The sequence below is a fragment of the Castanea sativa genome, chromosome 1 (assembly GCF_040712315.1).
Source record: "Castanea sativa cultivar Marrone di Chiusa Pesio chromosome 1, ASM4071231v1".
NCBI lineage: Eukaryota > Viridiplantae > Streptophyta > Magnoliopsida > Fagales > Fagaceae > Castanea > Castanea sativa.
This window is the reverse complement of record NC_134013.1, coordinates 89,364,216-89,435,425: the sequence shown is the minus strand read 5'-3', so window position 1 is coordinate 89,435,425 and position 71,210 is coordinate 89,364,216. Positions and strand designations below refer to the sequence as shown.

Here is a 71,210-nt window from a genome sequence, read left to right as displayed (position 1 = left end):
ACTTGCCAATTATTTTGAAAGCACACTGTACTCAGTCTCATGCACCTTTTGACTTTTTAAAAGAGAAAAGTGTGCTTGTCTCATGAAGCAGGATGCCTTTCACTTTTTTTCTTTTTTCTTTTTTCTTTTTCTGTTAAATAAAAATAGTTCCAATGTAGATACTGAGTGCACTTGTTAAAGTGTGATGTAATTTACAAGGCATCATTATATTTTAGTCAGTAGTTGATAATACATCAAGATGCTTTTTTTGGTGGGAGGATGATACAAATAAATATGTTTCTCATGGTACATTGAGATGATATAACCCTGTAGATCTAAACGGTCAAAGTAGTTACTAAGGAGTGGCATCTTAATGTTTCTTTACAGGGTGTCATGATTCCTGTGTTCATGATTTATTTTTGGAATTTAATTGCAATTGCATCGTTTCTGTCAAAACTTGCTAATAGGTGCTATCACTTGGTACACTATATTCTAGGCATTAGATAGATGCTTTAGATAAGACAGTTTGGAATATACTCCCGACATTTTGTGATAGATGCATGCATGGTGATAGCTAGGTACATAAAACAGTGGTTAGGCTTTTACTTTTTTTTAGGCTAAGTGAAAAAGGAGATGAGAAGAAGAGGCTTATTGGTGGGCTTGGCATTAACACTTGAAAACCTCGTCTACCATAGTTGAGCACTCGTTTCCGTTGTTTTTAACATTGCTCTTACTAATATAAAAACAATGGATACCAAAGATTAACACCTGTAATCTTTGGTAACCATTGTTTTTTTTAGCTAAATTTTGGTATCCAGTTATGTTAACACAAATATTGTTACCTTGTTTGCTGATGACTACAATGAGAGATAATGATGTAGAAGAATTATGAAAGTATAAAAGGACTGTTACTGTAAGGGATAATGTCTTCATAAGTTATGGAAAAATTATAGAGAGAAGTGTATTTTCCTGAGAGTGTTGGATTACCCTAAAGAACAAGTCTGTTTTGAGGATGAGAACTTCACGTAAATATGGTATAAAACATCATATTTGTATGTAAAATGAGAGCAGAACTAGCATCAGAACATAATATGCAGGTGCACTATGCAATAGCAAAAGCTTTTTAAAGGACTTGACATCTTCTTTATTTCTATATTTCTGGTTATACATTAATCCAAGAGTGAAGCATCATTTAGATGAGTAACGAGATCACATATCTGTGAAGTTTATGAATCCTATGAAGCTGTCATAAAGACTCTCATTGAATGATGTACCTTTTGGATTTAAATAGTAGATAGCATGTGATTTAAAGAAGAAACAAAGCATGTAACAAGGGTTGGAAAAGTAAATTTTATGCAGGCATTGTTATTCTATGTTCATATATCTTATAATGTTTTTGGTTTGTACATAGTCAATTGTTATGGTATAGTTCTCTTTTCATAGTCAATTGTTATGGTGTAATTCTCTTTTCACTATGTCTATAGACCTAACTTTTTCCATAGACTTTTTCACAATTACTAAGGCGTCAAGTTATCAATGGTAAGTAAGAGAGATTCTAGAGATATCATTTTTCACAATGGGTGATATGACTTGTTGTGATTGAAGTAACGTCACTTTCAACTAAGTTATAAATAAGTCATATTAATGGTTGTGAAAATTGTCAGTCCCTAAATTTATCAATGTATCAAAGCAACTAAAGTGGAGTGACCCAATAAAGTTACTCTTATTTTTTAAGCATTTCACTGATTGATCATATCTGAATTTGATGTAGTAAAAAGTCATGGAGTGTAGTTAGAATGAGGCTAATTTTCTAAGCAGTTGATTTGTTTGAAATGCTGAAGAGCAATTGTCCACTTCCAGGCTCTCACTCACGCATGCACACAGCAGCATGCGTACACTCACAAATAGAAGGAGAAAGAGATGCTCAAGTTGTCAACATGCCATTCTTTTACACTTAGAAATGGACTCTGGGATTTTTAATCATAAGCTTGGACAGTCAAGTCTTTATTTAGTTTGCAATCATTTAAGATAGCTTGCCTTTATCATCTTTTTATTTTTATGATTTGCTTATTCTTGTCCTACTTTTATCATTTTTAGCATCTAGATCTGTCTATTAATTCTTTTTGGGCTGTGGTTGGACCACCCTATAGGAGTACTAGTCTGTTTTTTGGTGTACAATATATGCGTACTGGTTTTTGCTAGGCCTTGCATTTTTGTGAAACTAAAATTGACAAGCACTAGTAATTGAATTATTGATTAAGACCATTCAATTGGAGGACCACCTAATGGCCATAATTATGACACGAAATTTAACAAGCTCTTTGCAAAAATTTATCCTTTGCACATGAAGAATGTTGACAAAAGTTGAGGAACTCAAAAGTCAAATTGACATGGTCCAATTATACATGTGGCTGAATTCAACTTTTTTTTTTTTTTTTTCTAAATTTTTAACTGCATTTATATTTCTAGTGAAAACTCAAGCAGATATATTGGATTTTTTTTTTTTTATAGATATATAATCTTTAAGGACCTTTTTATTAAAAAAAAAAAACCTCTAAGGACCTTGAAACACTTCAGCCAACTAAAAGAGCTTTTAACCCTTTTAAAACACCTTTCGACCCCTCCAAAAGTATTACCAGACAAACCCTTTATGATTTACTTATATGAACTCCAAAACTAGTCACATTTTTTTTTAATTTAAAGAAATTTAATTCTAATATTCCAAATCACCTTTAATTACATGACCCAAATATTTTATTTTAACAAGAGTTTTATAACCTAATAATATTTAAAATGAAAAGAAAAGAAAAACACATTGTAAGACCTTATGAGTACAGGATCCTCAGTTGAAAGTAGTGTTCATTGATTTTTATAACTTCTCTTGAAGTAAAGAAAAAAAAATTTAGAACCACCCCAACTGGTAGATGTGTAGTTGATGTATAATTGTTCTGTTTGCTCTATGATTAGATTTTAATCCCACAATACTCATGTAACCATGGATAATTATATAACAACAAAATTTTCATTGAAGGAAAACTCTTCTGATGTCTTATCTATGCGTGTATTAATCACATTATTATTTAAATAATAACTAAAACCATCACACAATAAATTACAAAGATTCTACCTAACCTTTTGAAAAAAAATACCATCTGTTACATTATACCAATTGGCATCATAGTATATATAAGAAATTTAATGCATGCGCCTACCATATTTGATTAGATAATCTAAGTTTTTTATAAGCTTTTGAAAAAGACAATCTAACAAGCCAAAAACAAAAATTATGCATATGATGTTTGTTCCAAAAGCAACGAAAGTAAAGTATCATAAATTTGATTCTACCCAACAAAGATAGGGATGGATCATTTAAGTGAGAAAAGTTCAACAAACAAAATGGTACAAGATCATCTCATTACGTAGAGATGTTGACCCTTGATTGCTTGAATACATTTTAGATTGGGTCCCATATAAAAGTGGTCCATGTATGATATAATATATGCATGTTCTACGTGTCAATTGTCTAGCATGGGAGCTCATGCATGTTTGTAGGTGATCATTATATGAGGTCAGTGAATGCTTAAGCTTAGCTTTTTTTTTTTTTTTTTTGATAGGCTTAAGCTTAGCTATTTGATGTGCCTGTGCTTTTGAAACTTTGGAAAAGACTCTACACTAGAGAATAAAAATGTCACCATCATGATGCAAGTGCAGTCGAGCCCTACAATGACCTTATCTTCGTTTATATGCCCCAAAAAAATATTACAATAATCTTTGCTTAATCCTTTAGTTCTGTTTGATTGATGGGAAATTTTTGAGGGAAATTTTAATCAGAATTCTTCTTGAACATTCTATGATTGTGATTTGTGAGTGTCCAGATTCTCATGAACTTGTGATTTTTATATATGTAAATATGAATGATAGTAAAAAATGGCGATTTCAATCAACACAATCATTGTCTCATTTTATCTCTTTCTAATCTCTGATCATTCTCTCTTTCCTGCATATTGAATTCTCCTAGCAGGCCAGCCTCATTTTGTTTCTATTGAATGCCTAAACTCCCTGGTTTTCACTAATTAAAGGTCCCTAGCCACCTCAAGCAAAGAACTCCTTTGAGTTGTCACATTTTTCTTTTTTAGTGTGATGATGTCCAAAGTTTTACAATTACTTAACTATTTTCTTGGGTGTGCATAGTCTTATATACATTGATTAAGTATCGGAATAAATCTTTTGAGAGCGGTCTCAATATATTAATTAGTTAAGTTAGACGTTTCAAATAAGATCTCATGTATCTAATCAAACCTTAGAAAATACTTCACACATAAAAAAATAGTGCTCCCAAAACATCATATGTTGTTACAGTGGAACTATTAAAGTAGGGTAGACTCCATTTGAAGACAACATATACCAAAATGTTGAAAATGACTCACATTAAATTTATGCAAAAAAAGGATCTTACTGTTAATTCTTGCTTTAAATGTGTTGAAACTCTTTAGCAAAATCTTATGGATTTCGATAACAACAAATGACGAAATGAATCACTTATTCAAATAATTTGTTTGCATTTTTTTCATGACTGTTTCGAGATAGAGAAAATCAAAGTAACAATTAATGACGAAGACTTTTTGACACAAACTTGAAAATATAAAAATTAAAATTAAACATTTTCAAAGATGGTGACCAGTTTAAAACATGAAATAAGAATCAAGAACTAAATATGTAATTAAACCTTTTCATTTTCTATTTTGTCGATAAAAAAAAGTTTTAAGATGTTGACAGTTTGACACATGCAAATACAGAAAAAAACAGTGTGAAATTTGAATAGGAAAACCCCACACTCTGATTCAGGCTTCAGCATCAAATGTACCAAATTTCATCTCACACGTTCTTATCATCCACAGATCCACTAAGATCTTCACAGCTCAAATTTTTAGTTTTTTTACTTAACAGCGTGAGTACTACTTCATGTACATTACAAAATTGACAGTACTCTCTCTCTCTCTCTCTCTCTCTCTCTCTCTCTCAATTATATGATTATTTTCGGTTTCTTTGGTATTAAAGAAGAAGAAGAAAAACTGGTTTCCCACCCTGCTGATATCCTACAAAGATAGTGTCAAATTGAATAAAAACTGGTTTTATCTTTGATTTTTTTCCTTTTTCTTTTATTTGTATTGAAAAAAAATATGAAACAAGATGTCAGAAACTTAGAAGGTTAATGGTTTTTTTTTTAATGTGAAAAAATAAAGTCAGAATAAGGGTTATAAGAATAACAATCCGCTTTTCCAATACGTTCCTAACTAGAACTTGATTGAGCCAACTTGTTTGCTAGGTGTGCTTGTGCCATTTAAGATCAAATAAATGTCACATTTATCATATTCAACTAAAAATGAGAGAAAATTGAATGATTTAATGGAAGAGAATTATGTTGGATGATGAACCATTTATGAAAAACATTTTATTGATACTCTTTACTTCAACTCTACTCTATTATCTCGGAAAAAAAAAAAAAAAAAAACTCCACTCTATAATTTATTAGTTTTCACTTTTATTTTATTATATTGGTGTTGTTTTATGTGTTTGTTCCTCTCCCAGGGTATTTCCTTCTAATCGGAGGAGATAATTAACCATAACAAAAGTGGCGTCATTTGGGTCTTTTAATGTAATTTCGCATTTCTCCCCCCTTTTTTTTTTACGTTTTTTATTTCACTATTATAAAACCAATTAAAACTCAATCGGATTAATTACGTTTTGGTATTCTCTAAAATAAATTTTAATTAAATTTACTTCATTTACATGCTCAATAGTTTAAGTTTTTGTTTATAATTTAAGTGTTTATTTGTTTTTATATATTTATTATTATGAATAAGTCTTTATCAATCTTTTTTCTTTTTGAGAATCCTGTCTTTATCAATCTTATTTATGAGTGAAATAATGCGAGTAGAGAAAGAGTGATGCTTAATCAACACCGTATCCATTATTTTCTTTCCTTGAATCACATGGCAAATATAATAATGAACGTAGTCTGACTAAGGACTGTACGTATGCAATATAGTAATACGTACGCTTGTCCTATGCAATCAACCAATAGGTACACGACAAATTTAACCCAAAAAAAAAAAAAAAAAAACTATTAAAGTAATACACTAATGATACATGGGTATGAACAATGATAGGAATACACAAATACACATGGTAGACATTTTCTCTCCCTCCTTGTTTACATGAACTCAGTCTCTTTTAAACAACAACTCACAATAACACAAATCAATAAATTGTAAAATTGAGTATAAAAAAATTTGTATATGTAGGAGTAGTATGTTAGAATTAGGCTCCGTTTGGTGGGGCGTTTTCTAAATGAAAACTTGCATTTTTTATCAAAAACGCTAGAAGCTATGCGTTAAGCAATATGTATTTAAAAAAATTACGTTTTTGGAAACTCTGATATTTGCGTTTGCGAAACACTATGGTGAATGGCTTTTTAAAAAACGCAGGAAAAAAAAGCAACTATCATGTTCGGTTGAAGTTTGAAATTCCTAAAATATCCTCACAAATACTAATGTCTTGCTTGCTACCTGACTATCATCTATCTCCTCTACGCCTTGCGATTATCTAATTCTACTTGGCTTTGATGAAATTTCTTCTCTATAGCTTTTTTCATTAATTGAATATTCTGGGCATGAAAAAATTGGAGCACAAGCAAAAATTACTTTGGTATGGGATGAGGAATGGGTGACGCAAAGAACATAAATCTGGAGAAACTTGGATGTAATTGAATGAATTTTTAGAAATTACTAAGGTTAGATGTAGACCATGTGATTGGCGGTAGAGGATTTTTGTCCAGCTACTCAGCAAGTGAAGGAGAAGCTTGTGGTAGTAGGAGATAGACATTGGGAAAGATAAAAATTAGGTGTCCTTCTTGTGTAATTTTTTATTATTATAATAACATAAATAAATTACACTATTAAATAGAACCATATTATTATTATTAAATTTTTATGGGACATTTTCTTGTTATTACATTATTAAATATATATATATATATATATATTATTACTCTTATTATGATCATTATAGCATAGCCTGTTAGAGCATCCACATCAGTGGATGGATAAATGGGTATAAATGTGTAAAATGAGAAAAAATCATTAATTTTACACATTTTAAACAAAAAAGCCCCTACATCAATCCCTCTAAACTCATTTAAACTCATCTATATCATCCACTATGCTACAGTACCGTGTAAATTTACACGGATACTGTAGCAAGTGTATATGTTTTTTTTATTATTTTTTCTCTCTCCTCCCAACTGACTCTCTGTCTCTCTGTCTCTGTCTCTCTCTCTCTCTCTCAGACACAGCACCTCTCTCATTCTCTCATCTCATCCATTTTTTTCCTCTAGCCGCCGATCGTCGTCGCCGCCGATAAGAGCAAGGTCGAGCAAGCCGAGTCGCCGGACGGCCATCGCGAGGAGGGGGCGGTGCTGCGAGGCGTCGATCTTGCTTCGATTCGTTGGTTTTTTTTTTTTTTTTTTTTTTTCTGGTGTGGGTGAGGCTCGACAGATCGGTGGGTTTGGCTCGACGGATCGGTGGGTTTGTTGAAGGGTGGCTGATCGGTGGGCGACGAATGGGTTTGGGTGTGGGTTTGGCTCGATGGATTGGTGGGTTTTTTGATTGGTTTTTTTTTTTTTTTTTTTTTTTTTTTTTTTTTTCTGGTTTTCTTTGGATTCCGGTGTGATTGGAGGCCGGAGGCGTCGACGATGTTGTCTTAGGGTTGTGTTGGATTTTTTTGATTGGGTTTTTTTTTTTGTTAACTGGTTTTCTTTGGATTCCGGTGGCTGTGCCGGTGGCTGTGAGAGAGATGAAGGTGGGAAGGAAATAAATATTTTATTTGAGCAAACGTGTATAATAGACAACTGATGTGAGGGGTTTGTAAAAGAGGGTGTGTAAAATAAAAAAAGTAGGTTTTTTAGTGTAAAATAGAAGAAAATTTTGCATGAGCTGATGCAAATGCTCTTAGGTCCTTTTTTGTAAAATTTTTCAAGACAGCAATTTTAGAGTAACATGTTTTACCAAACGCTCAAATATTACTTTAAAAATTGTGTTTTCAAAACGCTCGTTTTAAAAACGCTATTTTAAAAAAATACATTTTTAGAATAGCTTATCCAAACAGACCCTTATTACTATATTTCTTTCAACTGATGCTATGTAATACATGTATATAAAAAAAAAAATTCAGCTTCTCGTCTGGATTCACCACCGACATTAATGTATCTCAAATCATTAACATTATGTCAAAGTTATATAATTTTTTTTGAAAGATGGATTAATTTATATCTCTTTGTTAAGAAAAAGTGGTCAAATTTTATGGTGTATACAAAGTTACAATACAAACAACGTTTGTAGTGGAGTATATAGTATCCAATTCCCATAATCCAAACCACTCCATTTTAAGATAAATGTAGCGTGATACTGATAATTGTCAGAGAAACCAAAACCAAAAAAAAAAAAAAAAAAAAACTGTCACAGAGTGAGACACAGTTGTGTTTTTTGAAAACACCAAAACATCTTTTCCTCTCTCTCTCTCTCTCTCTCTCTCTCGCTCTCTCAAACACACAAAGCCAAAAAAAAAAAAAAAGAGTGAAAACCCAAAAAAGAAAATCAATCAATCAGATCAAACACACAGTTCACTCGCTTCACGCTCTCCGATCAAAAATTTTTTTTTAAATTTTTATTTATATTTAATTAGTGAAAGCGAAAAAGTTTTGGTTTTTAGAAAAACAAAAATTTTGCGAAAATCGAAAAGCTAAAGTAAAATGCTCGAGCTCCGATTCGAATTCGCTCCGAAACACTCGCTGGTGAGTCTCTCTCTCTCCTCTCTCTCTCTCTCTCTGCGTCTCTGAATTCTCATTTCTCATCGATCTGATTCGATTTTGAGAGAACAAAAAAATTTGTGCTTTATTTCGGTGTTGTGTGAATTGGCGTAGTTTTTTTTTTTTGAAAAATTTTAGTTTGGATTTGAATATTGCGAGAAAAACAAAATTGGGTAATTTTGGTGTAGATCTATATGCGGTTTTGGTTTATTGGGGTTTTGTGAATTTTGTTTTTGATTGGTGGGTAAATTGTGCGATGAATCTGATAGGAATTTGAAATGTGAATTTTGGTATCTCATTTTGTTTTGGGTCTCAATTTGGTAATTTGGGATAGTGGGAATTGTAAGAACAAGAAAAAAAAAAAAAGATTGTAGTTTTGTACAATTACAGTGGCTCTAGTTTTAAGTAATTGTGATAAATGGCGTATTAAACTTTAATGCCATTGATTTGCTTGTTTTAATTACTTCTATTCTAGCTTCCATAAAGGTAATTATTGCTTGAGATGGTGCAGCATATGGTTTTATTTATTTATGTATTTGGTTTGAACACGCGGCTTTACCTTGCATCTCTTGTTGTGGGAACAAGAAGTGTCATTTGAGCAGGAGCTCGTTGGTAGAGCTTAATTTTTGCAAATTTTATGCCTTACTCAAGTTGGGTTAGTTGGTTTAGGAGTGGCTGCAATTTGAAGTTGGAAAATTGTAGGATGTGTTTTCATAAGGCTTTCAACCACGGGTTTCTATGTTGCCGAATTGATTGAGACTTTAATTGTTGCGATTTTGTTGTCCTGTGGTTTTTTTATATATTTTATTTCCCTTATTATATATTTCTGACTTAGTTTTGTGCACTTCTGTTTTCCTCCTTTTTGTTGTTGTTTGAGTTTGGCTGCCAAATTGTTAGATGCATAATCTAACCTTCGTAGTGACTGTCGTATATATGTTTGGTGCAGAGGGAAGAAAGATTATGATAATGCTACTGTATTTTTTTTTTAGTCATTCTGTTACAAATCTATAATAACGTTTTCTGACATAGCTCTATGATTGGCAATTCCTCTTCCACCTAAAAGCTAGTATCTTTATGTGGTTATGTGACTGTTGGCTCCCTATAAGATGGTTGTAAATATTTCTTTTGTTTTTCATTTTGATGTTTGATGGTGATATCTGTTCACAATAGTATAAATCGCTTATTTATTTCTTACTTTTGGCTAACATGATTCTACCGTATTGTTCACTTATAAGGATTAAAAAGTCTATAATATTGGTTGGAATTTTTAAATTAGATGAAGCGATTGAGGACAACATTCAGTTTAGATGTTTAATGCCGTCTAAAATCAACATGATATCTACTGCGTTTTGTATGTTCAGTATATGTTTCTCGGTTTCAAGTAATGCAATTAATTATTTTAGGAAGATACATGCTTGGATGGTATGGGAGGCAGAACACAAAAGTATCACGAGGGTAGCACGTACTAGCGTCCGTAATAAACACCAAGCACATTTATGGCGTCTGCCAGCCTAGGGAATGGTGGAGTGGGCAGTTCCAGGTCTGTTAATGGCTTTAAAGGTTCATCTAGTTCGGTTGACTGGCTGGGGAGAGAGATGCTTGAGATGAGACTGAGGGACAAGGTGGACCATGACGAGGACAGAGTAAGTGGCTATAAATTTGAGTTGTTTATCTTTGATGTTGAAAGTTCTTTCTCTTCCGTGTCAATCATTTCAATTATCCAATAGTTTCACTTCTATCCCATAAAAGTATCTACTGTAATGGGTAATATATCGGTGAAATTGTACTGAAATGGTTTGGTGTTTGTAAAGACACTTTGCCTGATTGGAGAATGATTGGCTCCTTTCTTCAAGCTATGGAAAAATTTTGAGACTTTTATTTTTTATTGTACCAGTTTCTGTTCCTTAGTGTTTAATCTGTTGCAGGATAGTGAACCAGATGTAATTGATGGTGTTGGTGCTGAAACGGGACATGTAATACGAACCACTATTGGTGGTCGAAATGGTCAAGTTAAGCAGGTTGAAAGTAAATCTAATTCTAGAATGTGAAAATTTTATATGGTGTTGTGATCTTAGTTGGTGAGTACCTTACATTTTCCTGTATTTGACTTGACAGACAGTAAGTTATATTGCAGAACATGTGGTTGGAACTGGTTCTTTTGGTGTTGTTTATCAAGTAAGTTTACTTGTAATGAATTGCTATTAAACTACTTATCATTCATTTTGACATAATTTCACATTGTTGAAATAATTATATTTTCTGTACAGGCAAAATGCAGAGAAACTGGAGAGATTGTTGCTATAAAGAAGGTTCTACAAGACAAGCGCTACAAGAATAGGGAGTTACAGATAATGCAGATGTTGGATCATCCAAACATTGTTGCCCTTAAGCATTGTTTCTTTTCAACTACAGACAAAGAAGAGCTTTATCTGAATCTTGTACTAGAATTTGTCCCTGAAACTGTTAACCGTATTGCAAGAACCTATAGCAGGAACAACCAGCGAATGCCCTTAATATATGTTAAACTTTATACCTATCAGGTAGTTCTTTTTGTTTTGGTATATTTCTTTTGATCATTAATTATATTGTTTTGTTTTCAAGAACACAAATTTCTATTGCATGGATCTTGCCTTCATTATTGAATATATGGGTATGGCAACTGTGTATCAGGATTTGAAGGAGTTTTATGAACTGTTGTTTTATAGAAATATAATCTTTATGGTATACTTCAGTATATGTATATGCAATTTGGAGTGGCATCAACAAATTTCTATTGCATGGGTCTTGCCTTCATTATTGAATATATGGGTATGGCAACTGTGCATCAGGATTTGAAGGAGTTTTAGAAGTGTTGTTTTATAGAAGTACAATCTTTATGGTATACTTCAGTGTATGTGTATATGCGATTAGAAGTGGCATCCTTGTACATAGTTTTGAGTCTTTATTGTAGTTTCTTGGCTACTTCATGCACTTTTCCATGCAGTAGTCTTTCTTAATGAAATCTTATCCTATTTATCAAAAAAAAAAAAAAAAAAAAAACGGAGTTGGCATCTTTTATTCTTTTATGAAAAAAAAAAAGGAGTTGGCATCTTTTATTCTTTTATGATGCTTATAATAACTTAGCTATATGATATAGAAATATAATAGGTCGGACATTATTTCCCTAGTGTGGATATTTGGATGAGTTGGAGAATGAATGGAAAGAAATGAAGAGAAGTGAGTGAGGTAAACTTCCCACCAGGCTCACTTTTAGCCTCACCAAAAGTGGTGAGCATTGGTGGGACATGAGTTAAGTCTTTTATAGTTTTATCATTGATCTTCTTACTTATATAAAAAAAAAAAAAAAAGTTTTATCATTGTATCATTAGGACCCCTGCCTGACTCAGACTGGTAAAACAAGTATAAAAAGAGGATAGAAAATAGAATTCACATAGCTCATGCATTGGGTATTTTAAACTTTATTGTAGAAACCCTAACATATTATGAGAAGTTTATATGTTTTCCTAACATTTCTCTTTGCGTTACTTTTCTTCCTATTATATCTCACCTAGGTTAAAATCCAAAGTTTGTGTTAATAAGGAAAGTGTTGTTGATTGATTTGAGGATGAAATCTGGGTGCCAGTTCCTCAACAGGAAAAATTATTGTAGTTAGTTGCATTTTATCAGTGGCCTTAATATCACTGTATTCAATTATGTGCGCTTATAAAATTGTGGTTCCCTCTTCTTATTTTTTGTTTGGCCGTATAGAATATCTTACTTAATACATTTTTTTAATAAATAAAATGCCCTGTTAAAAGCTTCTTAAGTTATTATATTCTTTTTAACATATTAACTACTAAATGAAAGCTGCAAATGTATTTATTCTAGGGTTATTCATGGATTAATTTTTTCAAGTTGACAAAACTTAGCTTCAAGTTGTGTTGTCTATAAATAAGTCTCTCCTTTTTCTCCGATTTTTATTTATTCTAATGGTCCTAGTGTTTTAAAAGGATCCCTTAAAATACTTGTGAAAAAGAGTGCGTAGTTTCTTCCAATGTATTAGGCTAGCTATGCCTTGAGGGTTTTTTTTGGGTCTCCATACTTTCCAATTTTATAATCAAGTGGCTTATAAGCATTTCATTTGATAAGATTAAAGAATGGTGTTTACATATTACAAATTTATATGATTTTTGCATTTCAAAAATAATTCCACATCTGCTTTTTCGTATTTTGTGATTTCTATGCTCAAAGCATGCTGATATTTTGTAAAATGTGAAAGCCATATCATGTTCCCATTATATGTTCCTGTGGAAGCTATTGCATTGTTGTAGCCATGTGCAGAGGAAACATATAATGCATGTCCTCTTGCTTTATCTCTTAAGAAAAAAACTCAAATGTACATTAATCTTTTTGTTGGAAAAACTAATACTAATGAGCTCCAATTCATATGGCATTTTCTTTCCATGTAAGAATGGGGTGGAGGATGGGGTTGTGGGTTTAAAACTCATGTGGGCATGTGTTGCTTACCGATATAAAACATATCAGCTAGAGTTCTGAATCTCATTGTTGTTGTTTTCTGGGTGCAGATCTGCAGAGCGCTTGCCTACATACATAATTGTATTAAAATTTGTCATCGTGACATCAAGCCACAAAACCTACTAGTAAGATTCTTCTTTCTGAAGAAGTTGGTGTTTGTTGCTCAAGACTTATTTTGCATGTGACTGTTGATTTGCATGAATGCATGATATCTATCATACTAATTCTGTGGGTTGACTAAAGCTTATTGAAGCCGGTCATTCATTGGCAGTTGCATGTTAAATTCATTGCAAAAAAAAAAAAAAAATGTATTACTTTGGTGGTATATATAGTGTACTCAAGACATTATTGGCAAATCTAATTAATACCAAGAAATGCTGATGGTGTCATATTGCACTTGTGCAATGGATATGTCATATATTATTATATGAAAATGAGGTTATGTGGCTTCTATGTCAAAATACATCTGTATATGTACACTAGTATGTGTACATATATAAACATGCATGCATACTTGTTTAAGTACAAGGAATATAACATGTCCATAACCATGAATATGCCTTTTAATTTCAGAATAGGAAGCACTTATGCAGATTAAAAATATACATATGATACAATATGGACGTGGCAATACATTAAATTTTGAAAACTTGGGATATGATACGGTAGAAATACTTTGATTAATAAAGAGAGTTGGGGATTTACTTTTTGGATGGAGGAATTGGTTTGGTAAACATGGAAGCTCTTTTCGTTTGGAATATGGATAATATGAAAGGGGAGAAACGATTGCCCATTTAATGGAGTGGCGTTCTCGGTTACTGAGCTGAAATCCTTGCATTTGAGATCATTGTTTGAGTGGTCTCATATACTTGTCATTGGCAATACGCATTCTGTTGTAGATTATATAGACTCTCTTTTAGAATGTAATTCTTTAGGAGCACTTTGTGTACACCCTGTACATCTGTTTCCTCTCCATTATCAATGAAAGTGCTAATAATTTTTTTAAAATGTATATATTTTTATATTTTAGTTTAAAAGATAATATCTGATGCTAAAAGGCAGACAATGTCTAAATATAAAACTAGTCAAGAAGCTATTAGTTTCGCATGGAGAGAGTTTACTTATAAGAAAAAAAGTAGTTTCACATGGAGAGAGTGAAGGAAAAAAAAGGCGGGAAGTATCCAATCGTATTAGAAAGTATCTGTATTAGAAGTATATCCAATATGGATACAGCTATTAGTTTGAAGTATCCATGCTTCACAGGTTTCAGATATACTATATAGTTGATTTAGTTATTGCACATTCATCTGCACCTCTTCCTTGAATTTCTTTTATTTGAAATGGGATGGATGGCTTCATGATCGTTGTTTTGCTGTTATATTAATTCATATTTTTTTACTTCAAATTCATCATTAGCTGTCAGTTTCTTTCATATTTCAGCATACAATTCTCTAACCTATGTAAGCCGTCAGTTTCCTTCAGAACCCATGTTATTGTTAGAAAGTTGTGTTGTTTCAAAATGTTTGGTAGTATTATGCTTATATTGGATTTCTTATAGGATGTGGATGACTTTGGACTATCTTTTGGTCGACTTGGCTTATAAAAATGTTGGTTGTTTGCTATCATTCCTTGAGTTCAGTCTATCTATTGATAATGAAGACTTAGTTGTATTTTGTGATTCTTTGATGTGTATAGAATCTGTTGAATTTCTTGGTGACTTTCTAATTACACATTTCAGGATATTTCCTTTTCAATAATTTTCACACTAAAGTGCTAAGTGTTCACTGTCCAGGTCAATCCCCATACACATCAGCTGAAACTTTGTGATTTTGGGAGTGCAAAAATGTTGGTAAGTTTCATGCCTCTCCCCTTGGTTATTGATGATTGGGTTTTATTATTTGCTTTGAGTTTACCCCTTTTGCATTTTATCAGGTGAAAGGAGAACCCAATGTTTCTTACATCTGTTCAAGATATTATCGTGCTCCAGAGCTCATATTTGGTGCCACTGAGTACACAACTGCGATAGATATATGGTCTACTGGTTGTGTGATGGCTGAGTTACTTCTTGGACAGGTGGATCAATACTTGAAATTATACGGACTTAGCTCTGTTTTTACCGTCTTGTGCACTGTCATTAACACTTTTATTCCAACTTATCTTTCAGCCTTTGTTTCCTGGTGAAAGTGGGGTTGACCAACTAGTTGAGATCATTAAGGTGAGGTTACTTTATTATTTTTCATCTGTCTTTGCGAATATCCTTTTTACTACTCATATTTTGGGATTCGGATTTTGGCCATGACATCAACGCAATTGAATTAGCTAAAGACTTTTTACCTTGTGTTTTTGGAAGTGAAATAGGAAACAAGGAGTACAAGATCTTTCGTCATTATAAAACTAAAAAATATACTTTAGTGGTTAACATAAGTCTAAATAAGTGTTTCATGTATTTAAAACTTTTTCCAGGTTTTGGGAACTCCAACCAGGGAGGAGATAAAGTGCATGAATCCAAATTATACTGAATTTAAGTTCCCACAGATAAAGCCTCATCCATGGCACAAGGTATGTCCTTTTCCTTGCTTGTACCATTTTTATATTGTCTTCAATTGTCTTTGTTCTTGAGTGCCTTTTTGTGTGAGCTGTCTAAGTTTCACAGTTTTTGGAGGATGCTTTAGTGAAAGTGTTAAGATCAGAAATCCCTCGGACTGGACATTGTTTGGCAAGTTGAGGACATCTAATATGACCAAGATCCTATTTATATAGTAACTGTGTAGGAAAAATATAGAGGTAGAACTTTTGAGCAGGACTCTGGCTCAGGAACCAAAGAGGTAGCGGTTTTGACTCTCCTGAGTTTTTGATGTGCATGCTTTGCTGGTTCTTAGGTGCATTGAGTAATTTTAGAAAAAAAATGAAAGGAAACGCGTTTATAGACCAATGGTTTGAGACTGTCAAGAAGTCTGAGAGGTGTTACAATGGGGCTTGGGCATTGGCATGGGGAAAGAAGCAGTTGGTATATATTATGGGTCATGAAATAACTTTAAACCATGAATAACTTCTGCTTGTGCTAGCTATTCTAGAAGCCTAGGAATCTTTTATGTTATTACCCAGAAGAATTTATGATTACTTTAATAGTGTCTTTGCATGCTCATATTAGGCCATGCAAATTATTTGCCTCATTTAATCAAACAATGTGTCTGTTCCTTCCCCCCCCCCCCCCCCCCCCTTTTTTTTCTTCATTTAAATTTGTTCTCTGACAGTATTCTCATTAAACAGGTCTTCCAAAAACGTTTACCCCCAGAAGCAGTGGACCTCGTTTGTAGGTTTTTTCAGTACTCTCCCAATTTGCGATGCACTGCTGTAAGTTAATTTCCATTGTATTCTGTCCTTGGCCAGAAAATATTATTCAATGCTCAGCCTTTTTTTGTTGTGGTGCTGCAGTTGGAAGCTTGCGTTCATCCTTTCTTTGATGAGCTGAGGGACCCAAACACTCGCCTTCCTAATGGCCGCCCTCTGCCTCCTCTCTTTAATTTTAAAGCCCCAGGTAAATACTAAATAAAATAAGCATATCATACCATCATGGTGTTCCTACTTTTTCTTTGAAAATTTTACTTTGTCCTTCATGTTGTTAATTCTTTGAAGTTCATTGTTGTTATTATGAATTTAAAAAAAATAATTAAAAAAAAAGAAGTAGAAGAAGAAAGGATGAAAAAGAAAGTAGAGGGTTGATTGTGTTGTAGTATTGTCAAACCTAGATGAGAAAAGCTTTAGGTGGGGCAATTCACTAACCTTGAAGTAGCATGAACACATCTTATGAGTATTGTGCTTTCTGATCTTGCATTTACTAATCCATTTCCCTGCGCAGATTTATTAATATTGTAGTAAAAGTTCAGAATTTTTTATATAGCCAGGATAAAATCCTAGTCATGGAAGTTAGATAGGTGATATCAAATAGAATTTAGAAGCATATATACTCTTCCTTTTTTTTTTTTGGTGATATCTTTCATCAGCATCTCATTATTATCATACCAAGTATGTTTCTCAATCATGTTAATAGTGTGAGCTTCTTATTTTCGAAAGGGGGTCTCTTACAATTCATAACTTTTTTTCTTCATCAAATGTCATTTAGTTATCTATTTTGAAAACGGTTATATGAATATAAAAGTGAAGCTGAATTTCATCTTTACATATCAAAGAATATAAAAGTGAAGCTACTCTACTTACCCCAAAGAAAATGAAGATTAAGAAGGAAAAAAAAATATTGAGAAATTGTCATCGGTTACAGACAATGTACTCATTTGTGCATTCTTGAACCTTTTGAAATTATTTTGGTTTGGTTTTTCCCCGGCTTCTAATGCTTACTAACATTTTCTCTTATCCTTATTGGCAGAGCTCTCTGGCATACCACCTGATACCATCCATAAACTTATTCCAGAACATGCTCGGAAGCAGAACTTGTTTATGGCTTTGCACTCTTAGCAACCGTACCAAATCTTTCTTACTTCTGGTTGCCATTCCACCCCAGGTTTGGCCTTGATCCGCATCTGTCCAAAATCCCTTACCCTTATTATTAGTCATCTTGCCTCCTGTGAGAGAGTACTACAAACGGAGTTCCTAGGACAGTAGAGGAAACCTGAGGCTTTGAATTTGCTTGCTGATGGTGCTTTTGAATTTTAATTCAAAGACACTATATGACTTATATCATGTGTATTTATTGTGACCCCAATTGCAGGGGATTTTAGTAAGATGAAGGTATGAGCATGTATGTATGTATGTATGTATACCCTGTGCTAAAAATGTTTTTCTTTTAGCAACTCTTCTTATGATCTCGTTCTTCCCTTAGTCAAGTTTTATGTTTTTACCCATATATGACTATGGCAAAGATCTCATTATAAAAATTATAGTTGTGGTTGGTCTTTGACGTTCTCGACGAAAAGATTAATCTTATGTCTGAAACTTATTCCTAAGACTACACTAGCATTTATTATGGTTGATTGGGAATCGTCTATGGCCGATTTGTGGCTGTCCATGCCTCCAATTTTACAGCTGGCACTGTATAGTAAATTCTGTAATGTCTTCTTTTGCTAATTAGTCGAAAATGATGTTGTAATCTATATATAATCGTTTCCGCCATTTTATTCTATTGAAAGTCACACCCACAGTTAGTTCCTTAATTGACATTTCATTTTTTACTACGTCTGTAAATGTTATTTTTGGTGTTCATGTATCTTTTTTTTAGCTGAACTTGAAAAAATCACTTTCCTTTTTTATTGGTGCCTTAATTACTTTCCTTTAAACATGATCAAACATCTCAAGCAATTTTCATTCATTTTTTTCATCAATGAGGGTCATCCTATTTTTTAAATGAATTTCCTTGTTTTGGATCCTACATGATATTGATACACTAACAAAACCTTAAAATTCATCTATTTTATGCGTAAAGCTATGAAACTGTTTGAGTGGCAAAGCTTGTGTTTCTGGTCTAATCAATAATTTCTTCGGGCTTACTATTTTGCGATCAATGATTTTTTTCGTTAGTGCACACTAAGTCTTCATGTTTTCCAGGGGTCCACCCTCATCTACTAATTTGGGAGCTTCTGGAGGGAGATGGTCCCCAAAGATTGCAATTCTTCCCATTGCTTTCTTCTATCATATCCTTCAGTCGGCAAAATTTGAAAAAAAAAAAAGAAAGGAAAGAAGAAAAAAAAAAAATTATGTTCAAGAAATAATTGTAGAATTTTTAGCTGGCTATACATACGGCACATGGAAATTTCATATTTTTGACTAAAGGTCTGTTTGGATACCGTTTATTGCTAAAAATTGAAAACATTATCAAAATAATTTTAAATGTGTAAATAGTGTCCAATTTTAATGTTAGATTTGTATTTTTTTGTACTTGTGGGTCTCAGTTACACTTTAACGCACAAAACACGCTTCCCAAACTCACTCAATAGAGTCAAAAGGGGCGTGCTTTGAGGCTGTTTTGGATCTTTAATTGCAAGCAGTACTTCGGTTCAATAGAAACATTTCAAACAGAAAACTGCAACTCTAATAAAATTAATTAGAGAGAGAGAGAGAGAGAGAGAATGGAAGACTCAATAAATTACCTAGAAAGATGAACAATCGTTGTATGGCACAAAGAAGCCAAAAGCAGGAAATCTATACTACAAGCAAGAAGGCATGGTCTCATTTTGCTCTACTTCTCATCTTGTCACTCAAAGCTCATCTCTCCACTGCATCTGATACCATGTACCGAGGTCAGCGTCTGGCATGGAACCAGACCCTTACTTCTAAAAACGGAATTTTCGAACTGGGTTTCTTCACACCTGGTAAGTCTCACAAGCATTATGTAGGCATATGGTATAAAACTATAGCAGAGTTAACAGTGGTTTGGGTGGCAAATAGAGGCTGCCCAGTCTATAACCCGTCCTCTAAAGCACTAGAAATTTCTGAGGATGGCAATTTGTTGACAACTGAAAAAGGAATTCCTTTTTGCAATTGCACAAACTCTGGCATGCCTAATCATACTGTAGCAGTGCTTCTTGATAAAGGGAATTTTATCTTAAGAGATAAATTAGATAATGTATTGTGGCAGAGTTTTGAGGAGCAAACCAATACGTTGCTTCCAGGGGCCAAGATTGGGTACAATAGACTTACCAATAAAAGCAATATTCTAAGGTCATGGACAAGTTCAGAAAATCCAGGTAGTGGCCAGTTCTCAGCTGAATTAAAAGAAAGTAGATTATTAATATACTATATAAGCAATTCTCCTTGGCTTACGCTGCTTATCAGCAACGTGTCATTTATAAATATAGGGAATGACCTATTCTGGCTATATATAAACTATTCCTATGTTTTCAATGAGTACGAAAGCTATTTTACATATTCTTCTCTCGACTATGCTACATCCGCTAGATTTGTTTTGGACGTTACCGGGGATCTCAATCTCTATATATGGAGCAGTTATTCCCAGACATGGAATTTGTTTTGGACAGAAGCTTCACGACATTGTGAGATTGATGGTTTTTGTGGCAATTATGGCATCTGTATTCAGCATAAGGCACCTCTTTGTGATTGCCCAAAAGGATTTGAACCAAGGTGGCCAGGAAATTGGGAGCATACTACAAGACTACTCAGGAGGGTGTGTATTAGGAGAACTCCTTTAGGATGCTCAAATGAAGGAATCGATAAGTTCCTCACAATGCCCAACATGCACCTTGGAAATCTCTTTGGGGTGGCAACAAAGATTAATGGAATGGTCCAAGACATTGAGGCATGTAAATTAGCATGCTTAAGGGATTGTGACTGCATTGCTTACTCCTGTTATGATGAATGTTTTCTGTACATGAAACAACTGATGAATTTACAAATTTCACCTGGTACTGAGACTGGTGAAGATTTGTATGTTCGCATTTCAGCATCTGAGCAATTTGAGTTGGTTGGAAGTAGAACCAAGACGTCGAAAAAGGCTGCTTGGATTCTTGGAGTTTTTGCAATGCTCATTCTTCTCCTTAGCATTGTTTTGGCAATCATATTGTGGAAACCTTCCGCTGATGGTGCGCTTGAGGAATCAGAATTTTCTTTGAAGTTGTTTAAGTATCGGGATTTACAAAAAGCAACAAAGAACTTCTCCCAAAAACTTGGGGAGGGCGGTTTTGGTTCTGTTTTCAAAGGGACTTTGCCGAATTCAACAGCCACAGCAGTGAAGAAAATAAGAAGTGTAGAGCAAGGAGAGAAACAATTTCGTGCAGAAGTGAGAACACTTGGAGCAATCCAGCATGTCAATCTTCTTCACCTACATGGATTCTGTGTAGAAGCTTCAAAAAGATTTCTCGTCTATGATTATATGCCAAAAGGTTCTTCAGAATCTCATTTGTTCCAGGAGGTTTCTAAAATTTTGGATTGGAATACAAGATATCATATTGCAATTGGGATTGCTAAAGGGTTGGCATACCTTCATGAGAATTGTATAGACTGTATCATACATTGTGACATCAAGCTTGAGAACATATTGTTGGATGCTGAGAATGACCCAAAAGTGGCTGATTTTGGGCTTGCAAAGGTAATAGGTCGGAACTTCAGTCGGGTTTTAACCACCATGTCAATGCTAACATCCTAAGCCGTTATTGTTATCCATAAAGATCAGACTTGAAAAAACAGAATTGTCAACTGAAGCATCCTCTAATTTCAGCCTTGATTGTTGTGATAAAACAGCATAATAAAATGAATTTATGAGTTGCATTACTATTTCAATTTTAATCCAAGGAAAGGAAATGATTGAATTCATTATTTGACAACACAAATAAGTTTTTCTCAAAAGGGGAAAAAATAAATAGACATAATAACACATTAGATTCAACAACAAAGAACTAAGGCTCAACATAAATTGACAATTTACATATAAAAATTTATTTTAAAAAAAATCTGTTTTTTAAAACATTTATCGTGAATGCTGAAATTACATCGAGCACATTGATAGATCATTTGTGTCATTGAGAGTTGTCTTTACAGTCAAATTAAGGTGTAGCATCTCTAAACAGATAGGTATTATATGGTTTTTTTTTGAGATTTGGGTATTCCTCAAGAATACATTTAGAATGAGTAGGAAAACTGCAATATGCACAGTAGAACCATTGTTTGGGATGCTTATGTTTGGGATCTCGTTCTTCTTCACAGATGTCATAGTAATACTCATTGGAGTCATCTTCAGGAGTATACCATAGAGTGAATGGATGCTCATGTTGGTAGTACCATGTAGTTTGTGGTAGTGTAGCACATTTGAAGTCTAGAACAAAATCACAAGTGGTACAACGGAATACTTGGTATCTTTCAGTACCACAAATACTACACTTATGTGCATGGTTTGTGATTGAGAGGTAAAGACGATGCTCATGACAAGCATGAGTAAGTGTGTTTGAAGTCAAACTACAATGAACATTGAGATCAAAGTCACATCTTTAACAACGGTAACTAAAGCCATTGCAGCTCTCGTAACAGGCATCACATTGAAACTTAGATCTTTTACTATAAGTGAGGATGAGTGGGTGTTGTTTTATTTTGGGTAATTTAGTACAAGATATATGAAGAAAGAAGCTATAATCGACACAATTGTAAAAAGATAGAGTGAGAATAGCTCGTACGCACCTGTTACAAATTTTGTTATTTGGAACCTCATTAGTAAGCTTTAAGTCATGCTCATGGCTGAAGTGTTTGATTTCTGTGGCAATTTCAGTTCTGTCCTCTCGCACAGTGGTTTTTATGACTTCGCAAATTTTTGAGTCAACAGATTGATTGAGCTTTGAATCTACAATTTTCAGCGTAGCTTTTGACTTGGCGGACTCCTCCTCTTTAAGTTCCAACAAATTTATGTCCTCCATATTTCTCCAGCTAGTAGCACAATCGAGGTGGGCAGCGAAATCGCATCTAAAGCAATAATAAAGCCCATAGTTTGTGTCCACTTTTTGAAAACAGAGTTGACATAATTGGGAGTTGGATTGATGGAGTTTAAGAGAATGGATGAGGTTGAGGGGGTGATTGTGCCGTACGACTTTGAATCTGCCTGGGAAATTAGTACATCTTGTATGAATCCCGAAACCACATGGGTTACACACATAGGACATACCTTTGTCTTCTTTGCCATAAAGGTCGCAAGTGAACGTTAGCAACTTCCAAAAGGAGGTCAATGGGTGGTGGTGGACTTCAGTTGCTTGACTTGCTTCTATGGTTGGTGCTAAAGAACCACATTTGATGTGAAGCTTAAAATTGCATCGGTAACAAAAATAATAGTATTCCCAACGCATTTCTTTGCAGACTTTGCAATTGCTCTTTTCTCTCTCAGGATGATGTGTACATTCATCAAAAAGAATAAGAGGATGTAATGGGTGCAAGGGATGGTGTAGCAACCCAAGGGGTAGTTCCGCACATGATTTATGATGAAAGGTCTTCCACCCTCCACATTCTTTACAACTGTAGCTAGGACCCAATATTGGTTCCCTACACCCCAAACAATATTTGCCATAAATTCTGTCTTCATTGAAGACCAACGGATGCTCCAGATGGAAAAAATGTTGAAGCTGCTTCATCTCCTAATGACAAACAGAGAGAGAGAGAGAGAGAGAAGTGCACATTAGATATTTGATTTTAAGTCTGGGGAGCATTTGTTTTGCTCTCTCGTGTTTTTGTAAATAACAACAGATGTAAACATTTGTTTTGGGCTTATTGTTGAATCTTCCAATCTGGATAACCCATAACACATGATGGTATTGGTGGGCTTGGTTTTGCTGAAGTTTATTTTTGGGGTTTTGGGAATACTATGTGCATGTGATGTTTTGTGGGCTTGTTAGTAAATGGTTCACACCGGATTGTGGGCTTGTTATTTTGGGCTTTCATGAATTAAATGAATTGCTATGTCAAAACATTTTTTTTATATTTAATTATGGTTGTAGGCTATCATTTTGTTATTATACATTAAATTTTTACTATATATTATATTCCTCCCTAAAACATAATTCACATCTTCTCTTACTATTATCCCCTATATTATATTAATATTTATTTAATTCTATTGTTGCTTTTTTTTTTGCAATGTAAAAAATGGAAGGCAATGTTAGAGAGTTAAAAATATTTAGATATATATAAATAAAACTCTTTTGAGGTGTTTGTTACCTTGGGAATGCTTTTGGGATAATCAATAGTCTTTGCCTCAGTTTGTTGTTCTTTTTGTAACTCTTTCGCTTTCTGGGTCTGATCCACTTCACCAAAATTCCCTGCTATTGAGTTGCCACTTTTGCCTTTTGACTTGGGCAATTGATCTATTGTACAGCTAGCTGAGCAGTTAATCAAATTGATTATTTTTTTGGTTAAATTTCTCAAGTATTTTTTTCTTTAAATTTATATATAATTTTTTTTTAAGAAAAAATATTTTCTTGATTAATTTTTTAATCAAGTTGATCAATTCTATCGTGCTTTTCAAATTTAATGTGACTAGGCATTATAAACTCGGTAATATACAAAAGAGCTTAAAATTATAGGGTTTGTGTGTGTGTTGGTATTCCTAAATATACTAAACAAATATCTTGATAGTGAATTGCATCCAATTGTTGTGAGTGATATACCTTTTATCAAAGCTACATTAGATGTAACATGAACTAAACCCATTTGACAATAAATATCGTTAATTCAAGTGCAACTTAACAAGTAAATAGGCCCAATTGCAATTGTAACATTTATAAGAAAAATTAAGCAAGTAAAGCAAGCTTATGAACATTAGTAGAAAAACACATACATACAAACAAACTTGAAGAATCAACCATCGATACTTATAAGGAAAAGCTTCTATGTTAGCCTTAATTTTAATTTTGTTAATACGAAGTTCATATAGAGCTCATCTACAACTTTTACTATATATAGACTAGATGGTGTTACTTTTAAAAGATAAAACATATTAAAGTTATTCCATTGTGCCAAAAATAAAAAGCATCTCCAACACAAAAGACAACAAATTAGAGAGAAAAAGAAAAACTTATACATAAAGGTTCATACTTGCACTCTCCTAGCAAAGTTTCATTCTCACACCATCCTAACTAAATAACTCTCTCCCCCTTGGCCCACAAAAAAGACAACAACAAAAAGAAGATTTTGTAGGGTGCTCCACTTAAAAGTCTCATACTTGATACTTGAAGTTGAAGGCTAAAAAAAGGAAAGGAAATTTCATTAGCTCCATGTAAAGGTTTATTAGCTCCAAATAAAGGCTCATACCTGCACTTGAAAGTATTAAGAGTGGTTCAAGGACCACAAAATATACTAAAACTTGTCACAACTTTGACGTGGCAGGCTGCAAGTGATTGTCTATCAATTATACATGAACCTACCATTTGTAGTACTAGATTTTTTTTCCCCAATATTAAAGGTGTCTCATGAGTGAGTAATGTGCAATAGCAAAAGTATATGTACATGTCAACATCTTTATGTGAAAATTTACGGGTAGGAGGGAATTTGACTTAAGCAAACTAGATTTATATGCTTTTCTCTCTCTTCTTTTCTTTTTATTTATTCTTATTACCTAAAGAACTTAAAATATTATAAGATGTTAATTTTACATATTTAATTTCAAAATCACCCACATCATTTAATTTAAAAATATATAAATATACAATGTTGTTACAATAACTATGTAAAAGAAAATCATTGTCCTCAACTGAACCAAAAAAGCCAAACTTTTTTTTTTGATAACACACAAAAGTCGTACTTAGGTGTATGGGAGCTATAAATGGGGATAATAACATAGGAATAGTGAAACACTGATTGGAAATTTCCCATAAGCTTGTCCCTTTCACTTATGTTTGCCTAACTTTAATTTGTTTCTAGTTGATAAGGAATTAAGAACATTTCCTAAGACTGTAAGCTAAACCTTTGAATTTAGACGCTTTCTCAGGAGTCAAGTAATCCCAAATCCTTTCCAATGCCTTCCTAATATTGCAAGTAAAGATATATCCTAACAATGTTTTAACACAAGGCAAGATGAATATTTTAATAGGCATTGCCTTCAAGTTACAATTAAGGTAACTTTTACAAAATCATACTACTTTGTAACTTTTTTTCATAATAATGTTTTGCTAAACAATTATTTGTTCAAATGTCATTTTTGTATCTACCAAGAACTCAAATTATAGCATTTTAGTTTTTTTTTTTTTTAAATTTTTAAATTTGAACAAATAGTAGGTGTTTTATCAAAAAATTATTACGGAAAAAACTTATTTTATATTGTAATTTTGTAAAAGTTGTCTTTAATGGTAACTTGAACGCAATTTCTATCAAATTTCAAACCAAAAATATAAATATAAATAGTTATTATATTGCAAAGTCTAATATTTCTAGTAATATGAATTTCTATTCCTAACATAATTTACATCCAATGTACTAAATGTGGCCTAAATTTTTTTTTTTGGTAAGTTTTAATCAATTATAGTAAGAATATGAATTTTTTCTGCACCTTTTGGACCCTACTTATCAAGGGGAAGTCTAGACACATGTGAGAGGGTGTTAAAATATTGGCAAAATAATTAAAATCTTCAATTTTCTTTTTCTCATAACACTTCCAAACTAACAATGTATTTTTTTGTCATTCACTTACGAGATATTTTTTGCCCATCTCTCTTCAACTTATCAATTTATGAGATTCAATCTCTTAGGGTTGTCATATATTTTTTAGTCTTCTTTCTTACGGTTTCTTTTAACATGTTGCTTTGAAATAATTTCTTATCCTAAAAACAAAGCAAGATTAATTCCAGTGCCTTAGTGGGTGTAGACAACACCCCCCCCCCCCCCTCTTTTCCCACCCCAACACACACAAAGAAAAAAAAAAGATTCTATTGTTAGCATCAAGCATGGCCTTATAAGAAGTAAAATAAAAGCAATAAGCTTGCTAAACAACATACGAGTCAAATGCTTCTCTCTCTCTTATTTGTCGGGTATTCCTTTCCTATATAATTTTTATTTTAACATTTCCTTTCATTGACAAGGAATAAAGAAAAAAAAAAGGAAGAAGAAGAAGAAGTAAAAGAAAAAAAGATAAAGATAGTGAAAGAAAGGTAGTGGGCCTTGCTAATTAATCTTAAATCAAGTGCTACTTTCCCTTTATTACCATTTCTTTTTCTATATTTCTATTACTTTTTTAACATTTATAAGAAAAATTAAGAAAGTAAAGCAACCTATTGTTTATGAATAGTATTAAAAAACCCATATACGTACAACAAAAGTTGGAGAAATAACCATCAATACTTATAGGAACAAAAATCAAACTTTGGCTTTAAAAAGTTTCCAAGTTAGCCCTAATTTGAATTTTGCTAATGTGAAGTTTATATGGAGTTCATCCAAGCTTCTACTATATATAGATTTGATGCTGTTGCTTTATAAGGATAAATTTATCAAATTCCATCATGCGAAAACAAAAAAGCATCTCCAACACCATAGACAAAGAATTGGAGAAAGAAAAAGAAAAGTAGATGCTTGGCTTCTATATGCAAGAAAGCAAAGAACTTGTGCTTCCCAACCTAGATGTATATACTAGTCTTCTCTTTTCTCTAATCTTTCTTTTTTTAAAATAAAAAAATAACTTTTGTTCATGCCTAGATGTTATAATAATATTTATTTTTCCCTTCGCCCCCCCCCCACTAACCATGTCTACTCTAAAATTTTGTTGTTATTCATTTTATGAAATTTATTTGCTCACCTTTATTTATGTTATACATCATCACTATCAATGCTATTGTCACTGTCACCACCACCCCATTTTCCTCATCTCATTGTTGTCACCATCACCTCCACCATCATTCACCGCTATTGTCATTACCACCACTACCACCAATAACATCATGATACCATACCATCACCATAATCAAGTTATTGTTATCATCATTGTTATAAAAGCCTTAATTCTTTACCCTTTGTTTATTTTTTTTAAAAACCATAACACTCTAATTAAAAAAAAAACTTTTGAGTACCAAATTCTAAATTTTTAGATATATTATTTAATCAATGAAAAATTAATTGGTGTGTTTAAAATTCTCATCATTTAGTAAATTCTAAGAATTTTTGGAACTTGGAAGTCATTTTTTTTTTTGTGATTTCCTATAATATGTTGTTTTAAAAATATTTATTATGTGTAAAACAAACCAAGCATTGGTTTAGGCATAAACACCCATTTTATATATATATTTATGAACACTGCCCCAATTTCACCACACACACACATTATATATATTGTCATATTCCGCTCTTATAGTCACATCAAAGTTGAACTCACACCATCCTAACAAAACACCCCCCCCCCCCAAAAAAGGGAAAAAAAAACATTTTGCTGTATGTTTCCCTCAAAAGTCTCATACTTGCAATTGAAGGCAATTAAAAAAGCAAGATTTTGTCATTAGCACCACGTAAAGGCTTATTCTTACACTTGAAGGCTATTAACGTGGAGATTTTGTGGGTGAAGGTGAGCAACCTACACCTAGGAATATATATATATATATATATATATATATATATATATATATATATATATATAGCTCCACATAAAGGCTCATACTTGCACTTAAAGGTAGAAATATATTCCGACTTGTTAAGCAAACTAGATTCATATGCAAGGGCGGGGACACTTGTTGTCTGACTTAAAAAATATATATATATGTAATTTTTTTATTAGTTTATTTTATGCTTAAAAATATTTTTGCATACATTGGCTGAAATCTTGCACACCCTGATCATAGATCTATACAACCTATTTTTCTCTTCTTTCCTTTTCTATATTCTTCTTACCTTAATGTTTTCATTCTCTCACATGATGTCTTGTTTTCTTTTTCATTTTTTTCTCCACTTGACTATATCAGAAATTATGCTTTAATGAAGAGAGAGAGAGAGAGAGTACTAACACTATCTATCAAAAGAAGAACAAAAAAATCTTGACGAAAAGGTGCTATGAAACTCCACGTGAGACATATAAAGCCATTCATTCTTGTAATTAAATGTTTAGGAACTAATATTTTCTTTTTCTTTCTTTCCCTCATTTTTTTTCTTTATTGCATTTATGACTAATAATATAATAGCTAAGAGAAAATAAATCCAAAAAAATATTTGTGCACAAAAAATATCACATTTTTTTGCCACAACTTGCCATATAATGAGTTGTGAGCGGAGAATAATAGTGGGTCCATTGGAGTTCACATCTCCACAATTTTCAACTTGTGATATGACGAATTGTGGCAAAAATTGGAATATTTTTTGTATCACTAGCAATAGCTTTTCTCAAGTAAAGTGTAGGCCCATTTTTATCTATTTTCTCTTCTGAGTGGCAATTTTGTAAATAAAGTGATCCGTACTTTGAAACCCAACAGCCCTAATTCGTTCCTTTTTTTTTGGGTATTTTTTCCTCCTCCGCGCACCACCGCTGCAAAAAACAGTGAAGGAAAACAATGGAAGAGGGAGAAGAATCTCCAATTTCGAAGCTATATACCATCAAACACGCAATGAATAAATATAAGAAGAAGGATGCTCCACCATTGGATTGCAATGGCGATAGGCTTGTTACGGTTTCAGAGTTCAATTATTTCGTGGACAATCACTTTAGAGCCATCGAAACAATCTCTAAGCTCTGTGGAGAAGATGATGAAGATTATTATGCTCTTCAACAAACTGAAATTCAGTGTTTGTCTTCCTCACTCACTTTCTTAAGTTCAATACTAAACAATGCTCCTCCTACTACTTTTATATATGTATGTATGTATGTGTGTATGTGTACCTAGTTATTGTATTTGTTTAGAGTAATGCTACATATATTATTTACACTAGTTGAATTGATAAACTTGTATAGGTTTTCATCTAAACTGTGTAGGAAAAATATAAAGGTAGAACTTTTGAGCAGGACTCTGGCTCAGGAACCAAAGAGGTAGCGGTTTTGACTCTCCTGAGTTGTTGATGTGCATGCTTTGCTGGTTCTTAGGTGCATTGAGTAATTTTAGAAAAAAAATGAAAGGAAACGCGTTTATAGACCAATGGTTTGAGACTGTCAAGAAGTCTGAGAGGTGTTACAATGGGGCTTGGGCATTGGCATGGGGAAAGAAGCAGTTGGTATATATTATGGGTCATGAAATAACTTTAAACCATGAATAACTTCTGCTTGTGCTAGCTATTCTAGAAGCCTAGGAATCTTTTATGTTATTACCCAGAAGAATTTATGATTACTTTAATAGTGTCTTTGCATGCTCATATTAGGCCATGCAAATTATTTGCCTCATTTAATCAAACAATGTGTCTGTTCCTTCCCCCCCCCCCCCCCCCCTTTTTTTTTCTTCATTTAAATTTGTTCTCTGACAGTATTCTCATTAAACAGGTCTTCCAAAAACGTTTACCCCCAGAAGCAGTGGACCTCGTTTGTAGGTTTTTTCAGTACTCTCCCAATTTGCGATGCACTGCTGTAAGTTAATTTCCATTGTATTCTGTCCTTGGCCAGAAAATATTATTCAATGCTCAGCCTTTTTTTGTTGTGGTACTGCAGTTGGAAGCTTGCGTTCATCCTTTCTTTGATGAGCTGAGGGACCCAAACACTCGCCTTCCTAATGGCCGCCCTCTGCCTCCTCTCTTTAATTTTAAAGCCCCAGGTAAATACTAAATAAAATAAGCGTATCATACCATCATGGTGTTCCTACTTTTTCTTTGAAAATTTTACTTTGTCCTTCATGTTGTCAATTCTTTGAAGTTCATTGTTGTTATTATGAATTTTAAAAAAATAATTAAAAAAAAAGAAGTAGAAGAAGAAAGAAATAAAAAGAAAGTAGAGGCTTGATTGTGTTGTAGTATTGTGAAACCTAGATGAGAAAAGCTTTAGGTGAGGCAATTCACTAACCTTGAAGTAGCATGAACACATCTTATGAGTATTGTGCTTTCTGATCTTGCATTTACTAATCCATTTCCTGCGCAGATTTATTAATATTGTAGTAAAAGTTCAGAATTTTTTATATAGCCAGGATAAAATCCTAGTCATGGCAGTTAGATAGGTGATATCAAATAGAATTTAGAAGCATATATACTCTTCCTTTTTTTTTTTGTGGTGATATCTTTCATCAGCATCTCATTATTATCATACCAAGTATGTTTCTCAATCATGTTAATAGTGTGAGCTTATTTTCGAAAGGGGGTCTCTTACAATTCATAACTTTTTTTCTTCATCAAATGTCATTTAGTTATCTATTTTGAAAACAGTTAAATGAATATAAAAGTGAAGCTGAATTTCATCTTTACTTATCAAAAAAGAATATAAAAGTGAAGCTACTCTACTTATCCCAAAGAAAATGAAGATTAAGAAGGAAAAAAAAATATTGAGCTTTATTTTTCTACTTCTCCTACTTAATGGAATGAAATATTGTACCTGATTAGACAAAAGAAAATGAATTGAGAAATTGTCATCGGTTACAGACAATGTACTCATTTGTGCATTCTTGAACCTTTTGAAATTATTTTGGTTTGGTTTTGCCCCGTCTTCTAATGCTTACTAACATTTTCTCTTATCCTTATTGGCAGAGCTCTCTGGCATACCACCTGATACCATCCATAAACTTATTCCAGAACATGCTCGGAAGCAGAACTTGTTTATGGCTTTGCACTCTTAGCAACCGTACCAAATCTTTCTTACTTCTGGTTGCCATTCCACCCCAGGTTTGGCCTTGATCCGCATCTGTCCAAAATCCCTTACCCTTATTATTAGTCATCTTGCCTCCTGTGAGAGAGTACTACAAACGGAGTTCCTAGGACAGTAGAGGAAACCTGAGGCTTTGAATTTGCTTGCTGATGGTGCTTTTGAATTTTAATTCAAAGACACTATATGACTTATATCATGTGTATTTATTGTGACCCCAATTGCAGGGGATTTTAGTAAGATGAAAGGTATGAGCATGTATGTATGTATGTATGTATGTATGTATGCCCTGTGCTAAAAATGTTTTTCTTTTAGCAACTCTTCTTATGATCTCGTTCTTCCCTTAGTCAAGTTTTATGTTTTTACCCATATATGACTATGACAAAGATCTCATTATAAAAATTATAGTTGTGGTTGATCTTTGACGTTCTCGACGAAAAGATTAATCTTATGTCTGAAACTTATTCCTAAGACTACACTAGCATTTATTATGGTTGATTGGGAATCGTCTATAGCCGATTTGTGGCTGTCCATGCCCCCAATTTTACAGCTGGCACTGTATAGTAAATTCTGTAATGTCTTCTTTTGCTAACTAGAAGGTTGCCCGCGCATTGCGCAGATAATGTTGTAAGCTTTTATGTAAAATGGTTTTTGAAATTTTTGTACATATATTATAACATAAATGGTGGATATTTTCATTACTAAAATCACCTACAATTATAGTAGAAATTTTAGAGTATGTAGGCATATTTTGTTGTCTACCATCAGTTGATCGTAAACCAATTAATTGCAAGCATACATTATGCATATCAAACTCCTTGAACCTGTCCCTTGTCATATGAAATGTCTAACTAAGGTGTTGACCCTATGAAGCATCTTCAGTTGATCGTAAACCAATTAATTGCAAGCATACATTATGCATATCAAACTCCTTGAACCTGTCCCTTGTCATACGAAATGTCTAAGGCATTGACCCTAAGAAGCATCTTCAATAATATTTTAACTATAGCAGTGCTAAGGTTGCATAGTGATTCATGTCTAGGCAAAGCAACAAACACACTTTGATATCGTCAAGGCTCTTGTGGACAGTCATACATGATACTTGACCAATAAATAAATAAGGCAAGTAGTTTCAATGATGGTTGAGGTAGACATGATTCAACACATTTAACAATTTTTTAACCACCGCACATCCTTGGTGCAATGCTCACTGCACAAGTATAAGTACTTATAGGGTGTGGGAGGTAAGGGTCGGGATTCAAGTCTCCAGGAGGGACTTTCACACATATATACACTTAGATTAAGTTAGAATAGAAATTCTATCTTTTATAAAAAAAATTAATAAATAAATAAAACAAATTTTTAACAAAGGTGTACCAGTATAATATATTTAACAATTTTTTAATACCATTTTGAGTTTATATAGATTCTAAGCTAACCTTCAAATAATGGAGGCACCACATAATTTTTTCTGCCCACTTAGTTCTTAATTTGTACCTTTGGGGTTCTATTGTTTCTTTCTTTGTTCTTATTTTTAACAATTGAGTTTCTATCATTTAGTAGGACATAGAATATGTGTAGATTGTGGTGATTATTTTAAAATTTTGCTACCAAATAATACTTAACCCCTCAATGGGTAAAAGAAAATTATTCACCTAAAAATAATAACTTCTTTCTTACCTGTAGCTAATATAATTTGTTTCACTTATGTCAATTATATAGGCTACTACATCATACAACCAAATAAAAATTATAAATTTTCTGTCAAGCATTTTATCAAATACTATGGATTCAAAATAAAATATATGATTACTCTTGGGCTCTTTGCACTTTGAATCCCACAAAAGTTTTGCCTCCATTGGCGCTTTGAATGTGACCCAATCCATAGAGATATATGTATTTGTGCTCCGACTACATGTGGCTTGGAGGAGCTTGATTTATTGATTAAGCTTCTTCCTCATTGATCTTTCTACTTGATCAACAAAACCAAATTAGTTACTCAACCTGTCTTTGCCTTAGGGTCTAAATATTATCCAATTCAACTAATTTTCTTAATCACATCCTCATGTAACATATTTAAATCACTCACCAAAAGCCAAATCATAAATTACAAAAACAGTGTGGCTTAGTAAAAATCTCAACCAGTAAACAGTTCAAATGAAAAGAAACAAAACACCATCTAGTTCGATTATCAAAAACCCATTACCAAACAACAAAAAAGAGTGAACAAATTGAGTATTAGTATTTTGTACCTCTTAGATACTGAAGAAGGGTTTGATAAATTAGGGGCTGGTGGCATTTTCTCCTTGTGTTTACGTTCCGTTTGTTTCGATGGAAAACTTTGTGTAAAAGTAGTTTTTCATATTTTCTAGTGTTTGGTAGCATAAAAAAGATAAGTCAAAGGAAAACTAGATCTGGTCAACATTAAAAGTATGACTTATTTTTAGAAATTGTTTTCTATTAAATTTTTTTGGAAAACAACTATATCTCACAGCAAACTAAATAAGAGAAGTTAGGAGGTTGTTTTTCAACTTATTTAAAGTTGTTACCAAACATTAGAAAATGAGATAGTTTTATAGAAAATATTTCTTGGAAAATGACTCGTTTTCTAGAAAATGTCATTGCTAAAACAAACAGAGCGTTAGTGACTTTAGTCCCCGGCCAAAACATGGTAAAGTTGAAGCTTTAATCTACCTGAGTCTATCTTCCCTTAAACATTGCAAACCGCAAACTTAGTATCCCAAATAAAATTTTGAAAAAAAAAATTGAAAGAAAGAAACAAAGAGAGAGAGTTGGCAATATTTATTTATTTACAGACACTAAGAAAGGAGCTTTTATCCATGAACTCAAAGAGAAATCGTTGATCCATCAATATATAATTTTCAAAAGAAATAGGTACAATAGTGTGCGTTTAATTGAAAGGGGAAGTGAAAGAGTTTTTTGTTTGTGTTTTTGCTAGAAGAAGTAAAGAGTTAAGACTTAAGAGACGTAGAAAGAACTGAAGAGTTAAGAAAGAGAATGAATGAAATTTAAAAAATTTAAGATGGGTTTGATCTCAACAGAAATTACTTGAAAAATATAATATTATTGTAAAGGTGTAATAGTGCAAAGCGTGGTCTCACTTTGCCAGGTGCTTATCCATAGTGTGCATTTAAATTTGAACAGGGAAGTGAAAGTTTTTTTTTTTGTCCGGAAGAAGTGAATAGTCTTTTATTTATTTATGGAAAGAAGTGAAGAGTTAGGAGAGAGGAAGAAGTGAATTGATTTTTTATGAAGCAATAAGTGCTAAACATAAAAGCTGCATTGTTTTAATTTTTGAAGTTGGAAAACATCTTTTCATAATAAAGAGGATTGCAAAGAACTCATATAGAGCGCCACATGGCAGAACCTCATGCACTCTCGCATGAGGTCTCTGCTTTTATATATATATTGATTAGTCGAAAATGATCTATATATAATCGTTTCCGCCATTTTATTCTATTGAAAGTCACACCCACTGTTAGTTCCTTAATTGACATTTCATTTCTGAATACATCTATAAATGTTATTTTTGGTGTTCCTGTATCTTTTTTTTAGCTGAACTTGAAAAAATCACTTTCCTTTTCATTGGTGCCTTAATTATTTTCCTTTAAACATGATCAAACATCTCAAGCAATTTTCACTCATTTTTTTCATCAATAAGGGTCATCCTATTTTTTAAATGAATTTCCTTGTTTTGGATCCTACATGATATTGATACACTAACAAAACCTTAAAATTCATCTAGTTTATGCGTAAAGCTATGAAACTGTTTGAGTGGCAAAGCTTGTGTTTCTGGTCTAATCAATAATTTCTTCGGGCTTACTATTTTGCGATCAGTGATTTTTTTCGTTAGTGCACACTAAGTCTTCATGTTTTCCTGGGGTCCACCCTCATCTACTGATTTGGGAGCTTCTGGAGGGAGATGGTCCCCAAAGATTGCAATTCTTCCCTTTGCTTTCTTCTATCATATCCTTCAGTCGGCAAAATTTGAAAAAAAAAAGAAAGGAAAGAGAGAAAAAAAAATTATGTTCAAGAAATAATTGTAGAATTTTTAGCTGGCTATACATACGACTCATGGAAATTTCATATCTTTGACTAAATGTATGTTTAGATACCACTTATTGCTAAAAATTAAAAATATTGTAGCAAAATAATTTTCACTGTGTAAATAGTTCCAAATTTTAATGTTAAATTTGTATTTTTCTGTATTTGTGAGTCTCGTGAACCGTACTTATAAACCCACTAAAAAAACGCAGCTACACTTTAACGTGCAAAACAGGCATTCCAAACTCACACTCAATAGAGTCAAAAGGGGGGTGCTTTGAGACTGTTTTGGATCTTTAATTGCAAGCAGTACTTCGGTTCAATGGAAACATTTCAAACAGAAAACTGCAACTCTAATAAAATTAGTTAGAGAGAGAGAGAGAGAGAGAGAGAGAGAGAGAGAATGGAAGACTCACTTAATAAATTAGCTAGAAAGATGAACAATCGTAGTATGGCACAAAGAAGCCAAAAGCAGGAAATCTATACTACAAGCAAGAAGGCATGGTCTCATTTTGCTCTACTTCTCATCTTGTCACTCAAAGTTCATCTCTCCACTGCATCTGATACCATGTACCGAGGTCAGCGTCTGGCATGGAACCAGACCCTTACTTCTAAAAGCGGAATTTTCGAACTGGGTTTCTTCACATCTGGTAAGTCTCACAAGCATTTTGTAGGCATATGGTATAAAACTATAGCAGAGTTAACAGTGGTTTGGGTGGCAAATAGAGGCTGCCCAGTCTATAACCCGTCCTCTAAAGCACTAGAAATTTCTGAGGATGGCAATTTGTTGATAACTGAAAAAGGAATTCCTTTTTGCAATTGCACAAACTCTGGCATGCCTAATTATACTGTAGCAGTGCTTCTTGATAAAGGGAATTTTATCTTAAGAGATAAATTAGATAATGTGTTGTGGCAGAGTTTTGAGGAGCAAACCAATACGTTGCTTCCAGGGGCCAAGATTGGGTACAATAGACTTACCAATAAAAGCAATATTCTAAGGTCATGGACAAGTTCAGAAAATCCAGATAGTGGCCAGTTCTCAGCTGAATTAAAAGAAAGTAGATTATTAATATACTATATAAGCAATTCTCCTTGGCTTACGCTGCTTATCAACAACGTGTCATTTATAAATATAGGGAATGACCTATTCTGGCTATATATAAACTACTCCTATGTTTTCAATGAGTACGAAAGCTATTTTACATATTCTTCTCTCGACTATCCTATATCCGCTAGATTTGTTTTGGACGTTACCGGGGATTTCAATTTCTATATATGGAGAAGTTATTTGCCGACATGGAATTTGGTTCGGACAGAAGCTTCACGACATTGTGAGATTGATGGTTTTTGTGGCAATTATGGCATCTGTACTCGGCATAAGGTACCTCTTTGTGATTGCCCAAAAGGATTTGAACCAGGGTGGCCAGGAAATTGGGGAATACAAGACTACTCAGGAGGGTGTATTAGGAGAACTCCTTTAGGATGCTCAAAGGGAGGAATCGATAAGTTCCTTACAATGCCCAACATGCACCGTGGAAATCTCTCTCGGGTGGCAACAAAGATTAATGGAACGGTCCAAGACACTGAGGCATGTAAATTAGCATGCTTAAGGGATTGTGACTGCATTGCTTACGCCTATTATGATGAATGTTTTCTGTACATGAAACAGCTGATGAATCTACAAATTTCATCTGATAATGAGACTGGTGAAGATTTGTATGTTCGCATTTCAGCATCTGAGCAAACTGAGTTGGTTGGAAGTAGAACCAAGATGTCGAAAAAGGTTGCTTGGATTCTTGGAGTTTCTGCAATGCTCATTCTTCTCCTTAGCATTGTTTTGGCAATTATATTGTGGAAACCTTCCGCTGATGGTGCACTCGAGGAGTCAGAATTTTCTTTGATGTTGTTCAAGTATCGGGATTTACGAAAAGCAACAAAGAACTTCTCCCAAAAACTTGGGGAGGGCGGTTTTGGTACTGTTTTCAAGGGGACTTTGCCGAATTCAACAGCCATAGCAGTGAAGCAAACAAGAAGTGTAGAGCAAGGAGAGAAACAATTTCGTGCAGAAGTGAGAACACTTGGAGCAATCCAGCATGTCAATCTTCTTCGCCTACGTGGATTCTGTGTAGAAGCTTCAAAAAGATTTCTCGTCTATGATTATATGCCAAAAGGTTCTTTAGAATCTCATTTGTTCCAGGAGGTTTCTAAAATTTTGGATTGGAATACAAGATATCATATTGCAATTGGGATTGCTAGAGGGTTGGCATACCTTCATGAGAATTGTATAGACTGTATCATTCATTGTGACATCAAGCCTGAGAACATATTATTGGATGCTGAGTATGACCCGAAAGTGGCTGATTTTGGGCTTGCGAAGGTAATAGGTCGGAACTTCAGTCGGGTTTTAACCACCATGAGGGGAACCAGAGGTTATTTGGCACCAGAATGGATCTCAGGTGAAGCTATCACTCCAAAAGTTGATGTTTTCAGTTATGGGAAGTTGCTTTTCGAGATAATATCTGGTAGGAGAAATATAAACATGCTAGATGAAGAGATATGTAACTACTTTCCAGCTCGTGTTGCAATGGCAATAAACAAGGAGGAAGACCTTCTAACATTGCTAGATTTCAAGTTAGAGGGCAATGCTAATATGGAAGAGCTAACTAGAGCTTGTAAAGTTGCTTGTTGGTGCATCCAAGATGATCCAAGGGATAGACCAACCATGGGAAATGTAGTTACAATTCTTGAAGGATTGATGCAATTGGGCATACCTCAAATACCTCTTTATTTCCGGCGCCTTTCAGAAAATCCAATGGAAGCAAGTGTTTGCCACGAGATTGAGACTTGTTCCAGTTCATATTAACGGCCACAAGTTATTGTCTCAACTGTCTTCATTATCAGTGAGCATAATACTTGCCCACCTGTGACCTAGTGATCTTATTGTTCCTTTTATGTAACACAAATAAATGATTCCACTATTGTTAGTACTTAGTAGCTAAGGAGCCAAGTACATAAACATAAATGTAGTTTCAAAGTGCTAAAAGAGGCTCGATTATTTTGACTTCTCTATTGTACCTAGTTATTGTATTTGTTTAGAGTAATGCTACATATATTATTTACACCAGTTGAATTGATAAACTTGTATAGGTTCTCATCTAGACACATCATTAACATCACAGTTTTATTTACAACTAATAATTTGCCATGTCATCTTGTGTCAAATTTTGTGTATCTAAACTTTTTCATTTTTTTAAGGGTTAACAGAACTGGAGGGATTTTGTAAGTAGTGTAATATTTATGTTATAAACTAGATTTTTATCAAAGTGTTTATTCAAAAATTTAGTCGGATTCATATATGTCATGCAATATTTATCTTTCAGCATTTCTGTGCTAAGCTGATAAATATTACATGACATATCCCAATAAGCTGAGAAAGTATTTTGGTTTGGTTTCGCCCCAGCTTCTGGTGCTTACTAACGTTTTCTTTTATTCTTATTGGCAGAGCTCTCAGGCATACCACCTGATATCATCCATAAACTTATTCCAGAACATGCTCGGAAGCAGAACTTGTTTATGGCTTTGCACTCTTAGTAACCGTACCAAATCTTTCTTACTTCTGGTTGCCATTCCACCCCAGGTTTGGTCTTGATCAGCATATGTCCAAAATCCCTCACCCTTAATATTAGTCATCTTGCCTCCTGTGAGAGAGTACTACAAACGGAGTTCCTAGGACAGAAGAGGAAACCTGAGGCTTTGAATTTGCTTGCTGATGGTGCTTTTAAATTTTAATTCAAAGACACAATATGACTTATATCATGTGTATTTATTGTGAACCCAATTGCAGGGGATTTTAGTAAGATGAAAAGTATGAGCATGTATGTATGTGTGTATACCCTGTGCTAAAAATGTTTTTCTTTTAGCAACTCTTCTTATGATCTTGTTCTTCCCTTAGTCCATTTTTATGTTTTTACCCATATATGACTATGACAAAGATCTCATTATAAAAATTATAGTTGTGGTTGATCTTTGACTTTTTCAACGAAAAGATTAAGCTCATGTCTGAAACTTACTCCTAAGACTACACTGGCATTTATTATGGTTGATTGGGAATCATCCATTGCTGATTTGTGGCTGTACATGCCCCCAATTTTACAGTTGGCACTGTATAGTAAATCCTGTAATAAGTATTCTTTTGCTAATTAGTCAAAAATGATTTTGTAATCTATATATAATCGTTTCCGCCATTTTATTCTATCGAAACACCCACAGTTAGTTCCTTAATTGACATTTCATTTTTTACTACATCTATAAATATAAATATTATTTTTGGTGTGTTCCTCTATCTTCTTTTTTAGCTGAACTTGAATAAACTCACTTTTCTTTTTTATTGGTGCCTTAATTACTTTCCTTTACACATGATCAAACATCTCAAGCAAAAATGAATTTATTGGATTTGGATCCTACATGATATTGATACACTAACAAAACCTGAAATCAGGGACAGGCCCTGCCTGGATCCTTTTTTTTTTTTTTTTTTTTTTAGTAATTACACTCTCCTCCCTTAAAGTTTGGAAAAATGACATTCTATCTCAAACTTGAAGGGAAAAAAGACTACCCTCTCTTCTGTTTAAATTAATAATGAAATATTCCAAATTTGTATGAGAATATTTTTACCAAAATGTAATCATGGTAAGTAAAAAAAAATTATAAATTTACAATGAAAATGAAAAAATTTTCAAGCACCAAAACACTTGTAACAACAAATATCTCTATAACCCCTATTAACAAAAGATAAAAAAATAATAAGCAAAATTCACGCTTGATATTTTAAAATACACTTTGATTAAAAATTTAAAACAATGAATTTTAATTATGAAATAAGATAAATTTGGAAACCTACCTTTAAGCAAATGACAAGTTAGTATATAATTTTTTAATATTAGTTTAACAAAGTTAGTCAATTGGATGTGTAAGGGGAGAAAGTGTTTTTTTGTTTCAAGTTTGAGGTGAAGTGTTATTTTTCCAATCCAAATACTTAACAAAAATAATAAAAACATTCATAATGGTAATTGTATTTTAGCAACAAAAAAAAAGAAAAAAAAAAATATATATATATTTTAACACCAAAAAACCAAAAAATCATGTGTTATTGGAGAAGTTAAAGCTAAAGCTAAATTTTTTGCAACTACAGTACACTTTATAAATACCAGTTGATTGTAATAAGTTGTTAAAAATAAAAAAATAATATTTTATTAAGATTATGTATCCGTTTGAGAACGACTTATTTAGTTGAAACTGAAATTTTTTTATTGAAAGTACTGTAGATAAAGCTAAAAGCTAACTGAAATTGTACAGTAAGTCGGTGAATAATACCAAAAAGTGCAATAAAACATGTACATGTAGGAATAAAAAAAGTTATCTAACAGTACATCTAAATGAAAAAACTTATAAGTGACAAAGATGCTAGCTTTGACATGACACATGTTAGAGAAGAAGAGAGTGATAGCATAAGTGTAAGAGGACACAAGATGTACATGGAAAACCCTAGAAAAGGGATTAAAAAAAAAAAAAAACCATGGTTTTGAGCAAGAGTGGAATGTTCTGAGAGACCTTGTTTCCTACCTTCCTATCTTGTCAACATTCTACTCTCTTCTTCAAAATATCTACTTGGGTTTTTACCTTAAAATACAGCCTCATGTTCCTCTTATAATCTAAGGAATATGGCTAAGTACAAAGACAGGTGTCAAGTCATCATTTCTCTATTTTAGACATTTTCACAACTGTGATATTATCAGCTGACTAAATGATAGAGATTGCGCCAACGTGGCACTAGGACTTGTTGGTAGGTGACTTTGCCACTGCTTAGGAAGCAAGTCCTAGACATTGAGAGGGACATCAGGAGTACTGTGAATGATACACGTGTCTCTAAAGTGGTCCAATATGCATTCAACCAATAAGAGGTATTCTCATAGTTGCTGACTTTAGAAAGTCACTATCTCCCTTTTTGTAAGTGCTTGAGTACTATGTTAAGTACATATCTCACTTCCTTCCCAATGCAGTCATGCCTTTAGCACGGACCAAGAATAGGATCTTTTAGTCAACTCTTCCTCTTCCTTTACTCACAACTATTCTACGTATAGGGCCTGAATCTAACCACGTATGCATTCTCCTTTGCCTTAGCGATGTAATGTACAAACTCCATGAATATTAACAAAAATAAGCTAAATAATTAAAAAGCTGCATTTTCAGTCAATGCCAAACTTAATGTATATCTCTTCCTTCAATTAAAAAACTTAAATTTTGTCTCTATTTTTATTATTTTAATTTGCTGTTCTCTCAACCTGCGTAGCCAACACAACTCCTAGTGCCATCCAGGAAGCAATGGTGACAGCAGCAATAAAAGCTAGGAGTCTTGGTTTCACCCAAATTTTGTTTCTCAGTGATAACAAGAGATTAGGCCAAGTTACCAACAAAGAAGCAGCTCCCAGTTGGCAGGAAAGGATCTTGATGGCTGATTTGTCTGACCTAAATTAGTCTGGTCTCAATTATCACTCTGTTTTTGTACCCAAGATTATCACATGTAATATTAGTAGCCTAGCTAATTTGGCAACTAAAACGCCAATGCACTGCAGTTGGGTTAACTGGTTAACCAGACCTTTTTGTAAGACTGTTTCCTTAGAATGGTATAAAAAAGAAAATAAAAGAAAGAGTTGTTTATTTGATTTTAAATGAAGTGAAAAAAAAAAAAGAATATTTGATTTTAAATGAAGTGATAAAAAAAATAGAATATTTGATATTAGACGTATTGTAAATCAAGTTGGTAAAATAAATTAAGGGTTTGTTTGGATACCGCTTATTTGTTGAAAATTAAAAACTTATTGCTGAAAATATTGTAGTAAAATAAATTTTGAATATGAATAGTGTTGTGTAGGACCCAATTTTAAAGTTTTTTTTTGCTAAATTCCGTACTTGCAGATCTCATGAACAGTTTACAGGACTAGTCAAGTGAAACGCAGACGCGCAAAACGCCACTCTTACCACTATCCAAACTCACCCTAAATAGCTTTTAGAAATGATAAAAGTTATAATTTTTAGTATCACTGTTGTGAATGCTCTAACTTAAAAAAAAAAAAATATATATATATATATATATATAAAAATAAAAATCTTAGCAGCATAGTATTAAAAAAATTATTATTTTGTTTTTGTTTTTGTCTTTGTTGATTAATGATTGTATCTGAATGTATTTAGCAACATCCATTTGATTATTTATAATTTTTTAATATTATATGAGCTTTTTTTCTTTTTTTTTCTCGACCCCGCTAACTTTAAAAGCCTGGGTTGTCCTGCCTGGAATTCATCTGATTTATGGGTAAAGCTATTATACTGTTGAGTGGCAAAGCTTGTGTTTCTGGTCTAATCAATAATTTCTTCGGGCTTATGATTTTTTTCGTTTGTGCATGTGTTACTTCTCTGACCCAAAGGGTGACTAAGACTTCATGTTTTTCTGGAGTGAGATGGTCCCCAATGATTGCAATTCTTCCGTTGCTTTATTCTATCATATCCTTTAGTCAGCAAAGTTTGAAAAAAAAAAAAAAAAAAAAAAAAAAAAAGAAAGAGAGACAGAAGAAAAAGAAATTCATGTTCAAGAAATAATTGTAGAATTTTTAGCTGGCAATATGCCGACAAGAAACGCATGGAAATTTCATCTCTTTGAATACACACAGTCAAAACGAGAAACACATCATATCTTTGAATAAATAGAGTACAAAGGGGGCAGAAATAGACAAATATTTAATATTTTATCACTTTAAAAAATATTTAACAATTTATCACTTCCTTTTTAAGTGAACTCGAGTTTAAAAAAATACAGTTACATACAAAATGCCACACGTGACACGAGAATTTGTGTTTGTTGTGTTACTCGAGTTTAGGACAGTACCATCTAAGAAACGCAACACTCACACAGCCACAATTGTTGACTTACCTTCTTTTCTTTTTTTTTTCATTGGCTTTCAGTTTTGTTTGTTATTCTTCCAGGTGTGAAACTTGAGTTTAAGAAAATCCAGTTCCACACAAAATGCCACACGGAACACGAGAATTTGTGTTTGTTGTGTTACTCGAGTTTAGGACAGTACCATTTAAGAAACGCAACACTCACACAGCCACAATTGGTGACTTATCTAATTTTTTTTTTCTCATTGGCTTTCAGTTTTGTTTCTTATTCTTCCAGGTGTGGGTTTCTCTATTTTCTTTCTTCTGTCAGGGTCACGTGGGATGGGAAGCTTGCTGACTTATTTTTTATTTTTTATTTTTCTCATTGTTTAAACACAGGAAAATAGTTTTCTCATTGGCTTTCAGTTTTGTTTCTTATTCTTCCAGGTGTGAGTTTCTCTTTTTTCTTTCTTTTGTCAGGGTCACGTGGGATGGGAAGCCACAATTTTTTTTTTTTTTTTCATTGTTTAAATACTGTGAAAAAACTGAAACACAAAGCAAAGAGTAGAGAGAATTGAGAGAAAAAACTAACTCTGTTGATTGCTAAAAGAGTTTTGTTACAAGATACTAATCAATAATCAGCTATACAAGATATTTATATACACACGAAAACAGAGGGCTCTAGAGACTCTGTAATTAGTTCCCAAAATCATAACTAACTGATTCAAGCTTCAACAAATGAAATAATGACATCTGGCAGAACCAATAACTAACTAACAACTGAATAGTTAAGTGATACGGTGCGTTTTCTCTTTTGGTCTTTTTCTTGCCGTTTTGCTTGTGCTGTCTCTACTGCTACTGCCGTTTCGCCCAACTCCATTATATCTGTCGTTTGTCTCAATTTGGGAATCAGCTTTATTGTCTTCTATCTCTATCTCAGCTTCAACACTCCCCCTCAAGTCTAGTGGCTGAGGCTCTGTGACTTGGACTTCTAAAATCTTGGGTTGAAATATATCCTTCAAGCCCAACCTGTTTGACAATCGTGAAAAAGCTGCTATTCCCAAAGGTTTTGTAAATATGTCTGCAACTTGAGAATTAGTGGTGACATGAAAGGTTTTGATCTTACCCTCCAAAATTTTGTCCCTAACCAAGTGACAGTCAACCTCTATGTGTTTGGTACGTTCGTGGAACACTGGGTTGGCAGCTATGTAAAGAGCTGCTTGGTTATCACAGAACAACATGGCAGGCCTATGATGATCAATACACAAATCCTTGAGCAATTGCATGACCCAAGTAATCTCACATGCTACACTTGCCATGGCCCTATATTCAGCTTCTGCAGATGACCGAGACACAACCCCTTGCTTCTTAGATTTCTAGGATATCAAAGAATCCCCTAAATAAACTGCATATCCAGTGAGAGACCTACGAGTATCAGGGCAGCCAGCCCAATCTGCATCACAGAATGCCTTAATGTGCAATTCAGTATTGCTAGGGAAGAAAATTCCTTTTCCTGGAGAAGCTTTAATGAATTGAAGAACTCTATGTGCAGCCAATAAATGAGGTTCTCTAGGTTGTGAAACAAATTGGCTCAATTTGTGCACAGCATATGTTATATCAGGCCTAGTTAAGGCCAGGTACAATAATCTCCCTATAAGCCTTCTGTACATACCTGGGTCAGCAAGTAACTTACCCTCATACTTGGACAACTTCAGGTTTTGTTCCATAGGAAACTTCACAGGCTTGCAACCAATAAAACCTGTGTCTTTCAAGATGTCTAAGGCATATTTCCTTTGTGTCAAACTAATGCCTGCATCAGTCCTTGCCACCTCTAAGCCCAAAAAATACCTTAATGAACCAAGATCCTTCAAACCAAATTGATCATCAAGCAACTTCTTCAAGGCAGTAACACAAGTAGGATTATTTCCTGTAAGCAAGATATCATCAACATAAACCAAAAGCACAGTAAAGGAGCTTCCTTGTGAATGTGTGAACAAGGAATAATCTGATTTGGACTGCACAAACCCCAGCTGCAATATGGTAGTTGAAAGTTTCTGAAACCATTGTCTTGATGCCTGTTTAAGACCATAAAGACTTTTATTCAGCTTACAAACTAAACCCTCCCCCTTGCTGTGAAAACCAGGTGGTAGAGACATGTAAACATCCTCAACTAAGTCACCATGTAAAAAGGCATTGTTGACATCCATTTGATGCAAAGACCAGCCATTCACAGCAGCCAAGGAAAGGACAATTCTGACTGAAACAGATTTTGCAACAGGGGAAAAGGTTTCAGAATAATCAAGACCAAGTTTTTGAGTGAAACCCTTGGCAACCAAACGTGCTTTGTATCTTTCAATAGATCCATCAGGCAAGTATTTGAGTCTATAGACCCATTTGCAGCCTATGGCAGTCTTACCAGGAGGTAAAGGAGCTAAAGTCCATGTGTTGTTGACCTCCAAAGCTTCAATCTCCTTGTCCATAACAGCCCTCCATTCAGGAAATTGAACAGCTTGATGAAAAGAAACAGGCTCGGATGGAGCAGCACTGACTGCTAGAACAAAAGACTTGAAAGTAGAACCCAAGTGAGAATAACTCAAGTAATCAGAAAGAGCATAAGGGAGACCAGATTGAGGTTTGGCACTAACACTCTTACAAGAATAGTCTGAAAGATAAGAAGGAGGAACATGAGGTCTGGTAGATCTTCTTAAAGGAGGAGGATCATTCAAAACAGCTGAATCAGAAACAGGTTCATGACCATGATCTGATAAATTTGGAGAGTCCAAAGTAATAGGATCAAGTGTAGAAGTAGTGAGAGGTTCAGAAACAGATGGAGCAGATGAAGGAGTAATAGAATCTTGAGAATGTAAGATAGAGGGATTAGAGGTAGTAGGAAGAAAGCAATCTGAAGAACAAGAAGGATTAGAAATGACATGAGGGAAGACAAAATCAGTTAAGGAAGAAGTAGAAGGAGAAGAGTCAGAAGCATAAGGAAAGAGTGACTCATAGAACACAACATCTCTAGAGATGAAAATAGAATTGGTTGCAAGATCCAATACTTTGTAACCTTTAATGCCATGAGGATAACCTAAGAACACACATTTTCTGGCCCTAGGATCAAATTTGTGTCTGTGAGAAGGTAAAGTAGAAACAAAACACAAGCAACCAAAACACCTAAGATGTTGATAAGAAGGGGAAACATGAAATAACATTTCATAAGGTGTTTTATTACCTAAAGACTTAGAAGGAATCCTATTAATCAAATGAACTGCAGTGAGAATGCAGTCACCCCAAAAACATAAGGGAACTTGAGATTGAAACTTCAATGCTCTAGCAACATTAAGAATATGTTGATGTTTCCTTTCAACAATGGCATTTTGTTGAGGTGTGTCAACACAAGACAACTGATGCAAAATACCATTGGACTGAAAGAAATCTTTGAGGTAAAATTCAGTCCCATTATCACTCCTAATTGTCTTAATGGAACTATTGAATTGAGTTTTTACCATATGAGCAAAATTGGGAAGTAAAGACTTAGTGTCAGACTTGAGTTTAAGTAGATACACCCAAGTACACCTAGAAAAATCATCTACAATGGTTAAAAAGTATTTAAAACCCTCAGTAGTACAAGTAGCAAAAGGCCCCCAAAGATCACAATGTATTAATTCAAAAGGAGCAGTAGAAACATGAGTACTAATAGGGAAAGGTAATCTTTTCTGTTTTGCAAAATGACAAATGTCACAGCAAGCAGTTTTATTAGAAATATCAATGTTTACAACACCTCTTAGCAAATGAAGTTTAGAAAAGGAGGGATGCCCTAGCCTAGTATGCCATAGATCAGTACTTGAAGGATTGGTAGCAGCAGTGAGAGCAGAAGACCTGTGCTGAGATGAGGAATCCAACAAATATAAGCCATTGCTCTCTCTACCCTGACCAATCATGCTCCATTGAGCAAGGTCCTGAATGAAACAACATTGACCAAAAAATATAAGACAACAAGACAAGGTTTTGGTAAGTTTGCTAACTGAGATTAAATTGAAACCAAATGTGGGAACACACAATACATCAGTTAAGACAAAAGTAGGTGAAATTTGAACAGTGCCTACATGTGTGACTAAGGCTTGATCCCCATTTGGCAAATAGACACAAGTATTGACAATGGATGTAATGGAAGTGAAATGTGTGACTGAATAGACCATATGATCTGTAGCACCAGTATCTATGATCCAAGAATTAGATTTCAAAGTAGTCCTATCAACTACTTGAGCAGAGAACACAGAATGGGAGAAATTAGGAGGGATCCAAAAGGGGTTACCTGAGAAACTAGGGAAATTGGAGGAAGGTGAGGGCAGGAGTGGCTGTGTTGAACCAGAAATGCTATTGGAATTCATGACAGAAGCAACATGACTAGGTTGAGTGCCAAACCCTGAACCAGTTCCTGCATACCCTTTAAGAAAAGAGAGTAATTGCTCACATTAAGCTGATGAAATAGGACATTGAGGCTGCAGTGAGTGAGAAGACTGCTGCATAGAGATGCCAGCACCACCACTGCTAGAACCACCAGATACACCATGTGTAACACCAAAGGGTGTAATTCCAACACCATTCTGAAAACCACTTTGAGCAGCATAAGGAGCAGCTACCATATTCTGAGTCATACCATCAGATTGAACTCCCGAGGCAGGAAGAACATTGGATTGAGCATTATGAAAACTAATGTTGTTAGTATCAAAACCAAAAGAACCTGAAACTTGATTAGCCATTGACTTGTTACCTCCTTTAGGCTTATATCCAGGAGGATATCCATGAAGCTTATAGCACTTGTCTGCTATATGTCCAGTAAAGCCACAATAAGTACAAACAGGTCTATCTTTCTTTCCTCTCCCACCATTTCTATTTTGTCCATGATTCCCTTGAAAAGACCTATTGTTATTCACATACATTGCCACAGCATCCAACTGTTGAACCATATTAACAGAACTGCCTATATTTTTCCTTTTTTCCTCTTGTAAAACCAAAGAACAAACTTTGCTAAGAGAAGGAAAAGGTTCAATAAGCAAGATTTGCCCAATCAAATTGACATAGCTATCATTTAAGCCCATCAAAAAACGAAAAACATGTTCCTTTTGTTGTGCATCTAACTGAGATGATTTAGAACCACAAACACAGGCACAATTGCAAACAGTGAAAGGTTGGTTATTCACAAACTCATCCCACAAAGTCTTGAATTTGGTAAAATAGGAACTCACCGAGAGTGATCCTTGAACCAAATGTGAAATCTCCTTTTCCAACTCAAATAATCTTGGTGCGTTGTCTTGAGATAGCCTGTTCTTGAGATCAATCCACAAGTCTTTTGCAGAATTGATGTACATCACACTTGCTTTAAGATCAGGACTGAGTGAGTTGGTTAGCCATGAAAGGATCGTGGTATTACATCTATTCCAGGAATTGAATAGAGGTGAAGTTGGATCAGGTTCTGCAATTGAACCATTAACAAATCCAAACTTGTTTCTGGAACTCAGAGCCAGAAACACAGATCTTGCCCAAGTCATATAATTCTCAGGACCAGTGAGAGGTTGAGACGTAAGAATCAAACCAGGATTCTCATTTGCTGGCAAGAAATAAGGGTTGTTAGTTGATTCATCTACCATGGCTGCACTTGCAGTTTGCGTAGATGAGGAAGAAGGTACACTCGAAGAATCTGAGGCCATGAAAACAAAGGAAAACTAATTCTGAAAGAAAAACTCTGTTTGGTAGGTAGGAAAATGAAAGAAAATTTGCTCTGATACCATGTGAAAAGACTGAAACACAAAGCAAAGAGTAGAGAGAATTGAGAGAAAAAACTAACTCTGTTGATTGCTAAAAGAGTTTTGTTACAAGATACTAATCAATAATCAGCTATACAAGATATTTATATACACACGAAAACAGAGGGCTCTAGAGACTCTGTAATTAGTTCCCAAAATCATAACTAACTGATTCAAGCTTCAACAAATGAAATAATGACATCTGGCAGAACCAATAACTAACTAACAACTGAATAGTTAAGTGATACGGTGCGTTTTCTCTTTTGGTCTTTTTCTTGCCGTTTTGCTTGTGCTGTCTCTACTGCTACTGCCGTTTCGCCCAACTCCATTATATCTGTCGTTTGTCTCAATTTGGGAATCAGCTTTATTGTCTTCTATCTCTATCTCAGCTTCAACAAATACAGGCAAATAGTTTTCTCATTGGCTCTCAGTTTTGTTTCTTATTCTTCCAGCTCCAGGTGTGGGTTTCTCTTTTTTCTTTCTTTTGTCAGGGTCGCGTGGGATGGGAGGCCACAATTGTTGACTCATCTAATTTTTTTTTCTTCTCATTGTTCAAACACAGGCAAATAGTTTTCTCATTGGCTTTCAGTTTTGTTTCTTATTCTTCCAGCTCCAGGTGTGGATTTCTATTTTTTCTTTCTTTTGTCAGGGTTACGTGGGATGGGAGGCCATAAAGTCAACTAGTCAACCAAGGAAGATTCAACGAAAGAGTATTATTAAACAAAAAATTATTGGGCCAAAAAACAGAATCGGCGTAAATTTAAAAAGGGAAAAGAAAAAAAAGAAAGAAGGTAACAGCGAGGATCACGTTTCAACTTTCCTGCAGCAATTCAAAATTTCATTATAAAAAAAAAGGTCTCATTATTGATGCTTGTCATTCGTTCTATCAGGTTTTCCTTGCCCTCTTTGCCTTTCTTTCTTCTAGCACTGTATACGTGTTACAGACAGTATGGGTATAAGCGGCAGCTGGGCTTGCTGTGGTTTTCTTCTTTACCTGCTTGCTGTTTTCTTAACACCTTTTCGCACCATTGGGACGGCCTTACCTCGCGGTTCTCTGAGTCCAAATTCTTCTACTTCATGGAGCACCAGTTTTTCTGCTCCCAATAATACTGTGAAGTTCGATGATGGATCAATTGCGAGAAGCATACTTGTCAGTGAAAATGTAGAAGTATTTCCCGAGCCCGATGGCCGTATTGAATATGCTTGTGGTTGTGGCTTCTTCTGTAATCCACCATGCAACAGTTTTCTCTTTGCCACTTTCGTTCTTTATTATTACAAAGACGACAGTGGGACGTCGGTTACCACAGCTTGGGGTCCACATGTAGTATGGTCTGCTAACCCAAAAAATCCGGTCAACGCTAATGCGACTTTGCAGTTCAAGTCCAAAGGAGGTTTGGTGTTACGAGCTAATGGAACTGAAGCGTGGTCCGCAAAAATCACCAACAAATATGTGGCTAGTCTAAACTTAACTGACACATGCAACCTCATGCTCTTGAATAAAAATGATGAAACAATTTGGCAGTCTTATGAACACCCAACGGACACACTGTTTCGTGGGCAACAGTTGCAGGTAGGGAAGAGCCTCACTAGTAAAGAAGGATTGTTTTCGCTCAATATCACAAGTGAAGGGATTTTTGCTTATATCAATTCTAATCCTCCTCAACTCTATTATTCTTATAATATATCAGGTTCTGATACCAGTATCTCAGGTATTGAGTTTCAAAATGGAAGCATAGCTCTGTTAGATTCAAAAAAGATTCCGCGAGAATTAGAATTACCTGGTCGTTCAGCAAGATTTGCGCGGTACGCAAGATTTGAGAATGACGGACACTTGAGAGTCTATACTTTCGGTCCGACAGCCAGGGATGACATTCTTCTGGCAACACAACTTTATAGCTGTGACTTCCCTACAGCTTGCGGCAACTACGGTGTTTGTGAAAACAAAGGCGAGAGCTGTAAACAGTGTACTTGTCTTCCAGACGAAAATAAAAATGGAACAAGCTATTTTAAGGCAATCGATGTAACGGAGCCTGACAAAGGATGCACCCCGGTTACTAACTTGTCCTGTGAAGGTGAAGCTTTGGATCGTCATACTTTTTTGGAGGTGAAGAACATCACAAACTTCCCCTTTAGAGCACAAGATCCACATGATATAAAACCAGACCATCGAAGTATAAGTTCAGAGAAATGTAAAGAGGAATGCCAAAAAAGAAATTGTTCATGCAAAGCTGCTATTTACTATTATAAATCAGGATCATCAACCGGGGATTGCTATTTGGAATCCCAAATCTTTTCAATGATGAAGCCCCATCCAGAAGAGCTCCAATATCCTAGCATGCTCTTTAAAATATGGATTAGGGTGCAGGATGTTAAGGAGCAAAGTGTTCAACGGCAAAAACATGGGCTTAAAATAATTGTGGGATCTAGCATCACATTTGGTCTGTTTCTTTTGATTGGAAGCTTTGTTTTCCTAATTTGGAAGAAGAGAAGCGCTGATGAAGGCGATGAGTATTATTTGGATCATATACCAGGAATGTCCACAAGATATTCTTATGATGATTTGCAATCCATTACAGCAAATTTCAATAAGGAGCTTGGTGCCGGTGGATTTGGCACGGTTTTTGAAGGGACTCTAATTGATGGCTCTAAAGTTGCTGTGAAGCGTCTAGATGGTTTAAATCAAATCAAGAGATCATTTTTAGCTGAGGTTGAGACAATTGGCAGCATTCATCATTTCAACTTGGTGAGATTGATTGGATTTTGTGCTGAAAAATCTCATAGGCTTCTTGTCTATGAGTACATGTCTAATGGGTCTTTAGACAAATGGGTTTTTGACAAAAATCCTGAGATTTTTCTTGATTGGCAACATAAAAAGAATATCATCCTTGACATAGCAAGGGGTCTAACTTATTTACATGAGGATTGCAGACAGAAGATTGTTCACTTGGACATAAAACCCCAAAACATTCTTTTAGATGAGAATTTCAATGCAAAAGTCTCGGATTTTGGGTTGTCTAAACTAGTTGATCGTGACCAGAGTCAAGTTGTGACAGTCATGAGAGGGACTCCCGGCTATATGGCTCCAGAATGGTTGAGCTCAGTAATTACAGAAAAAGTAGATGTGTATAGCTTTGGAGTAGTGCTCTTAGAGATATTATGTGGAAGAAGAAATCTTGATCGATCTCAGCCAGAGGAAACAATGCATCTACTTCATCTATTCAAGAAAAAAATTGAGGAGGATCAATTGTTGGATTTGGTTGATAAGTACAATGAAGATATGCAATTACATGGAGTAGAAGTTGTGAATATAATGAGAATTGCAGCATGGTGTTTGCAAATTGATTTCACGAAAAGGCCTTCTATGTCCACTGTGGTTAAGGTTTTGGAGGGTGTTGTGAATGTTGAATATGACCTAGGTTATTTCTTCTCGAATCCACTTTTACCAAGCACGAGTGTTGGAGTTGATAACCAACAATTGCACGTAGGTGATAGTGATACTACTCAACTATTGCCTTCAATTCTCTCAGGACCACGGTGACTTTTCACTGTACCATCTTCTCACTGTACCATCTTCGTTGCTTGACTATTGAGGTAATTTTCTTTGTTTTAATAAAATTTCTATTCCAATGACTATTATTAATTAGCAGTTTGAAATTTGATGGGAGGTTTCAATTGGAGTCGTTCATGTTGTCATTTATTGGCAATACCATGGCTTCTCTATTAGTAATACTAGCGTTTTACCCGTGCAATACATAGGATCATTTTATGTATTAATGAACTTTACATTCAACGTAAACTTAGTTCTCATATTTCCACTACAGGCATTCAAACCTAAATAATGTAGTAAATTTAAATATATAGTATCCAGTTTTTTAACATTAGTCTTTTCAAATCACTTCATGTTTGTACTTCTCTTCTCTAAGAAGCCACTTGCAGGAATATATGAAATGAGCAACCACCATTTTTTTTTACTTTCATTGAGTTGAAATGAACTTAAACGAAGGGAATTCTTCATAGTGCTCCTCTATTTTGCATATAACAATGTAATATCTACAAAACTATCCAATATTTCCTGTCAAAGAATATTTATGCTTTTATGAGCTACCACACCTAAGAGAAAATAGTGAAATCTTTAAAAAAAGAATGTGACTATAAGCAAATAAAAATTTACTTATTTTGAGCATCAAGTATCTATATCAAACACAGAGAGGAAATTCCAAAATATGTAGGAGAATCAAATGTTGCATACTAAGAGCTGGGACAAAGATCTAAAATATACAATTTTAAGTTAGTAGACGATCAATCGTACCACTTCCCTCATTCCAAATGCACCATATCAAACACGATGGGATTGTACGCAACCCATTGTGAATAGAACTGCAAACATATCTGTTGGGGACATATTTTATGTAATTAGCTAATTCTTTGACAAAATGCGTTTTACTTGTAATTATGTAGATCTAGGATGAGTTTAGCACTTTAAGAAACATATTGTTTAAGCCAAGTATTAAAGCCATGAAGATTGGACCAAGAAACAAATAAAGAAAAGCTGTTCATTAAAGCTTGATAGATACCTCGATAGAAACAGTATCCAACGAGACTTAATAAAGAAAGCTCGACAGAAGTTGAATCTGTTGAGATCTACGAAATCAAAATTTCTAGATCTGATTTTTGGCCCTAGTTGACATGTATGTGTAGGATTTTTTTTTTCGTAACCCTAGACATATATAAGACTTATTTTTAAAAGTCGTTATACGTGGAGAACACATGCAAAAAGTGACCTAGTGCCTTATTCTCTCTGCAAAAGTTACTGCGTCTTTTGCGCCTTAGGGTTTTGTAACCAAGTACTTCTTGATCTTAATTATTAATAAAGTGAAGAACTTTGCAGCCAACAACATCTTCAAGTTGTTGGAGTTAGTCACGTACTGGGATCTGTTCATATATTGAAGAGTTTAGAGGTTCTGAAGCGGTAGAAAGTTTTCACTGTAAGTTCATCTACGAGGATTGTAGAGTTTAGGGACAAAAGTTTTGTACTAGATCTGAAACTTCTCTTTATGATAGTAAATTGCTATTCGGAAGGTTTCCCCCTAGGTTTTTTTACTGTGAAACTAGTTTGTTTCATTGATTTTCCTGAGTCATCACATCTTGTCTTATTTACCATTCCGCTGTGCATAATATTGACATGATATTAATGTTTATTTGTTTTAACAAGGTTTATTCATAATAAATATAATTAACAACTTAGATTTAAAACTTATTAATTCTATCAACTAGGGTCTAAATTTTCCAACAATATCTTAGTTGCTTTCAAATAAGTTCTTAGTCGTCCCGACTGCAGTGCTTCATTTTTCCTTCTAGCGTACAATATATTATCTTGATGTCAATTTTCTATCATGGCCTTCATGTCTTTCTTCAATTAGTAAACTTTTTGTTGAAATCTAAAAAAAGGTAATCTGATGTGTGGCACTTTGCTAAAAGTAGAGGCAGATAAATGTGGAAAGGACATATGAAAAAGAAAGAAAACAAAAACAAAAACAAAAAAGTGGGAAAAAAAAAGTTAACGTGACATGATGCAATGTTAACAAAAGCAACTAATTATAGATTATCGCTTGAGTTTTCGGAGGCATCTTTAAAGTTATTTCTTTTGCCATACAGAATTTATGGTTGCACATGATATGAATCACGTTGTGTTTCAGAATTGGATTATTACCATCGAGCGCGCGAGTAAAACTCACTGAAGCAAGTTGGGTTAAACTTAATACAAATGGTGATTCTTGTGGTAAACTAGTAATCTAAGAAAATCAGGTGGAGTTGGTATTATTAGAGATGCATTGGAAAACTAAGTTAGTTGAGATTTGAGAATCTAACTAGGGTTGCATTGGTCGTAGAGTGTTGGGGCCTCTAAGCCCTACAAGAAATTTGGGTTTACGCAACATTTTTTTTTTTTTCGCGACATTTCCAAATACGTTGCTATAGGAGCTCTATTGCAGCAGTTTTATAAAAGGGATAATTACAGTAAACCCACCTGTGGTATGGCCCATTTTAACTTTGCCTACCCGTGGTTCAATCATTTACACTTTGCCCACCCGAAATTAGTCATGTTAGCCTTCCATAACCCACCTCTCCATTTGCCGTTAGAAAAACACATTTTTAGGCAAAAACAAATATAACAAGAATAAAAAAGTTAGAGTTTTTGATTGCTGAAGAACTTTTACAAGAATAAATTGGAGGAATACAAATCAAATATAAATAAAAAAATCCAGCCCACGGCATCTCCCTCTCTTCAATCCCAACCCATTGCTGAAGAACTTCTATCTCTCTGACTTCTCCCTCTCTTCAAACCCAACCCACTCACGGCATCACCCACAAAAGACGTGTCGCGACTTCGATCCAACCGTAGAGCAATGCCACGTGGAGCGGCGTGCGGTTGTCGTAGTCCCTAGCATGCACCATTGTCAAATCTTCCTCCAGAAGCTTCCGGACGGCTTCGGCGTCGTTTTGGTGCACGTGCCAGAGAATCAAAGAGGTTTGGCTCACTCTTGCTTTCTCCTTCTCCTTCTGCTTCTCATTTGACTGCGATGGCGCTAACGCGGAGCCTCAACCTCTGCCTCCATTGAAGAGCTTCGTGCTCAAAGAGAAGCACAGAGAGCGAGGGAAAGAGAGAGGGTGACTAGGAGAGAGATGGGTCGGAGAGAGACGGTGAACGGCCATGGGTTCCTTCTCGGCTTGAACGAATCCGACGAAGAATCCCTTGCTTTTAGCTACTTAAAAAAGGAAAGTATATCATAAGTCCAATACGACAGGCTACCCCCCTTTAGTGATTAGACTAGCTCTTGAAGGGGGACATCCTTAAGGAAGAGTATAGGGGTTGTCATCACTTTCTTTGAAAATCTTTCTTATTTCTTTTTTCTGATAATTGTAGTACTCTTTCGGATCCCTACTCTTCTCAGGGGGGGTATTGAGGTCTGGGGGAGAGGCCAAAGAATAGGTCTCAATTCACAATTGCTTTTGGCCTGAACTGTTCGGCAGATTCCCACGCGTTACGCACCCGTTCGCCACTTTGTTCTCAACTGTTCTCACCTCCTGGGCGAGACAAGCTACCTTTAGCTAGGAGCCTATTTTCCTTCTGCCCAGCTCCCCGAAAACTACGTTCAACTTGCATGTGTTAAGCATATAGCTAGCGTTCCTTCTAAGCCAAGATCAAACCAAGCCCTTTCCCTGTCCCCGCAAGAGTAACTCTTTCGACGCTTTCTTGACCACGGTCGACAATAGCTCTGACTCCGCTTTTGGGCGCTTCCTCAGCCCAAGATTTTTTAGAGATCTATCAAGATATCTCCCAAAAGCAAGACGAGAGCTGGCTCCGACTGTGACTTCGATCCGCCTCTCTCTCTCTTTGCTATCTTATTTTCTTTGCTGTGGGTGTAGTGGGTCTATGTTTGTGTTGCTAGGTGTGGTGGGTCTGGGTTTTGAAGAGGGTTTGCTTTGGTTTTGGTTTCAGATGTGAGAGAGAACTAAGGTGAAGCTTGTATGATTTTTGTGAATAACTAAAAATGTCTGAAAGAATTTTTGTGAAATTAGAGTAGAGCATTTTCAAGTGTAGGATTTTTGTAAATGTTTTTTATGATTTGTGCGAATATGAAAATTTTATTTGGATTGATTGGCTCAAGACTGTTCATACCAAGAGCAAGTGTATTCTTGAACCCAACCTACAAAACCCCCTCTTTGATTCTTGTTATATTTGTTTTTGTCTAAAAATGTTTTTCTAACGGCAAATGGAGAGGTGGGTTACGGAAGGCTAACGGGACTAACTTCAGGTGAGCAAAGTGTAAATGATTGAACCACAGGTAGGCAAAGTGAAAACGGGTCATATCACAGGTAGATTTACTATAATTATCCCTTTATAAAACGTTGCTAAAATATCATATAGCGACGTTTTTTGAAAACATCACTATATCCCACACAATAGCAACATTTCCTAAAAGCATCACAAAACATACTATGTTTAACAACACTTTTATCAGCTATAGCGACATTTTTAAAATTGCTACAATAGAATTTTTAAAAATGCCAAGTTTTTTTAAACTCTATAGCGACGTTTTAGAAACATCGCAATAGCCCAACTAGTGGCAAGTGGAGGCCAGCCAACCCAAACCAGCCACTTGCTGCCACTGTGTCGAGGCCAGCCCAGCGCCGACACCGACGTTGAGCCCAGGCTTGCCCAGCGTCGCCGCCTCACTCCCTCCCTGCCTCAATCTCCACCGCTGGCCTCCACTTTCTTCTCCCTCAATCTAATACTGGATACTCAAATTTGATTATCCAGTATTAGATTATATATTCTAAAATGTCACTGTAAGTTTTAATTTTTGAGAAATTTGGGTTTGGATTTGGTGAAATTATATGGGTTTTGTGGCTTTTCTTCTAAGTGTAAATATGATTTTATTATATTTAGTGAATTGTTATAGTTTTTTGGGTGATTTTAGAGTCATTTGTTCAATTTAGTAAATGTAAGTTCTCTATTGTTGATTTTTTCAGGTTTGGATGATGGCGATGAGTGGTTTGTTGTTGGGGATTCTTTGATTCTAAGAGGTCTTGGTTAGGTGACAAATTTTTTGTTTGTTACTTATTTATTTATTTATTTTGTGAACCTAGTAGCTAGTGAGCATTAAAGTTATGGTTTGTTATCATTTTGTTGAAAGAGACAAGTTTGAATATTTTGGGTCTCTTACAAAGGGAGATAAGACCTTTTTTTTTTAAGGGAATTTTTTATTTTATTGTGGGGGCTAAGTTGCCTAGGCCTTGGGCGGTGGGCCAGCCCTGGTTGAATAGAAACATTTCGAACAGAAAAACAGCAACTCTAATAAAATGGGAGAGAATGGAAGACTCTCACTTGATAAATTAACTAGAAAGATGAACAATCGTAGTATGGCACAAAGAAGCCAAAAGCAGGAAATCTATACTACAAGCAAGAAGGCATGGTCTCATTATGCTCTACTTCTCATCTTGTCACTCAAACCTCATCTCTCCACTGCATCTGATACCATGTACTGAGGTCAGCCTCTGGCATGGAACCAGACCCTTACTTCTAAAAGCGAAATTTTCGAACTGGGTTTCTTCACACCTGGTAAGTCTCACAAGCATTATGTAGGCATATGGTATAAAACTATAGCAGAGTTAACAGTGGTTTGGGTGGCAAATAGAGACTGCCCACTTCTGACCCATCCTCTAAAGCACTAGAAATTTCTGAGGATGGCAATTTGTTGATAACAGAAAAAGGAATTCCTTTTTGCAAATGCACAAACTTTGGCATGCCTAATTATACTGTAACAGTGCTTCTTGATAATGGGAATTCTAACTTAAGAGATAAATTAGATGATGTATTGTGGCATAGTTTTGAGGAGCAAACCAATACGTTGCTTCCAGAGGCTAAGATTAGGTACAATAGACTTCCCAATAAAAGCAATATTCTAAGGTCATGGACAAGTTCAGAAAATCCAGGGACAGAAGCTTCACAACTTTGTGACATTGATGTTTTTGTGGCAATTATGGCATTTGTAATCAGCATAAGGTACCTCTTTGTGATTGCCCAAAAGGATTTGAACCAAGGTGGCCAGGAAATTGGGGAATACAAGACTACTTAGGAGGGTGTATTAGGAGAACTCCTTTAGGATGCTCAAATGGAGGTATCGATAAGTTCCTTACAATGCCCAACATGCACTTTGGAAAGCTCTCTAGGGTGGTAACAAAGATTAATGGAGTGGTCCAACCAGTCCAAGACATTGAGGCGTGTAAATTAACATGCTTAAGGGATTGTGATTGCATTGCTTACGCCTGTTATGAAGAATGTTTTCTGTACATGAAACATCTGATGAGTTTACAAATTTCATCTGATACTGAGAGTGGTGAAGATTTGTATGTTCGCATTTCAGCATCTGAGCAATTTGAGTTGGTTGGAAGTAGAACCAAGATGTGGAAAAAGGCTGCTTGGATTCTTGGAGTTCTTGCAATGCTCATTCTTCTCCTTAGCATTGTTTTGGCAATTACTCCTATATTGTGGAAACCTTCCGCTGATGGTGCACTCGAGGAATCAGAATTTTCCTTGATGTTGTTCAAGTATCGGGATTTACGAAAAGCAACAAAGAACTTCACCCAAAAACTTGGGGAGGGCGGTTTTCGTACTGTTTTCAAAGGAACTTTACCGCAGTGACAGTTCTAGGAATTTTTCTTAAGATGTTTCTTAAGAAGTATAAATTACTTATGTAGTTTGTCTTTTATAAACTATAATTTGTTGTATTGTTGTTTCATTAATTATAAAATTATTAATTATTGTTTAGCCTAACATAATTTAATTTGTTTGTCTTTTATAATGTATTGGTTAAATAAATTATTAATTATTGTTGTTTAGTTGTTTCATTATTTTTTTTACTAACTACTAACGGTCTAGTATACACCCCACTATGCATTAGCGCACACACCCCATGTGTATTATTCACGACTCAACCCATTACCTAGTGCCTAACATAATTTAATTTTGTCTTTTATAATGTATTGGTGCCTGCCTCTGCATGCCTTTACTTCCCCATTTCAAATATCACACCCCACGGCCCCATGACCCCATCCACTCTCCACTCAACAGACAAGAGTCACAAGAGGAGCCAATCAGATAAATTCACAATATACTAAAAGACAAACTCACCAACACACCAACGGATAAAATCAAAACAGGGGCAAATAATTATAAAGTTATAAAGTAAAGTTGTAAAGCCAAGCCAATTACAGTTCAAAGAGAAAGAGAGAATCAGATAAAGAGAGAGAAATAGTCTCATTTCAGTTCAAAGAGAAAGAGCTCTCTCTCTCAGACTACAGTCCACAGCAAACCCAAAGATGTAAGAGAGAAAAAGAGAGAGAAGTAAAGTGTAAAAAACTTAAATACCTTGAGGGAGGCCTAAGGGGCAGCGCCACAGGCTACGACAGCACGTCAAGGCGAGGAAGGACTTGGGGCCAAGTGTCGCAAGCTCTGATTCGATCAGACCGATCTCCGATGTGATTTGTTGCTCGAGTGTGAGGCCCAATGCGATGACCGATGTGCTCTGTTGCTCAAGTTTTAGGCGGAGGCACCTTTACGCCGATGTGCTTGGTCCGTTGGTCATTGTTATTGATGAGGTTTTGTTCTTTAGGTTAGGTTTCTGATTTTAGTTTTTGTTTTACCATTTGATGAGTCGACGGATGCGTATTGGGCTTTGGTTGGTTTTTTTTTGAGAATCTGTTTAGGTTGGGCTGGTTGGGTATTTAGTTAATAATTATTTTGATTTAAAAATCTGGTTGGGGTTGGTTTTATTTAAGATTGATGTTGGGCTTTTTTTCCCTAGGTTGGCTTGTTCTATTAGAATTTTTTTTTTTAGATTTTAGTTCAAAATTTTTTTTTGAGCTTTTTCTTTTTGCTTGAAAGGAGAACAAATAATCCACCAAATTTTTTTTTTATTGGCATAAATTTTTTTTGAGGGTGTTCCTAATTTTTTTAATAATAGATAAATAAAAAATTTTAAATTATTATATATATATATTTTTTTTTCAGGTTAGGGTGGTCCCAGGACCACCCTAGCCTGAACGTGGTGCTACCACTGCCCTCATCTACCGATTTGGGTGGTTCTGGAGGGAGATGGTGCCCGAAGATTTCAACTCTTCCCTTTGCTTTCTTCTATCATATCCTTCAGTCAGCAAAATTTGAAAAGGAAAAAAAAAAAAGAAGAAATTCATGTTCAAGACCATAATTGTAGAATTTTTAGCTGCCAATACATACGCACATGGAAATTTCAAATTTCGTATCTTTGAATGAATAGAGTCAAAAGGGGCGTGCTTTGAGACTGTTTTGGATCTTTAATTGCAAGTAGTACTTTGGTTCAATAGAAACATTTCAAAAAGAAAAACAGCAATTCTAATAAAATTAGAGAGAGAGAGAGAGAGAGAGAGAGAGAGTATGGAAGACTCACTTGATAAATTAGTAAGATGAAGTGATGAACAATCGTAGGATGGCACAAAGAAGCCAGAAGCAGGAAATATATACTACAAGAAAGAAGGCATGGTCTCATTTTGCTCTACTTCTCATCTTGTCACTCAAAGCTCGTCTCTCCACTGCATCCGATACCATGTACCGAGGTCAGTCTCTGGCGTGGGGGCAGACCCTTACTTCTAAAAGCGGAATTTTTGAACTGGGTTTCTTCACACCTGGTACGTCGTCTCATGAGTATTATGTAGGCATATGGTATAATACTATACAAGAGTTAACAGTGGTTTGGGTGGCAAATAGAGAGTGCCCAATCTCTAGCCCGACCTTTAAAAGCACAAGAAATTTCCGAGGATGGCAATTTATTGACAACAGAAGAAGGAATTCCTTTTTTCAAATGCACAAACTCTGGCAAGCCTAATTATACTGTAGCAGTGCTTCTTGATAATGGGAATTTATCTTAAGAGATAAATTAGATAATGTATTGTGGCAGAGTTTTGAAGAGCAAACCAATACGTTGCTTCCAGGGGCCAAGATTGGTTACAATAGACTTACCAATAAAAGCAATATTCTAAGGTCATGGACAAGTTCCGAAAATCCAGGTAGTGGCCAGTTCTCAGCTGAATTAGAACAAAGTGGATTAGTACTATATAAGAAATTCTCCTTGGCTTAAGCTGTGTATCAACATGTCATTGGCAAAATTGAACACCCAATACATAAACTACACCCGTGTTTTCAATGAGTACGAAAGCTATTTTACATATACTTATCTCTACTATCCTACATCCACTAGTTTTGTTTTGGACGTTACCGGGGATCTCAATCTCTATATATGGAGCATGAATTTGCGGCAATGGAATTTGGTTTGGACAGAAGCTTCACGACATTGTGAGATTGATGGTTTTTGTGGCAATTATGGCATCTGTACTCGGCATAAGGTACCTCTTTGTGATTGCCCAAAAGGATTTGAACCAAGGTGGCCAGGAAATTGGAGCATACAAGACTACTCGGGAGGGTGTATTAGGAGAACTCCTTTAGGATGCTCAAATGGAGGTATCGATAAATTCCTTACAATGCCCAACATGCACTTTGGAAAGCTCTTTGGGGTGGCAACAAAGATTAATGGAACGGTCCAAGACATTGAGTCATGTAAATTAACATGCTTAAGGGATTGTGACTGCATTGCTTACGCCTATTATGATGAATGTTTTCCGTACATGAAACAGCTGATGAATTTACAAATTTCATCTGATAATGAGACTGGTGAAGATTTGTATGTTCGCATTTCAGCATCTGAGCAAACTGAGTTGGTTGGAAGTAGAACCAACATGTCGAAAAAGGTTGCTTGGATTCTTGGAGTTTCTGCAATGCTCATTCTTCTCCTTAGCATTGTTTTGGCAATTATATTGTGGAAACCTTCCGCTGATGGTGCACTCGAGGAGTCAGAATTTTCTTTGATGTTGTTCAAGTATTGGCATTTACGAAAAGCAACAAAGAACTTCTCCCAAAAACTTGGGGATGGCGGTTTTGGTACTGTTTTCAAGGGGACTTTGCCTAATTCAACAGCCATAGCATTGAAGAAAATAAGAAGTGTAGAGCAAGGAGAGAAGCAATTTCGTGCAGAAGTGAGAACACCTGGAGCAATCCAGCATGTCAATCTTCTTCGCCTACGTGGATTCTGTGTAGAAGCTTCAAAAAGATTTCTCGTCTATGATTATATGCCAAAAGGTTCTTTAGAATCTCATTTGTTCCAGGAGGTTTCTAAAATTTTGGATTGGAAAACAAGATATCATATTGCAATTGGGATTGCTAGAGGGTTGGCATACCTTCGTGAGAATTGTATAGACTGCATCATTCATTGTGACATCAAGCCTGAGAACATATTGTTGGATACTGAGTATGACCCGAAAGTGGCTGATTTTGGGCTTGCAAAGGTAATAGGTCGGAACTTCATCGGGTTTTAACCACCATGAGGGGAACCAGAGGTTATTTGGCACCAGAATGGATCTCAGGTGAAGCTGTCACTCCAAAAGTTGATGTTTTCAGTTATGGGAAGCTGCTTTTCGAGATAATATCTGGTAGGAGAAATATAAACATGCTAGATGAAGAGATATGTAACTACTTTCCAGCTCGTGTTGCAATGGCAATAAACAAGGGGGTAGACCTTCTAACGTTGCTAGATTTCAAGTTAGAGGGCAATGCAATATTGAAGAGCTAACTAGAGCTTGTAAAGTTGCTTGTTGGTGCATTCAAGATGATCCAAGGGATAGACCAACAATGGGAAATGTAGTTAAAATTCTTGAAGGATTGATGCAATTGGGCATACCTCAAATACCTCTTTAATTATTTCCGTCGCCTTTCAGAAAATCCAATGGAAGCCAGTGTTTGCCACGACATTGAGACTTGTTCGAGTTCATATTAATGGCCACAAGTTATTGTCTCAACTGTCTTCATTATCAATGAGCATAATACTTGCCCACCTGTGACCTAGTGATCTTATTGTTCCTTTTATGTAGCACCAATAAAAGATTCCGCTGTTGTTAGTACTTAGTAGCTAAGGAGACAAGTGCATCAACATAAATGTAGTTTCAAAGTGCTAAAAGTGACTTGATTATTTTGACTTCTCTGTTGTACCTAGTTATTGTATTTGTTTAGAGCAATGCTATATGTATTATTTACATCAATTGAGTTGGCAAACTTGTATAGGTTCTCATCTAGACCCACAATTAACATTACATTTTTATTTATCGCTAATACTTTGTCATGTCAACATGTGTCAAATTTTTTGTGTTTCTAAACCTTTTCATTTGTTTATGGGTTTAAGAGCTGGTGGGCTTTTGTAAGTAGTGTAATATTTATGTTATAAACTAGATTTTTATCCGAGTGTTAACACAAACATTTAGTCGGATTGGGATATGTTGGTGTAATATTTATCTTTCAGCATTTCTGTGCAAAGCTGATAAATATTACATGACATATCCCAATAAGCCGAGAAAGTAAGAAGGTTCAAACTTCCAAGCATTTGATCAAATGCAGTCTTTGAGGAAAAATTACCATAATTAGTAAAAGCCTAGGCTAAGGAATCATTCACTGTAGCCGAGAGGTTTAAAGGTGCGGCTTGCAAAACATCAGAAATGCTTCTTGATAAGGCAAAGGAAAGAGGCAAAAATAGCCAAATAGCATCTTTTTGCAAACTATGTTGCAATTTACCACTGTTTTAGAAATATGTAGGAATCTATCACTTTTTAGATATACGAGTTTGGCGAAATCGAGTTTTCTATGGTACTTGAGTACCATAAAAAATTTCCGAAAAATTTGAAGTATATTTTTTCAAAATCAAGTTTGGCCGAATTTGGCGAAATCACGTATTTGAAACTCAAGTTTCAAAAATGTGGTAGATTTCTACATATTTTTAAAACAGTGGTAGATTGCTATTTTTTTTTTTTTTTTTGCTAAATAGTGGTAGTGGGCCATTTTTGCCAAGGAAAGAACATTCCAATTCCTACAAAACATTAGAAATGTTTTAGGCTTTCAGCCTCTCCGATTCCATCTCTTTTATTTTTATTTTTAAATATTTATGGTACAAAACTTCATTTATCAGAAATCATGGTCCATATTATATAGTGCAAAACATGCATCCTAGCCCTGGCCCGTGATGATATTGATCGTGACCTTGAAACAAAGTTGGAGCTTTTAATGATTCTCAAAAAAAAAAAAAGTTGGAGCTTTTAATTATAATGAATGCACTAACAATATATATGATGCTAGAAATAGACCGATTTATATCAACCTTCAATTTAAATTAGCAAAAACAATATCTCCTTGCATTATATTGTAAGCATGAATGCTATAAAAAAAATTGTAGTCTAATGGTTAGATTTTTCAAATTCATATTCAATAAAAATATATAAAGGGAATTGAAGATTTTCTCTCTAAGTTAGTTTAGAGAGAAACATTTTCTTAAAAAATATTAAGTAGAGTTATATCCAAACTTTATCTTTATAAAAATTAAGAAAAATAAAATATAAGAAAAGACTCAAATGTTCTAAGTTTAGATATATTAGAATAAAAAAAAAATCGGTCATCTTTAATAAAAATTCTATAATCATATAAAAAAATACTAAAAAATGCTACTTCTATAAATTTTTCATAACAAATTATACATTATAAGTTTTTATTTGTTTTAATTTAAATCTACCATTGAAATTATATTTTGACCTACTAATAACAACTGGTAGAAACTTGTCATTTATAATTTATTATGAAAATATTGTAACAATTTAGCCGACATAATTTCTATTAAAAAAAAGTATGTACATAGTATTACTCAAAACTACGATAATTTTTTTGTTAAAACCGTCCATGTGACCGATGGTTAGTGGTGGAGAAAAAAATGGATACTGGCCAAAATAGCTGTGGCAAGTTGTGAATTTTAATGTGTTACTGAAATTAGTCCATCTCAAAACCTAAACCCTCAACAATCAATCTAAAACCCTACTGCGACTACTACTCTGTCAGAACTCAGAAGTGAGCTCAACGAGCCATCCATGGCGAACAGACGGTGTCTCCACGCTTTGACCCGCCACGCCTCCGCCCTGTTCTCTACAAACCCATCTCTCCCTTCACTCCCTCTCCCTCTCCCACTTCCTCTCTCCAAAACCCAACCCCTAAAACCCTTCCTCGCCGCCCACATTTTCACCACTCCCGAACCCACCCAGCACTGGTCCAACACTCGTCATTTCTCATCCAAAAGAGAAGATGACGACGACGACGAAGACGATGACGACGACGAAGACGATGGTGGCGAAGATGACGATGACTACGACGACGATGAAGTGGGTGGGAGTATCGAAGAGGAGGGCGAGCTGAAATTGGTGAAGAGAGAGTACTCTCCGGAGGAGAAAGAGGCCGAGGCGGCGGAGATTGGTTACAAAGTGGTGGGCCCACTAGAGCCCTCCGATCGGGTTTTCAAGCGCTACGACCCGGTTTTCGCTGTCGTTCAGGTTCTTCTTCTTCTTCTTCTTCTTCTGTCTTTTGGTGTCGTTTTTTTAATTGGATGTTTATGGAGGTATTGAATTTTTTTTTTAATCTTTTTGTGCTTAGATTGGATCGCACCAGTTCAAGGTGAGCAATGGGGATTCGATTTTCACTGAGAGATTGAAATTCTGTGAAGTCAATGACAAGGTGGGTTGCTATTGAATTTGCGTGATTACTTATAAAACTATGTGTTCATTTGTACTTTGCATTGTTAATTAATATAAATTATGCAGGAAAAAAAAAAAAGGGTTTTGCCAAGTATCTCATTTTGATGGGAATTCAGAGTTAATGGTTACTTATAGTACTATTTTGAGGGAGAAGTTATGTACTTAGCATGCTTTTATGGTTCCGGACAAAACTTACAAACAGTTTCTGTACCTTAGATCCTCCAATTTAATTCAACTATGTTGCTGCATTGCCAATGAGTCACATGGTTACACCAGAGCGGCCTTCAGGGCTCATTTATAGATCTTTATGAAGAATTATTCGTATGCTTCTCTCTCTGTCTGCGATTAAGGTTTAGACTAGTAGATATATATGATGATAAGCTTTAATGAGTATTTTTTTTTGTTTGGGTAGAAGAAGGCAATTAATTAGTGTCACTGATGCGCTTGAGATCAATAGCATATACGGCCCTTTCTGTTGCCAAAATCGTTGTTAGTACTTTGGGTACTGACACGAGCAGATATGCTTGCACTTGTCGTGAATTCACTTCTCTATGCGGCTTCTGCATTCAGATGCTCGTACATTTCTTTTGTTAGTTTTTTTTCACACTACCTATCAAAAACATGAGTCACATAGTTGAATTTAATTGTCCATGAGGGAAGATATTACTTTTTGTGCTTATTGGTCACTGCAGCTACACGGCTGAATTTAATTGGGGTACCTAAGTTACAACGTCTTAGGAAGTGTACCTAAGTTTCACCATTATTGCTACAGATCACCAAGCATGCAGATTTGCTGCTAATATAGGATGTCATATGGCACGGTGTACTTGCTGTGTGATAGACTTGCATGAACAGTTCTGAAATGTGCTCTTGACCTTTCCCTTACAAAATTAGAATGTGGCTTGGAATCTTCCTTTTCAACTGGGTTTGATGAAAAAGAATTGTTTTTCCCTAGGATTATGGCTCTTTGGTGGGATCTAAAGAAGCATGGATGGGAATTTAGTCTTGCTTTTGTTCAAAAATAGGGGGGAGGGGTTGGAATCATTTTGGTTTTTGGCCATTGAGTATTTCAATATGTTAAGATAGATCGTTAATCGCTTCTCAATAATGAGATTATTGTTATTGGTTTTTTTTATCAGTTGACTCAAAAAGCAGATCTTTTTGCTAAAAAAGGAGCACATCGGTCTGAACTTCATGCCTCATAGGTTCCTCTGTCTCTTATTTTATCATAATAAAAAAGGAATTTCAAAACAAAAATGATATCCAATGAACCGATACGCGATTTATTTTTAATCTTGGTTTACCTTTAAAGATGAAGAGATAGACGAGAAAGTTTTATAAAACAAGTGGAAGACCATTCATGCTTAGTAATATTAGATGTTGAGCAGCTAAGGATCAACGTGTTCATTAAATGAGAAGCTGAGATTGAGTTTAAGATGTAAAAATAGAAGTGTGTATCTTAAACTTAATTTGTTGGTAAACCAGTTTCAAAAAATCTCTCGTAAAAAATCTTAGATGGTATTGGTTACTGATTTCACATTTTGACTAGCCTCTTTTGCATCATGCTGAATACTCTTTTTATTTCGACCTTGTTAGAAACCTTCAGATCATAATATTCTCTGGTGGCCCACAACAAAGCAAATAATCTTCCTTCTTTCTCTTCGTGCTCACATTTTTTTAAATAAAAGGCCCTGGTAGATAAATTTAGAAGCCTCTCAAATGAGACAATTGGCATTTTACATTGTCTTTATACCTTTCAAGTCAAAATAGACTTATCAATTCCAAATCAATTTTCTTGTTAAGTGGTGCCAAATCAATTCCATGAACCACTTCATTGGCTCATTCACCTGATGGAGCAAGCGGAAACAGACATAGCAAATTACTTATCAAAAAACAAAAAAACAAAGACATAGCAATTCAGCTTATAGAAACTTACATATATTTTCCTTGTCCATTTCTGCTTGGGCTGATTAGGCATGTAATAGCTTTATGATCCATGCTTTCTCTACCTTAACAAAGGAGATGCGATCGAAGGCATTTTTATCCAAGATGGTATCAGGATTGATTTGAGATTGCCTTGTGATATCAATTGTGTAGTCTTCTATAGTTTGCTGGGAAGTTATATGTAGTTTACTTTCCCAACAAAAATTCAATAACCTGTCTTTTTCTTTCAAAAAAGTGATTACTTTATTAATGCTTCCATCTCTTTCTGTTGCAGTTAATTTTGAACAAGGTTCTTTTGCTTGGCTCTAGTAGTCAGACCATTATTGGTCGGCCCATATTACCAGATGCAGCTGTTCATGCAGTTGTTGAAGAGCATGTGAGTGTGACACTAATCTTTGCTCTCTCTGTCTCTCTCACATTGTGTTCTCATTTGCATGTAATTTTTGCAATCATGTTTGTTTCATGGGATACATTTCTTGCAAAATTAATTCCTTAGGATAAGTGGAATTTCCAATTTGAAGAGTTAATTCAGAAGAAGCAGTCATTATATTTGAGTTCAGAGAAAGATTTCCATTTTGATACATGGAGCCTCTTAAAAAGGTCGGGATAAACTTTTCCAGGGAGAACTTTCTGTCTATATGGACTGCAATACAAAGAGAAAGAAATAGTAGCTAGAGTTTATCTAGCTTCATAAATTACATGAAAACTAACAACTATGTTATATGCTAAGTTGTGATTATGATCCCAACTCTATAACAGGGGAAAATCAAGAAATAAAAATGGGATTATTATTATTACTATTTTTTTTATCAATAAAGCACTGGTTATCTTGAAATTGCTATTCTATAATCCATGCCATAATGCTTGGGGTTGGCTTCTATGTTTGCCAATAAAGTGCTTTTGCATAATTTTAACCTTGATTTGAAATTGCTAGGTGGACTACTTGAAAGTTCTAAAAAAATGATAAGCCAAATGACCAAATACAAGCAGGGTATATACCCCAAACTAGTGATGGATGGAGGGTTGCTGGTTTTGAAGGCCCAAGAAACCTCCTAAACCACTACCTAAAGGTGTTGGTGCAAGTTGAAAAATTCTAAAATGCAAGGCAGGGAGAAAATGTATGCAGATCTATGATATTAATTAATTTGTCTATGAAGCAAATTACTCCTGTGATCACCATGTTTATAGACATTATAGTTGTCTTTTCACTTTCTCCTTTTGTATTGTCTGGCACCAAACTTATATGGCTTTTGTGAATTACTGAAAAAGTTACAGCTTCTTTTTTTGTTAGGCGATTTATATTTTTCTCATGTTGCTCTTTCTCAGGCACTAGATGCAAAGGTAATTATATTCAAGAAAAAGAGAAGGAAGAATTATCGTCGCACCAGAGGACATCGTCAGGTATTTCTCAAATCTATGGTCTAAACAATTTTTTGCCGCTACCTCACAGTGATAATTTTTCTTGACCCATGCTTCTCCTTTTCAGGAACTGACTAAATTAAGGATAACTGATATTCAAGGAATTGAGAAACCTGAAAAACCCTACACTGGGAAGCCTTCAAAGGCTGCTGGGAAGAAGCCAGAAAATGTTACTGGGAAGAAGCCAGAAAAGGTTGCAGTTGCTGCATAAGGGGGATTTTTTCCAAGGCTATACATCAACAATAATGGCCATCCATGCTTATAACTCCTGAGTTTTGACTTGTTCATCTTGTAGGATGAGCATGATTCCATTCCTAATTTTCTCCATGTACACATCTTGGATGTCTTGTCAGGCAGATAATCAAACCACCAAATTGGGCACGACTTGTAGGACCGGTTGCATAAATTTCTTTTATTTGTTTAATTTTTTTTTTAATAGTAGTTTGATTCATGAAACCTAATGTAGAATCACCTACTTCTGTTCCCAAACAGAGATGTTACCGTGGTCTTAAAGAATCGTATCTTTGCTCCTAGATTTTTGCCAAACTCTAGGAGTCTAAAGCATATATTGACATTGTGGATGTGGTTGCCACCTTGTGAGGTACATCTTGTATCTTTTTGAAATGGAACTCGTTTGGTTATTGTGCTCTTGCATAATTATCGTAATAAATCTGCTAAAGTCAAAAGTTGCAAGTCTCTCATGCCTTATACCAAAGTCAGACTATAATTCAATCTCATGAACTGAAACTGGTTCTTCGATTGCATGTGGTTGCCACCTTGTGAGGTACATCCTGATTCTTTTTAAAATGGCACCTATTTGGTTCTTGTACTAATCATAATAATCTTAACTTGTACCTTGCTTTAAATCTTAAATCCGCTAAACTCAAAGGTTGCATGTCTGTCTTGTCTTATTTCCAAGTCAGACCATAACTCAATTTGATTAGCTGAAACTGGTTCTCAGATGGCAGGGATATGCAAGTGAATTGTGATGCATATGTGTAGCGATACCTTTGTCTATGCTGTTGAAAGTGTTCAATTTACAGCATGATCAGAGATGTGCTTGTACCTGTGCAGCATTTTCTTTTTTCCTTTCTTTCTCTAGGCTGGTGTAGGTTTTTTGGGCCTTTGGACTTCAGTCTAGCCCAAGACTGATAAATGTGTTTGGTAATTTCTGGGGCCGTACTCTTTTTGAACCCTCTTTTTTGCATTCATAATTAGCTAAGGGTTTATACAAAGGTGGCTGACTTATCAAATTATTAAAAAAAAAAAAAATTGTCCTACACTCCAACTGTCCAGCATA

At 34.8% G+C, this 71,210-nt stretch overlaps 6 protein-coding genes and 2 pseudogenes across 6 annotated transcripts; all 8 read left to right on the top strand.

Moving 5' to 3' along the window:
* The first annotated feature begins 8,456 nt into the window (after positions 1–8,456).
* Positions 8,457–18,168, top strand: LOC142619396 (shaggy-related protein kinase kappa). The gene is made up of 13 exons (XM_075792488.1): positions 8,457–8,830; positions 10,249–10,488; positions 10,771–10,863; positions 10,961–11,020; positions 11,113–11,385; positions 13,411–13,485; positions 15,153–15,209; positions 15,293–15,433; positions 15,525–15,575; positions 15,824–15,919; positions 16,631–16,714; positions 16,796–16,898; positions 17,745–18,168. Exons 2-13 carry the CDS (start codon positions 10,342–10,344, stop codon positions 17,831–17,833), a joined length of 1,269 nt encoding a protein of 422 aa, XP_075648603.1. The 5' UTR covers positions 8,457–8,830; positions 10,249–10,341; the 3' UTR covers positions 17,834–18,168.
* Positions 18,169–19,398: 1,230 nt separating this feature from the next.
* Positions 19,399–21,473, top strand: LOC142636811 (G-type lectin S-receptor-like serine/threonine-protein kinase At2g19130). The gene is given in 3 exon segments (XM_075811114.1): positions 19,399–20,468; positions 20,470–20,496; positions 20,499–21,473. Coding segments are annotated over 3 exon segments (2,001 nt in total). The 5' UTR covers positions 19,399–19,469.
* A 7,928-nt stretch (positions 21,474–29,401) lies between these two features.
* LOC142619387 (shaggy-related protein kinase kappa-like) lies at positions 29,402–31,858 on the top strand. Its single transcript, XM_075792479.1, has 4 exons — positions 29,402–29,551; positions 30,237–30,320; positions 30,402–30,504; positions 31,424–31,858. Exons 1-4 carry the CDS (start codon positions 29,417–29,419, stop codon positions 31,510–31,512), a joined length of 411 nt encoding a protein of 136 aa, XP_075648594.1. The 5' UTR covers positions 29,402–29,416; the 3' UTR covers positions 31,513–31,858.
* A 4,034-nt stretch (positions 31,859–35,892) lies between these two features.
* LOC142619378 (G-type lectin S-receptor-like serine/threonine-protein kinase At2g19130) lies at positions 35,893–39,515 on the top strand. The gene is made up of 2 exons (XM_075792468.1): positions 35,893–38,503; positions 39,106–39,515. The coding sequence occupies exon 1, from the start codon at positions 36,007–36,009 to the stop codon at positions 38,464–38,466; it is 2,460 nt and encodes an 819-aa protein (XP_075648583.1). The 5' UTR covers positions 35,893–36,006; the 3' UTR covers positions 38,467–38,503; positions 39,106–39,515.
* A 10,678-nt stretch (positions 39,516–50,193) lies between these two features.
* On the top strand, positions 50,194–52,974 carry LOC142622771 (G-type lectin S-receptor-like serine/threonine-protein kinase SD2-5). Its single transcript, XM_075796304.1, has one exon. It carries the CDS (start codon positions 50,292–50,294, stop codon positions 52,878–52,880), a length of 2,589 nt encoding a protein of 862 aa, XP_075652419.1. The 5' UTR covers positions 50,194–50,291; the 3' UTR covers positions 52,881–52,974.
* A 5,275-nt stretch (positions 52,975–58,249) lies between these two features.
* On the top strand, positions 58,250–59,546 carry LOC142636796 (G-type lectin S-receptor-like serine/threonine-protein kinase At2g19130; annotated as a pseudogene).
* A 1,798-nt stretch (positions 59,547–61,344) lies between these two features.
* On the top strand, positions 61,345–63,765 carry LOC142617845 (G-type lectin S-receptor-like serine/threonine-protein kinase At2g19130; annotated as a pseudogene).
* A 1,953-nt stretch (positions 63,766–65,718) lies between these two features.
* On the top strand, positions 65,719–70,560 carry LOC142638211 (large ribosomal subunit protein bL21m). Its single transcript, XM_075812232.1, has 5 exons — positions 65,719–66,346; positions 66,447–66,527; positions 68,766–68,867; positions 69,818–69,892; positions 69,978–70,560. The coding sequence occupies exons 1-5, from the start codon at positions 65,891–65,893 to the stop codon at positions 70,119–70,121; spliced, it is 858 nt and encodes a 285-aa protein (XP_075668347.1). The 5' UTR covers positions 65,719–65,890; the 3' UTR covers positions 70,122–70,560.
* The last annotated feature ends 650 nt before the right edge of the window (positions 70,561–71,210 follow it).

Excerpts from the sequence above, each read along its gene's own strand:
- LOC142622771 (XM_075796304.1), top strand. The coding sequence starts at position 50,292 with ATGGGTATAAGCGGCAGCTGGGCTTGCTGTGGTTTTCTTCTTTACCTG.
- LOC142619396 (XM_075792488.1), top strand. The coding sequence starts at position 10,342 with ATGGCGTCTGCCAGCCTAGGGAATGGTGGAGTGGGCAGTTCCAGGTCT. Across the intron at positions 11,021-11,112 it reads CTTTTGGTGTTGTTTATCAA|GCAAAATGCAGAGAAACTGG; the intron begins GTAAGTTTACTT and ends TTTTCTGTACAG. Across the intron at positions 15,920-16,630 it reads AGCCTCATCCATGGCACAAG|GTCTTCCAAAAACGTTTACC; the intron begins GTATGTCCTTTT and ends CTCATTAAACAG.
- LOC142619387 (XM_075792479.1), top strand. The coding sequence starts at position 29,417 with ATGGCGATAGGCTTGTTACGGTTTCAGAGTTCAATTATTTCGTGGACA. Across the intron at positions 30,321-30,401 it reads CCAATTTGCGATGCACTGCT|TTGGAAGCTTGCGTTCATCC; the intron begins GTAAGTTAATTT and ends GTGGTACTGCAG. Across the intron at positions 30,505-31,423 it reads CTTTAATTTTAAAGCCCCAG|AGCTCTCTGGCATACCACCT; the intron begins GTAAATACTAAA and ends CCTTATTGGCAG.
- LOC142638211 (XM_075812232.1), top strand. The coding sequence starts at position 65,891 with ATGGCGAACAGACGGTGTCTCCACGCTTTGACCCGCCACGCCTCCGCC. Across the intron at positions 66,528-68,765 it reads TCTGTGAAGTCAATGACAAG|TTAATTTTGAACAAGGTTCT; the intron begins GTGGGTTGCTAT and ends TTTCTGTTGCAG. Across the intron at positions 68,868-69,817 it reads ATGCAGTTGTTGAAGAGCAT|GCACTAGATGCAAAGGTAAT; the intron begins GTGAGTGTGACA and ends GCTCTTTCTCAG.
- LOC142619378 (XM_075792468.1), top strand. The coding sequence starts at position 36,007 with ATGGAAGACTCACTTAATAAATTAGCTAGAAAGATGAACAATCGTAGT.